Source organism: Equus caballus, chromosome 19, assembly GCF_041296265.1.
Source record: "Equus caballus isolate H_3958 breed thoroughbred chromosome 19, TB-T2T, whole genome shotgun sequence".
Taxonomy (NCBI): domain Eukaryota; kingdom Metazoa; phylum Chordata; class Mammalia; order Perissodactyla; family Equidae; genus Equus; species Equus caballus.
This window is the reverse complement of record NC_091702.1, coordinates 33025996-33095636: the sequence shown is the minus strand read 5'-3', so window position 1 is coordinate 33095636 and position 69641 is coordinate 33025996. Positions and strand designations below refer to the sequence as shown.

The 69641-nt window shown below is 54.1% G+C and overlaps 1 protein-coding gene and 3 long non-coding RNA genes across 5 annotated transcripts in view; 2 read left to right on the top strand and 2 right to left on the bottom strand.

Annotated features, from left to right (window-relative positions):
• Positions 1–28592: 28592 nt before the first annotated feature.
• On the bottom strand, positions 28593–37045 carry LOC138918925 (uncharacterized). The gene is made up of 3 exons (XR_011428692.1): positions 36922–37045; positions 33581–33742; positions 28593–28938 (listed from the first exon to the last, which is right to left on the bottom strand). It is a non-coding gene; the product is annotated as an uncharacterized lncRNA (long non-coding RNA).
• Positions 37046–38022: 977 nt separating this feature from the next.
• EPHB3 (EPH receptor B3) lies at positions 38023–57790 on the bottom strand. 2 transcript variants are annotated; one of them, XM_023623447.2, is made up of 16 exons: positions 57227–57790; positions 48680–48744; positions 46841–47513; positions 44418–44573; positions 43268–43618; positions 42975–43099; positions 42635–42794; positions 42449–42557; positions 41998–42050; positions 40838–40960; positions 40468–40715; positions 39817–40032; positions 39556–39705; positions 39272–39465; positions 39014–39169; positions 38023–38908 (listed from the first exon to the last, which is right to left on the bottom strand). In XM_023623447.2, the coding sequence occupies exons 1-16, from the start codon at positions 57339–57341 to the stop codon at positions 38800–38802; spliced, it is 3003 nt and encodes a 1000-aa protein (XP_023479215.2). In that variant the 5' UTR covers positions 57342–57790; the 3' UTR covers positions 38023–38799. The 2 variants fall into 2 exon arrangements, with proteins under 2 accessions (XP_023479215.2, XP_023479216.2); XM_023623448.2 differs by having other exon boundaries at positions 42644–42794; positions 57227–57485.
• LOC138918970 (uncharacterized) lies at positions 38306–44235 on the top strand. The gene is made up of 3 exons (XR_011428775.1): positions 38306–38930; positions 39037–39193; positions 43952–44235. It is a non-coding gene; the product is annotated as an uncharacterized lncRNA (long non-coding RNA).
• Positions 57791–60137: 2347 nt separating the features above from the next.
• LOC106781980 (uncharacterized) overlaps positions 60138–69641 on the top strand; it is a 10739-nt gene continuing 1235 nt past the window's right edge. Inside the window, exons 1-3 of the long non-coding RNA XR_001378797.3 lie at positions 60138–60297; positions 60443–60670; positions 67841–69641. The exon at positions 67841–69641 is cut by the window's right edge and continues 1235 nt beyond it. This is a non-coding gene — a long non-coding RNA (uncharacterized lncRNA). The remainder of the gene's footprint in view (positions 60298–60442; positions 60671–67840) is intronic.

The window sequence follows — 69641 nt, the reverse complement described above, 5'->3', positions numbered from 1 at the left end:
TTCCTTGGTTTTTCTGACCACATCTTCTCTGAAATTCTTATTTTACCGGACCGTGTGCCTTTCTGGGGCTAGGACCATGAGCAATTCCCCTTTGTTCCAGATCTGTCATAGGCAAAGTGGCACAGGCAAAGAACCCAGGCAAGTAGCCTAGTGTGGTGGAGGTGGTAAAGAGTGGGGGATGTGTGCACTCAGGAACCAGGCACGAGATCTAATCAACAGGTCCGGGCCACCAGCAGGTGCAGGGCTTGAAAACTAGGGGCATACATTGCTGGTCATTGAGTAAGAGCCAGTCTTCCTAGTTATTTTAGATGTATTATCACTATTATTACACATTGTTGTTACATAAGTAATACATTTATACATACTCACTGCAAAAAAAACTTAAATACTCCAGATAAAGCCCACCTTGGCTCCCACACAATTCCCCTTGCCTTGCCAGGGATTCTCAGTTTGATATGTCCCCTTCCAGAATATTCTTCCTCATGCACACAGTTTCGAAATGTGCTTCTGTGTTTATATAACCAGAGCCAGATTGTCGTGTGACTTGCTTCTCTCTCATAATGAGGCTTTCCCGCTTCAGGATGCAGAGGTCCACCTCATTCGTCTGGACCTCGGAAAACCATCACTAATGCAGAGACTCAGAAATGTATTGAGCCCTTTCTCAATTAATAGGCATTTCGGTTGTTTCTGATTGTCCCCATTTCTGCCGCTGCCGCCACGGCCCCCTGTGACCGGGCCTCTGTGCCCCTGGAGCATTTCTCCAGGTGAAGACGTGGAATCGCTGTGGTGCAGGGCTGGGCAATTCACAGTGCCACAGGCACTGCCAGATCGCGCTCCAGCAACAGCACGACAGATTCCATTCTTACCAACAGCGACAATGGGGTTCATTGCCCTTAAATTCCTGCCAACAGTAGCTATGATGAATCTTTAAAAATGTTGCAAATCTGATGGGTGAAAAAAATGCTAACTCAGTTTTGCTTGACTTGCATTTCTCTGCTGACGGGTGAGCCTGTCGTGGTCCTTTATCGGCCATCTGCACTTCCTCTGAGGTGCACTAGCTGTTCCCAACTCTCACTCATTTTTTCTTGGGGTGGTTTATCTTTTACTTATTGTTTGTAGGAATTCTTACATATCCTGAATATTAATCCTTTTTGGCTGCATATGTTGCAGATACCTTCCTCCAGTCTGTCACTTGTCTTTTAACAGTATTTACGGTGTCTTTTTGTCATACAGCAGTTTTAGATTTGGACATAATCGAATTTAGCGATCTTTTCCTTTATGGTTTCTGTGTTTTATGTTTTGCAAAAGAAAGCCTTTCCTACCCCAAGGTTATAAACAAATTCTCCTATATTTTCTTTTAATAGTTTTATAGCTTTGTTTTTTTACATTTAGCTCTCTAATCCATCTGGAATTTATTTAGTGAATGGTGTGAAGCGGGAATTGACTTTATGCCTCTTCACAAGGATAGCCAATTGTCTCTACGATATTTATTGAAGAGTTTGTCCTTTCCCCACTGCTTTGAAACGCAACTTTTATCATATCCTGAATTCCTCTTTATACAAGAACCCTTTGTGAACTCTCTGTTCCGTGACATTGATGCATCGTCTCGTCCGGAGCCAGCACACCACTGCTTTAATTAGCACGACTTGGCCGTGTTTGGTTATCCAATAGCCCAAGTCTCCCCTCATTGTACTTCTTTTCCAAATATTTCTTGGCTACTCCAACACAGTTATTCTTCTAGATTAGGTTTAGAATTCACTTGTTAAATTTCACACACACACACACACACACACAGCAATCCTGTTGTGATTTTGATCGGCATTATGTTGAATTTACAGAAGTCTTTGGGCAGAAGTGACATCTTCCCAGTATCACGTGGGCTCCGTCCGTTCACTTAGGGCTTCTCTTATGTCTCAGGCTTGAGGCTGAGGCCCACTCCACTGCCCGCTAGCTCTGTGATCTGGGCTGGGGCTCAGCCTCTCTGAGCCCTAGCTCCACCCTCTTGGACGTAGGAATGCTATTTCCAGCCCTGGAGCTGATGGAGGAGTAAATGAGAGCAAGGGCGTGCTGGAAGGTGCGCTCCTGGAGGGCAGGGCTCTGTGACTTCTCTCTAGCCCCCTGGACAGGGAGGTCCTTGAGTAGTCCTAAGGCGAAGAGGAGAGCACAATGTCTTCATTTAGGTCGATTTGGGCAGTGAGAGGGTGGGGCTGGCATGGAGAGAGGCAAAGACCTAGCACGTCGATCACCGTGTTAGGTACGCTACATATATTATCTCATTTGTCCTTGAAACAAGCCTGCGAGGTAGGTCCTAGCATCCTCCGTTTATAGCTGAGAACACGGAAACTGAGGCAGTGAGCTGTCTGCACTCAGGGGCAAGGCTCTGACAAGCTGCTGCCCTCCCCTCTGTCCTGCCTAGTTTGGAAGCCACTGGGGGCCCCTCCTGGTCATAAAGCCAGAGCTGCTACATGGCCTGCTGTTCTCCTGTCTGAAGTTTTCGGAGCCCGGGGTAGTCTCAGCCCCAAGAACACCCAATGAGCATTCAGCACTCAGCACAGTGTCTAGCACATGTAAGAAACTTGTTGAATTCAATCAGGACAAAGTCCAAACATCATAATGTGAACGCTACAGATAATACAGTAACTGCTAGACAGGTTCAGAGGAAGAAAAGAGCTCTGCAGACTGGGGAAATCAGGGAAGGCTTCCAGGTGGAGGTGAGATTGGAACTTCGCCCTGAGAGATGGAGAGCATTTAGACAAACATAAAAAAACAGAACATTTCAGAATCAGAGCTACTATAGCCAAGCAGCTGAGTGCAACTGGCTGGATGAGCAGTGAGTGTGAATACAGAAAGGTATTTCTCGATGACTGAGGGCTTGTCTGGGCTGGGCAGCGTCTCCAGGCTGGAACAAGGCTGGGAGGCCAGAAGGTCATGGACCTAGTATCTCCTAGGCCCATCTAGCTCCTCACAATGTCCTAAGGTTAAGCTTCACTTTCCATGTACAGCCCTCATAGCTAGTTGCCATGGCACCAAAACACACAGACCAGTGTGGGAAGTCAGCTGGGAGGGGCAGGAAGGGGCTGCCTTCCTCATGCCTTTTGCCTGCCCCACACTGCATCCTGACCCTGTCTCTTCAAAGTCTCTGACTTTGTCTCCCCACTCCATGCATTGGTGTGCATATATGTGGGCACCTGAGCATGAGCTGCGTGCCCTTGGGTGAGTGCCTCAGTCTCTCTGAACTCAGGATATATAGTTTCTAGGGATGCACATCTTCTGGTTACAGGGTGATTCGTCTTACTCCCCTTGGAGACAGGAACAGCCTCACAGCATGGCCACTGCTCACACACTCTGAGAAGAAAAGAGAAGAGGAACAACCCAGTGCATGCCAGGTGCTTTATATACAGGTTGCCAGATTGAGTTGGGGAGTTTAAAAACCAAAGCACGTTAGTTCAGGTCCTCAGAGAAGCCATACCCCAAGATACGATTAGATATGCAAGAGATTTATTTGTGGAAATATCTCTGAAGGGAGAAGGGAATTGAGCGAGAGGAGGTGTGGACCGTCAGACCACGGTGTGGGTCTGAGCCCTGGAAGAGAGCGAGGGAAGGAAGGAAGGAGGGTTGGACGGTGGTCTCAGACTGCAGCGTAGCTCTAAGGAGCTTTCGACCAAGCCAACAGGAAGTCCTAGAGATTAAGCACCCAGAGGAGACCCATGTCTCTCAGCAAGGAGCCCATCTTAGCACCCCTGCTGTGCTTGGCCTCCAGTGGGGAACAGCCCATGGGAAGTGTGGCCTGGGCACCAATGCACCGGAGCTGCAGACCCTGGTCAGTTACCCTGCCCGCAGTAGGAGATCTGAGTGGCGGTCACCCAAAGCAAGGAAGGCCCACCACCTGCTTAGCACTGACATCACTGAGGCCCATGGGAGGCCAGGTATATAGACAGGAGGTATAAAGACAATGCCTTTGGGCAGACCTCGCCATGGCACGCCTCTGCTTACCAACTGCAGGCTTACAATCAGGCTTTTTACCTGCCTGACTTTCCATTTTTCTACAAAATGAGGCAACAATATCTTTTTTTGTGGATTGCTAAGAAGAGAGTCTAGGATCTGAGCCCTCTCCGTGGAGCTCCAGTGGGGGAAAACGAGATGGAACTGACTGACTGAAGCCTGGATCAGAGGCCCAAAGGAGGAAGCTCTTTCATTTTCCTTAAGGGAGGGTTGAGAGGTTAGAAGACTGAGAAACAAGCGTAGAAAGGAAAGCCCCCTGAGGCCCACTCACAGTAGATGTGGTGTAGTCATTTGAGGGGGAAAGTACAGATTGTTCTGCACCACCCAGATATTATGTGCTTTGTAATCTCACAAAAACGTATAAGTTCTACAAGTATTTCAAAATAAAAGATTATTCACAAAATTTATCAGTTAAGAATACATTCACCTGCAAATATCAGAAAATCCAACTACTTGGGTCTTAAGCAATAAAGTCATTTAATTAACCCACATAACAAGAAGATGGAAGGTAGCAGGATCTGGGGTTTGTTTAATTCCTTAGTAATGCCAGGGTGCTGGATCCATGTCTGTGTGCTTTTCTTGGCCTTTACCTCATGGTCACAAGATGGCTGCCATAGCTCCAAACATTACACCCTCATACAATAGTGTCCCAAATAAGAGGAAGTGGAAAGGTATAAAAGGAGGCATTTATCTCTCATCTCTTCTTTTCAGGGAGAAAAATCTTTCCCAGAAGCCCCCTGAAGACTAGACCCCATGTCTCATTGGCAGAAATTAGACCGCTTCTTGACCAATCACTGGCAAAGGTATATCTGGGCACATGGCTACTTGAACAAGATCAAGGTCTGTTAGCAAAGAAGACTGCAGGGAATGGCTCTTGAGTAGGCAACAAGAGTGTCTTCCATAGGAAGAATTTCTGGAAACAGAATGAATCTTTCTATCCTTCTGAGCATAGCTAAGAGGTTACACAAGTACATAAACACATACGGTGTAATGGGAACGATGATACATAATGGACAAGGCACAGGAGTCAGACCAAGAAAGGAACCCAGTCAATCAATGAAGGGCGGGGGTTCAGGGGTGAGTAGGATAGTGGACACAGTCCATTATAATGGCGCTGACAGACTCTTTGTCCTGGGGTGGGAACAGGTCAGAGAAACCCTCACAGAATCTAGGTCTGAACAGTGTGCTGCCAGATGAGTAGGAGTTCACTAGGCAAACTGAGTTGGAGATGAGCGGACTCAACCCATGAAAGGCCATGTTTGTGCAGTGGAACAAACGGCTCAGTATTCTCAAAGGTTAAAGTTAAAGGATGGGCAGTGTGTGAGACGGGGCCAGATCACACGGGGGCTGGGAATTTGGATAACGGGGAGCCATTGAAAAGTTTTAAGCAGAAGATTGACTTAAATAAATATTCACTTTTAAATGATGACAACATGACAACATGAAGGAATCTCAAAAACATTTTGCTAAGCAAAAGAATACAAACTACATGACTTCATTATGCGAAGCTCTATAGACTAGGCAAAACTAATCTACGATGAAAGAAATCAGAGGAGCGATTGTTCCTGGGAAAGGGGATCGACTGAAGGGGTCATGGGGAACTGTAAGGGATGATGGAAATTTTCTGTGTCCTCATTGGAGTGGTGGTTGCACAGATGTAATATATTTATTAAAATGTATCCAATTGTACACTTAAAATATGTGCATTTTAATATATGCAAATTATACCTCAATTTTTTTTTTTTACGTATTGATAAAAAGTATCCTGATGGGTGGATTGTAAGAGAACCTGGAGGTGGGAACTGGTGAGAATGCTGCAGGCTTAATCCAGAAGGAAGACCCCATGGCCTGAACTGAGGCTGGGTGTGGGAGCAGGGGAGGGACCGGGTGGAAGGAAGGATCGAGGCTGTTTGAGGCACTGGATTTGGGAGGGAAAGAGAGGACTCAAGATTCCAGCTTCTGGCGGGGATGAATGGCATCAGTCCCGGAGACAGAGACTCCAAGAGGAGGCACAGGATGGGAGTAAGGAGAAATGAGCTCAGATGGGGAAACGTTGCGTTTGTGATGGGGATGTTCTCCGGGCCCTTGAATACGTGGATCTAGATTTCAGGAAAGAGAGGTGAGCTGGAGAGAGTGATCCTCAAACGTATGGAACTAGATGGGTCATCCAAAGGGAACAGACTGAGCGGGAAGAGGTGGGAAGAGGCAGAAAGGCAGAGAGCCTGGGGAGTTCCAACATCTAAGGGCTGGTCAGGAGGAGAGGTTCCAGCTCAGGAAGCTACGAAGGAAAGGTAAAACATAAGAGAAGCGCTGGGGCGGAGGGTGTCGTCACAGAGGCCGGAGGAAGGAAGGAGGTCAAGAAGGGGAGAGTGGTCAGTTGTGTTAAATGCTTCAAAAATGTCAAATAGGTCCCAAGACAAAAAAATAACAAATGTTGGAGAGGATGTGGAGAGAAGAGAACCCTCATACAATGCTGGTGGGAGTGCAAACTGGGGCAGCCACTATGGAAAACAGTATGGAGACTTCTCAAAAAATTAAAAATAGAAATACCATATGACCCAGCCATCCCACTACTGGGTTTTTATCCAAAGAACTTGAAATCAACCATCCAAAGAGACTTATGCAGCCCTATGTTCGTTGCAGCATTATTCTCAATAGCTAAGATGTGGAAGCAACCCAAGTGGCCATCAAGTAATGAGTGGATAAAGAAGATGTGGTATATATATGCAATGGAATACTACTCCGCAAAATGAAAAAGGCAAAATCGTCCCATTTGCAACAACATGGATGGACCCTGAGGGAATTATGTTGAGTGAAATAAGGCAGACAGAGAAAGACAAACACCGTATGATTTCACTCATGTGGAAGATAAACAAACACACAGACAAAAAGAACAAATTAGTGGTTAGCAGGGGGAAGGGGATTGGGGGGGTGGGATTAGAGGTAAAGGGGCACATATGTATGGTGACCGACAAATAATAATATACAACTGAAATTTCACAATGTTATAAACTATTATGACCACAATAAAATAAAATAAAAATGTTAATGTCAAATAGGCTCCAAGAGATGTATGGATAGAGTCAAGACCCATACAGGTGGGTGAAAGAGGTTGCATTCAAACTGACATCTCCTGACTCTAGAAGCAGGGCTCTTTCTACAGCCTTTGAACCACTGGGTTCCAAAGGAACATGGAAAACGCAGGAGAATCTACAAATGCCCTTCCTCGTTTTTTTAAGTCAGTCAGCACCATTCATCAAGCTCACGGGTTTAAATAAATAAATTTTGTTAAAGGAAATGATACATCTGGGAGGATATACATCAAAATGTCCACAAGCTGAACTCTGAATGGTGGGATTATGTATGATTTTTGAAACTTTTAAAAATTTTTTGCTAATCTGTATTCTAGTTTTTCTAGACGTAAAAAATTTGATCTGGAGTATAGAGGATGCTTAGCTGGATCCTGCCCTCCCTTGGGGGAGTTTAGGAAAGGTTCATGGAGCTTCTACTGTCACAGCCGTTAAGGAACGGAAGGGGAAAAGTCCTGAGCCTCCTCTCAGGATGCAGGGGCACAGGTTGGCCAGGTTGGATGGAGAAAGCCTTCACTGAGGAGGCAAGTTTGGAGATGACATCAGATGACCGGGAGCTTTGGGACCCCCTGGGGAGGCACTGAAAGGGGCCTTGGCAGGGCCGCTTGACATGATCCATCCAGGCCAGTGGAGGGTTGGGAAGACCTTCATGGAGTATGGAGGTCCAGCTGGCCCCACATGGCCAGTCCCAGACGTCCCTCTCTGCCTCTGTATACCCTGTTCTGCCTGGAACGCCCTTCTGCATCCCCCTTCCTGGCAAACACCTTCCTAACTTTAAAGATCCTGCTCAAATATGCCTTTCTTGGCGAAGCCTCTGCCTACAGAGGCAGGGCACATCATACACACACCATCATCTTCACATCTTGAGAGCGCCACCGTCTATGTAATTAACCTAATTTCAGGTTATGTACCTTACCAGCCGGTGCGCTCTTCCAGGCCGTTATCAACTCGATCCAGGAAGACTCATCCTTCCTATGAGCCCGCACTGGGCAGGGCCCCAGACAAAAATACACAGATATTCTAGAAGGAATAAGGGAGGCTGAGAACAAACAAATGGGTCCATGTGTGGCAAGAGCCCTCCATGGTAACCAAATGCTCCAGTTAGTGTCCCCATCCACACTCTGGGCAGCAGTGACCAGATCCAGGTATTAGTCACCACCCCCTGTGGTTACCCCAGCATGTGTCTTGGGGAGCAAGTGCTGACTAGGTGTGACACACACTGAAGGTGCTGGAGAATGGAAGGGAGTGTTGAGAAAGGTGGCCACCCTCTGAGAGGAAGAAAATCAGGAACTCAAACAAGATTCAGAAATTGGCCCCTTCTAAAAGCTTTCTGCACCAGGCTTTGGGAACCGAGATGAAAAGCACAAACACGGAGTTTAAGAACCAGAGGCACTCTCTAAGGAGAATTAGACATTTCCACATAAGGCAACAAAATTGGGAGAAGAGACTGAAACTCTCCTGATGCATAAAACAGCTAGAAGGGACCTGGAGATTACTTGTTAGTTATCCAGAAAGCTTCCCAGAGAACTAAAATGAAAATGGCCGTGCCAAAGAAAGTGGAAATCAGGCCAGGTTACGAAGGAGGAAGACGTACAAAAAAATAACAAAAGGCTGTGGAGATAAAATCAGGAGTCGTTCAGAGAAAGAAATGAGATACAACTTGCACAAGGCAGCAAAAGAATGAGAAAAACATTTTCTAACTGTAACAGGCCAACAAAAGGGACTAAGGAGATTGCTGGCTCGTCTTGAGTTGTGGAGAGAAAGCCTATAAGCAGTGACACTAAAAAAGCAGGGGCTTTTAATTTTTCCTTAGCCTAAAAAGGTCAGCTGTGATCTGAAAACTGAAAGAGGCCCTGCATGGGATCACGAGAAGGCAGGAAGCCAAGGGGGAACGAGGAAAGAACTTGTGTATTCATATCCACAGGCCCTGATGACTTACATGCTGAGATACTTAAGGAATTGGCCCAAGGTGGAGTCAGATCACTAGCTCTCACTCTGAGGGGATTTATGGGGAACTGGTGAGGGGCCTGGAGACAAGAGGGAGACCCAGGCAGCCTGTCCCTGCCTCTCTTGAAACCTGGGGGAGAGCAGATGCCTCTGGAAGTGCCGGGCCCATCAGCCAAGCTGCTATAATAGAAAACTACTGGGACACGTCATCAAAAAATCAATCTGCAAACACTAGGTCATAAGGAATTAGGTAATAACCAGCACTGCTTTCCAAAGAACACATTCTGTCAGAGTAATCCCATTTCCTTCCAGGACAGAATGATGGGCCTGGTAAATCAGGAACGGCGAGAGACACACAACCTTCCTTAACTTAAAGAGCATGACATTTAATTCTGTCTTCCATGAGAAGTCTCCAAAGAAAAACTGGGGGAATGGAGTCTATAGTCGCCCTTTCTGGGTTTGGGGTTGGTGAAATGAAAAGAGGCTGAATGGCTAATCTAAACAGCAATTCTTTATGTTCTATCTTGTGTGGATGGATCAAAATGGGCAGAGATAGGGGTGGGTGGGGTAATTGGGATGATGACAGCAGGTGACAGAAGTCTTAGGGGAGGTGAGAGGGTAGTGGTGGTGGTGATGGAGGTGGTTATAATGGTGGAGATGGTACTGGTGATGAAAGTAGTGATACCAGTGGAGGTGGTGATGATGGAGGAGTTGGAGATGATGATGGTGGTGGAGATGGAAGTGATGATTGTGCAGATGGTGGTGGTGATGGTACTGGTGATGAAGGTAGTGATACCAAAGGAGGCGGTGATGGTGGAAGAGTTGGAGGTGATGATGGTGGTGGAGATGGAAGTGATGGTTGCGGCTGAGGTGGTAGTGGTGATGGATGTAGTGATGGCTCTGGAGATGGAGGTCACGGTTGAAATGGAGAGGGAAATACTAATAGTGGTGGAGGTGGAGGTGTTGGCTATAGTGGAAACAATGGTCATGAGAAGGATGGAGATATTGATAGGAGTAGGTGTGGAGGTAGTGGTGGTTATGGTGATGGAGATGGAGGTGGTAGTTGTGGTGGAGACGGTGGTAACAGTGGCAATGGATAGTGGTAAAAATGGAAATGGTGACAATGGTGGTGGCTGTGAAGGCCATGGGAGCAGCAACCAAACCTAGACTACACATTGTAAATCTGGGCTCCACAGCCTTCCTTTTGGACATCTATCATGGACACTCACACTAGCCTGTTCTTTCCACATCTTTGCTGAGAGAAGTGGGCAGAGACTCCAGTCCATTTTGAGCCCAGCCTCTTTCTGACTGCCTCACCACTATCTTGTTAGTCCTGGGGCAATGAGCCCCTCTCTGCCCAGATAGGATGGGTAGCTGTGGACCCCAAGAGCCTATGTGAGGGGAGGATTTCCTCCAGCCAAAGGGATGGGCACACCCTGAGAAGCCCCCACAGCTAAGGAGAGGAAAAGGCTCCCAGGGCCAAGTGGAGGCAGGCTGTCCATGCCCAAGGGCTCCTGTTAGCCGAACCCTCTTGGACACCACTGCACCCCGCCCATCCTCCAACCTGGGAAGTTGTGCAAGCTGGGGCCTGGGGAGGCCTGTTACAGGTTCTGGCTTTCACATCTCTTTCCAGCCTAAGCTGTTACTGCAGCCCAAAGACTAGGGGCTGGGAAGGGTGGGCTAAAGACCTCCCTCCACTTTGGTTTCCACCAGGATGTGGCTGTTCTGTTGAGTGGAAATAAAATTAAAACGCCCCCCAGGTCTGTGGGCCAGTGTGCCTCGGGAGTCCTGGGGGCTGGAGAAAGGTGGGTTGGTGGAGTCCACCGTAGGCTTTGTGGAGTGTGGTGTGGAAGAGGGGGTTGCCAGCTGGGCTGGACTCCCTGAAACATTCTTGAGGCTGGGAACTCAGCTCCAGATTGAAAAACTTCTTGCCTACCTCCTTGCTGTCTGCACAGCCTCAACTGGCTCTGTGACCTCAGGGAGGCTCTTGAACCAATTTGGGCCTCGTGATGTCCCCTTGAACCCTAGAGAGTTGGACAAGATGATCTCTGAGGTCCTTCCGTTATAGGTCCAGTACCCTAAATGTACTTCACACGCCTGCTCTGTCCACAAGCCCACTCCGCCCGACCTCCTGTGTCTATCCTCTCTGCCTGCAGGGCCAGGACGCTCGCCTGCTGCAGCCCTGGCTCAAGACCCAGCTCAAAACCAGTTCTGCCATAAAGCCCCCCTGTGCTCAGCAAGCAGAAGTGAGCTCTTCCCCTGCTAGACCCCTTAGGCTTGGCCTACCCGCTGCCTTGAACTGTCAGACAGGAGGGCGCCGAGCTCAGCACCTTCACCAGCTTGTCTGGACCTCATAGACCTGAACCTCATCCCTCTCCTAGCCTTCTTGGCAACCAGGCCTGGCAGAGAGGATGCTGCCACTGTGGTGAAGAGTGAGTGAATTTTACACCTGAAGAAACTGAGGCCCCAAGTGGTCAAGTGGCGGAGACTAGAGCCCAGATCTCTGGGCCCCCAGAACATTGGCAGACATGATGTCAGGGCTGAAAGGCCCACTGTGACAGAGCATGCACCTGTCAAATCCTTGCTTAGAGTCTCTCAAATTTGTGTATGAACAGAGCTCTCGAAAGGAAAGGCATTTCTCATGGATCCTGTCTGTGAGCTCCCAGCAGCTCACAGACCCCTGTTTGTGCAACGTCAACATAAGGAACAGAAGGCCTACTTGATGAAAATGTTTAACTGCAAAGAGTTCTGTCTTTACAACTGCTAAAATATTTTACTATCAATGAAATCCAAATTTAAAAAATATTCAGAGAACTTAGGAACTTGAGAATAGATAGTCGAGTTTGAGAAACACTGTCCTAGCTGACAAATGAATTCACAGGAAGGTGTGAATGATTGATGCATCCTTTTCACTGTGTGGCTAGGTCCCAGGGTAATTTGCATTTTTACATGTACTCTTGGAGAGGATAATGGGTAACTTATCCAGCGGGCCTATAAGGTGAAATGGCAGTCCTTGGGTCACCCAGGATGATGGGAGGCCTTTAGAATGCTTCAAAAGAAGCTCTGTCCAGGATACCAGCTCCTGCTTTACTGAGGTTGGGGTGGATACATGTGTATGTGGCGGGAGGGGTGGGAGGTGGAGAGGGGGAAAGGGGAAGGGGAAAAGTCCCAGTTACAGGAAAAGGATGGCATCCCCAGATTCCCCTTCCAAACCGTCACTGCTTCCCAGTCGGCCCTGCTGATGACAGAGGGCTCTCCCCAGCACTGCATATGGCCCCCCGCCTCCCCACCACACGCCTCCAGGCTGCATTCACGTGTGTTCTCATCTGTGCAGAGAGGAGGCAAAGCATTTAATCCCCAGAGAAAGAAGACCAGGAGCCCACGAGATTCGCCTTATTCTGAGACTTGCCGTATAAACTCTCTCTCCATCTGTAATGAGATATTCGGATTCAATGACTTCAGAGATCCCTTCCAGCCCTGGCCATCCTGTGGTTGTGTCGTTTCTCTTCCCTTTATGTTATAAAGGCCCGATCGTGATGTGGAAGGGGCAGGGGCTTTTGGCTCATAAGGATCTGAGCACCAATTCTGGCTCAACTTCTTCTTAGCTGGGTGATCTTAGCCAAGGTGCTCAGCTTCTCTGAACTTCACTTTCTCATCTTTAAATTAACGGTAACACTTTCTATTATATGGGCTTGCTATAAGCATTAGAGACAAAAAACATAGTGTGCCTGGTCTGCTCTCAATTAACGGTCGTTATTATTACTATCATACTGGCTAAGGAAGGCCATGAAAAGCCACATGTGCAGTTGTTGGAAGCATGGACTCTGAAGCCCCATGGCCTGAGTCTGAGTCTCAGCTGAGCCACCTTCTAGCTGTGTGAGCTTGGGTAAGCAACTTAACTCTTTGCCTCCACGTCCTCTGTAAAATGGCGCAATAATTATACCTATCTCGTAGAATTGTTGCAAGGATAAAATTATTCAATAAATTGAAACACTTAGAGCAATGTCTTATATAATAAGCACTCAAAAAAACATCAGGTCTGTTATTATTATTAACAGGCTGGGGACAGATGCGTAAAAGGGCAGGGGTGCTGCCATCACTCTCCATCTCCCCCCGCCTTGTCCCCCCAAACACCTTTACTAAGAGTCTGGACTCCTATTCTCTTCCCATCATTCACGTCCTGAGCCTACGGATCTCCCAGGTTTCACTTAGCACTCAGAGGCTGGTGACTCCCATCTTCCCTGGCTCTTTCAGGAAGCTGAACTCATTCCTGTGCCCTCCCTGGAACCTGCCCTCCTCTGCTCCGTGCAGCCTGTTAGCTTGTTCCTGTAACCTCAGCGGAGCCAGGTTTCACCCAGTGGGTATCTGGCTGCTGGCTGTGAGACCCCAGGTAGCCAGCCCTCACTCAGAGCTCAGGGGGCATCTGATCCACTCGGAGCATAGAAATGTGCTCAGAGAAAGGAATTCTGCTGCCCCTCCCTTATCTAGGTCCTGATAACATTCACTGACATTAAGTTCTTCCTCCGAGCTTGCCCTAAATCTGCTATTCATTCCTGAACTCTTCTCCAGGATTTCACCTCCAGTGCTTCCTTCAGCTAATGGGCCTTTGGCTGAGCTGTAGAGACTCAGGGAAATAGAAATGAAAACCAAAGTGAAAAACTTCTCTCGCTAGATTGTCAAATAGGTATATATTATATGACACCCGGTGGCAAGGATGTGGAAGAATGGGCACACTCATACATTGATGGGGGGAATGTAAATTGATATAGTCTCTTGGGAGGGAAATTTAGTACTATCTACAAGAATTAGAACAAGCATACCCTTGACCCATTGATGCCATTTCTAGGAATCTATCCCATAGAAATACTTCCATCTGCGTAAAAATATTCTTACCAGGATGGACAAGCACTGAAGCACTGTTTGTGACTGCAAAACTCTGGAGACTATCCAAACGTCCAGTGGCTGGGGAATAGATAAATAATAAATGGAATATCTATACAAAGGAGTACCATACAACTTTTAAAAATTACATAGACATATATATATGTAAGCATGGAAATATTAAGAGAAAAATGACATGTTGCAGAACTATATATATGTTTTGATCTCATTTAGGAAAAAAAAAAAAGCCCACCCTTTCTCCCCTCCTTTCAGCTGGGTGGTGGCTTCCTGCTAAGTTCAGGCTGGCCCAGGACAGGCTGCACAGGGTCCAAAGCCCAGCCTCTTCCTTCCAGCCAAATGGGTCAGTGCCCCAGGATGGCCACACCTGGGGAAGGAAGGACTGCTGAGGCCCCAGGGTCAGGACTCTGACCCAGTGGAGCTCAATGGAAGCAGCCTCCATTCTAAGGCAGAGAGACCTGGATTCAAATCATGGCTTCATCTCTTACCAGCTGAGTGACCTTGGGCAAGGTTCCTCACCACTCTGCGCCTCCATTTTCCCATCTATAAAATGGGATTCATAACACCTACCGCACTGTGCGGTGGGAATGAAATGAGACAGCGTATAGGAGGGTGCAAAGGATCTCAGTAAATGCTGGCCATCTCCCGTTGCAACAAAGGTTTCTTTTACTTTGCTTTCCAATTGCTGTAATCTAACCTCAGCTGCATCCTTGCTCATCAGCCCTTCGCACCCTCTCTACCCTACTCCTGGTTTGGTCTCCATGGTGGATTCTTCTCAGGTCTACTCTTAGTCCCCACTCAGTGCCAACACTGAGGCCTCCTCCAACACTAAGCTGGACTGAGTAAGGACAATGAAGAGTGCTCCTTCCAGTCAAAATATCCTCTCCTCCTCCTCCCACCCACCCCAATGATCTCCTCCTGTTCCTTCCCACCTGTGCCCTAGCTCCCACCCTTCAGCCATCTTCAGGACATGACCCCCATCAATCATCTCCCCTTTCTCTCTCTGGCATCTTCCAGCCATCCCTCCCCTCCACCCAACCTTATGATTAAGCACAGGTGGGTTCCACCATAAAACACCCACTTCTCTACTCTGCTCCCCACTCGGTCTCCCAGTCTGCTATCTTCTCCCTCGGAGCCGCCTCCATCAGGGGACTTTGCTAATCCTCCTTCCCTCGCCCCCTCACTCTGACCTCTGGGCAACAGTGGAGACAGTTAGCCACAGGCCCCTGCAAACGTGTTCCTGGTTTCTGCGACTCGGATGCTCTGCAAAGGCCAGGATTTTGCCCTCTGACTCACACCTCCTCCTCACACCTCCTGCACCCCATCCCCTCTCTATCCTCCCGAGAGCAACCTGAGGGCCAGACTTCCATCTCTTCGTCGAGAGAGTGACTGAGCTTGCGAAGAAACTTGACCCGTGGTCCCTCTTTCTCAGAGGAGAAAACTGAAGCCCCATAACGTCCCCAAGTAACTTCCCCAAGGCCACACAGCGGCTGAGCAGTAGAACAGGGTAGTCTTTTTATCACGGAATCAAATGCTTCCGGAAGTTCCCCGCTCTCCGGAACTTCTTCCCCTCTACTCGACACCTTTTCTCGGCCCTAGAAAAGCCCAGCCAGGTGCATATTAGCATAAAGACATCCCTAATCAGTCTCCATTTCCGCCCGGGTGGGTCAGACCCCGCCGCCCGGCCGCCTGGGTCCCAGCCTCTGGCCCCAGCATCCCCACCGCATCCTCTCCCGTGCCCGCACTCTCAAGCACCTGCCCTGAGACGGGGCGGGCAGAGTCCGCGGAGGCCAGGCCCCTGCCGCACCCTGGCCCGGCCCCGCCCGGGACGCCGGTCTCTGGCCTCGGTCCCCGGCTGCCGGGAGCAGGCAGCTCGCACCTCCCTGCGTGGGAGGGTTTGATTGACCTTGGCAAGAAGCAGCGCAGCCCTGGAAGGCCTCGGCCCCTCGCGGCCGCCGCGGCGCCGGGCTCCAGTTTCTGCTACCACCATCCCTGTTTCTCGCCTGGCCGAGGCCCGAGGGAGCGGCGCTGGGAGGAGCCTCGTCCGACCCCCGGCAGCAGCGCTCGGCTGCCGGAGACGAGATCTGATGAGAATGTCTTCCTGCAAATTAAGCCTTCCCAGGACTCTCCATCCGGTGCCGGCAGCAAGCCCGGCGCGGGGAGCCAGGCCCGGGGGCGGGGGCAGCATCCTCAGCTCCCCACCCTCCGTCTTCGACCCCTCCCGCCTGCTCCGAGGGTCGGGCCGGCTCGGGGTCGGAGGGTGGAGCCCACCTTTCCCGGCTGTGCCCCTCCTCTGCCCCGCTCGGGCTAAGGAAGGTGTCGGAGCAACCATTCCCTCTTCCACCCTTTACGCGCGGGGAGACACCCTCCTGGGGTCTAGAGGCGAGACCCCTGGGTTCCAGTCCCGTTTCCGCCCCGCGATAGCTGTGGTACTTGGACAGTTGCTTCTCCGCTTCCCCACGTGTAAATCAGGGGCAGTAGTACCCTTTTTGTTGTGTTCTCGTGAGGATTCGTGATCACGGATGCGCCGCACCCGCCGAGTGCCCAGTACACAGTGAGCCGAGGGTTGTCCCCAGCCACAACCCAGGGGCTTCCGGAGCTCCGGGACCTCCCCCGCCTCCACTGTTTGCAAACATTAGCGTTCTTCGTTTTTCCGTGAAAGGGATCTGAAGCCGTCACCCGTATGTAGAGGAGTCTGCAATGGGTGCGAGAGTTTCAAGTGTCTTTGGAAGAATAAGAGGTAGAATTTTGGAACACAGTGCTACCCTGGAAAAATCATAGATTCCAGAATTTTCTCCAGGAAAAAAAAAAGCAAATGCACTAATGAAAGAACTTCACCTTCCCCTGACTGTGGTCTTGTAGGCAGTAAATTTCATTATTGTTTAATAACTATTATTATCTCCATTTTATAGTCGAGGGACCTGAGGCTCAAGCGATTCCCCCAAGATTAGAGAATTTTTTTAAACAACGGCTGAACACGCTCCTCTCATTCCAAATTTTGTGCTCTTCTATGCTACTCTACTCTGCCTTTGGACATGACTATTTTGTGCTATTTATAGTTTCTGCACTTATCACTTTTTTCTTAGTATTGGTGAATTTTTTAAAATAAGACTCCAGCCTGTTTTAACTGTGCTGAAGGAAGACAAAGAGGAAAGTGTGTGTCCGCACGTGCACCTGGGTTCAAAATACCAGGCAGGGTGTTGGGGTGGGGTAGGGAGGGGTGGGCGGAGTGGCAGAGGATCCCCTCTGGCTCTGATCGTGAAGAGCTGGGGCCTTAAACACAGCGCTCCCTCAACCTCCCACAGTGGGGTAGGGGTCAGGTTGCCTGTGCCCGGCCCCAGGCCTGCCCAGCCCCGCGGTGGAAAGGATGCTTGGCTCAGAATTAGGCTGCTCCCCGCGGGGGTAACTGCCTGGCAGCCAGGGTGGGACGCACCTCTAGGAGGACAGACAGAGAGGTATTCAGAGGTTGAGACAGGGACAGACAAAGGTGGGGAGGAAGCGCTAGCATGAAAGGCAGAGACAGGAACCCAGAGGGGGAACAAGGGAGCTATTCAGAATTAGAGAGGGGAGGCCGCTGGGGCGGGAGAGAAAAGACAGAGAAAGAGAGAAGAAGGAGACTGACTGGCAAGGGGATGGTGGGCGACAAAAGGAGGAGGAGAGAGAGCGGAGGAGTGGGAAAGATGGGCAGAAAAGAGACACAGGCGAGAATGGAGAGAGAAAGAGAGAAAGCAGAGAAAGAGGAAAAAGGGAGAGGCAACAAAAAAAGAGGAGAGGAGGAGAAGGGAAGGAGAGGGGAAGGAGGGGAGGGAAGGAGGGAGAGCTGAGAAGACCAGAGGGAGGCAGCGAGCAGAGCTGGGAGCGAGAGGGAGAGCGAGCGGCGACGCCGAGCGCTACGGGGCCGGTGGGTGGGACCGCGTGCTAAGCCTTTTCTTTCTCTTTTTTGGGGTGGGCGGCGGATCTCCGCCGAGATAACCCAGCCAAGCCCCCTGCCCCGCGTCCCAGCGAGGGGCCGCAGCTGTATAAATATCGGGGGTGGGGGAGCGGGGCTGCTGCCCAGGGGTCAGCGACACCGGAGAAGGCTTTGCTGTCATTAGCTAATTGAGCCCCAGATGTTAAGAAAAGGTTACGTCCTCCTCCGGAGAGTTTTTCTTTTTAAACTCTTTACACAGATTCCCCGGCCAAAATGGCCGGGAGCGCCGGGACCCCCGCCCCCAGCCGCCTCCTCCGGCCCCGCCCCCCCCAACCCCCCACGGGGCCCCAGCCCGCGGGCTCCCGGGGCCGCCCGCCGCGGCCGCTGCCCCTGTAATCCAAGTGGCCTGCCCGGAGGCGCGGCGGGCAGGAGCGGCGGGGACCACCGGCGGCGGAGCCAGCCCCCAGCCCGGGCCGCCGACTGGGAGGTCAGCCCGGAGGGAGGGCGGAGGGGAGCGGGGGACCCCGGGGAGCGGGGCTCTCAGGCTCTTAATCCCCCTGAAGGTTGCAGATCAAAGACGCCAGTACAGAGGCAAAGGCGGCGCGGGTGGGGGCGGGGGGCTGACTCCGGCCGCAGCCTCCCCGCTGCTCTGCGGGCTGGGGCTCCCGGGCCAAGGACCCCCGGCTGCCAGCCCAGGGGAGGGGCTCTGGCTGCGGGGTGAGGACCACAGGCCTGCGGAAAAGTCGCCCAAGCGCCCCCACGGGGCCTTCAGGGAACTCCCCCCTCCCCGGAGGGCTAAGGGAAGAGTGTTTGTTCCCACCACCCCCAGAGAACAAAACTCTAGAATGCCAGGCCCTTGACGTGTATATTCTTTCATTTAATCCTTCACAGCAATCTAATGGAGTTTCAAAAATTCTTATTATTAGTTCATAAATGAGGAAACAGGCGTCTAAGAAGTTAAAGCCGCTAGGCCAAGGACACACACCGCTAGAAAGTGGCAGAGCTGGGATTCCACGAGGCCCTGCCCTGGCCTCCCCATCCAGCTACTCTTCTCCAGCCCCTCGACCCTTCCCTCTTCTCTCGATTCTTCTTCCTCTGTCCTCCCAGGCTCCTTCAGCCCCAGAGGAACGCAGCCACCCACTCTGTGGCCCTGGCAAGTGGGGTGGGGGTGGGGGAACAGCGTGGTGCCAAGGGTGGGGCCAGTGTGGCAACAGCTACAGGCTAAATGTGCGGGATGGGGCTGGGCAGGCATGTGCCTGGGTTGCATCTGAGCTGAAAGAATGTTCATGTTGCCCCTGCCCCAGAGGTGGGGCTGCCTGCTCAGAATAGAACCAAGCAAGTCAGAGCTGGAAGGGGCCTTCCAGATAGATGATCTGATCCAACCCACTTGTTTGACAGATGACTCTGAGTCCCAGAGAAGTGAGGCATACTCCCCAAGATCACACAGCTAGGTGGTGGCAGAGCAGGAATGAGTGCCCAGGAAGAGCCCTCCGCTGAGTGCCACCTCCCGCCCTGTGCTGGAAGAGCTCTGCACCCTGCTTGTTTAACCCTGCAGCCATACTGCAAGGCAGAGGTTATTGTCCCCATTCTACAGATACGGAAACTGAGGCTTGGAGAAGCTGAGTGTGCCCAGGGTCTCCTGGCTAGCAAGTGGTAGAGAGCTGACTGTGAACCAGATCTTCCTAACACCTTCCCTTTCCACACCCCCAGAACACTGGGGCTAAGGAATGGAGATTGAGGGATGGAAGAGTGTCATGCACTCAACAGCTCTAGAGATGCACGGGGAAGGGGACATAGGCTGGGAAAAGTCCCATCCTGCAACTTAGTCTAGATCCGCTCTCCACGGTCTCCCTGAAATGGCCCAAAGACTGAGGTCCTTTCCAAATTCCCCGTTGAGAGTATTAGTGGTGGGGGGAAAGAATGTTAGCTGGTGGCCCTTCTGAGCTGTAAGGGTCTGGAGACGCAAAAGAGGCCTTAATCCACAGGCTCCCTCTGATTTTCTACTGGGGGCAGGGGAGGCTGCAGTTCAGCTCCAGGTGAGTGAAAAGGCCCTCTGGCCTAGCTGCCCCGCCCCAGAACCACACCAGGCTTCTCTGGGGGCACAGACGATGCTCCATAGTCAGACTCCAAAAGCTTCATCCTCCTGCCTCTCCCCCTTCCCAGCCTCCTTCCGTGGTGCTGCCCCACGTCTTCATTTCACTCATTCATCCATAAATACATTCCACAAAAATCCGTCAAATACCTACCATGTGTCCACTGTACCGGGCACTGGGGACACAGCAGAAAGCACACTGCCTTTCGGAGGTTGCAATCTAGCAGAAAAGCAGAGTTAACCAAATAGATATCTAAACAAATTTATAATTACAAATTGGGGTTATGAAGGAAAGTACTGGGTGCTTTGAGAAATTATAACAATAAGAGGTCTATGTATGGAATGATTATTGAGACAATAGAGGCTAAAAATTATTATTACTAATAATTACCCAAACAGGAGGAGTGAGGCACCCCCTCTCTTGCACTCATGCCCACACACCCCCTGCAGTTCTTGGAGGGTCTCCAGTCTTCCCCCAACGGTGACTGCCCAGTCTGTCCTGGGGGGCCCAGTTGATATGGGTGGGAGTGAGGTGATTAGATGGTGGCCCAATGCCAACAGTCCCCTCTGCTACCCAGCTCAGGATTGGGGAGGGCTCCGTCCAGAAGTGGGTGGAGGCTGGGCGAGAGGGTGTTGGCCCAGGTAGCAGGTCAGGGCTAGGATTGATACTGGGAGTCCTGGCAGGGATGGGCTGGGTCTGGAGGAGGGGGCAATGTGCCCAACTGGTGGGTGTGTGAGCCTCTGGCGTCACCCCAGGGAGAAAGCCCTCCCTGCTCTGCCCCCTCACCAGGTCCTTCCATACACACTCACACTTACACACGTACACGCTCCCTGACCCTCTAGGGAAGGGCTGGACCAGCCTAGGAAAAGTGTACAGCTGGACAGGCTGCCTTGAAGTCCCAGAGCCTTGGGCTCAAATCCCACTCAGCCTGTTCCTGACCTCAGTCAGGCTCTTGGTATCCCTGAGTGTCCTGTCCCCTCTCTGTTCTTTGAGAGAGCTAGAGCCGTTGTCTTGTATGGCTGTGAGGATTTGATGAACTCATGCATGGAAAGTACCGAAAACAGTACCTGGCCCATGGTTTGCCATTAATAATGATGGCTGTCACTCTCATTATATAACATGCTAATTAATATATAATGGTAATAAAGGAAACCTCACTCATGCCTTCTGGGCTCCCACATTGTTCCCTGAGTCTCTGTGGGAGGTCACTCCCACGGTCGACCTCCTACGAGAAGGAGTTTTACAGGTCTGTGAAAATCATCCCAGCACCCCCAGAACTTCTTGGGGTCAAGACAGGACGCACACAGTAGGTGCTCAGCATTGGCTGGGATTGCTGGGGAGAGGTGGGCAGGGACAGTCTAGGAGACCCCCATGTGTGCTGCTGGGGTGAGCACAGCGCCTCCTGGCTTTGCACTCCAGGCTCTCTGAGCACAAGGCTGGCCATCCCACCATCCAGGGTGGGGCCTGCCTCGGCTCTCCACTCTTCTCGGGCTGGAGGGCCAGGCTGTAAAGGTCTGGCCTAGTTGAGCCTTCCCAGCCAGCCCGGCAGTCACAGCCACAGCCACCGCTGCCGGTTGAGCCGCTGCAGGGCACAGAGCACACCTGGAACCCATTAGGCTGAGCCAGGAGCTTGTTCCCTCTCGGCATAAATAGAGTGGAGGATTTGTTTTGACTACTTTAAATCGTGCAGATTTTAGGGCCTGAGAACTGGAAGCCCCCAATGCCCTGATGGACAAACAGACAAGAGACAGAGGGCTGAGGCAGCAGGAAGAGAGTCCAGTCTCGTTCCGGTTCCTCGTCACCGTCTCTACTTTGGCCTCTGATAATAATGATCACAGCCACACTCCGTGGAGTGCATGCTGTGGCCATGAGCCTTGCTCACGAGCCTTATCTTCCCAGTGACCATGCAAGGTAGAAATTAGAGTGCCCAACTTTCAGATGAGGAGGGACAGGGACTTGCCCAAGGTCATTAGGCTAGTAAGTGGCAGGTCTGGATTCCATACTAGGCTTGTCTGACACCAAGGCCAGTGGACATCTTTCCAGGGACCACCGAGACTGCAGGGGGCCTGGGGTGGAGCTCTGGGTCACTATCAGGAACACGAGGCACACAGAGCTGCAATTGCTCAGACCCTCCCCCCAGCCAGAGGACAGGCGTCTGATCCTCTGCACTGGGCTCCTTCTTCCAAGTTGCCAGCTCCTGACCTCAACTGCCCCAGGCAGTTGTGCCCCCCAGGTCAGAGTCGAGTTGACCTTGGCGGGAGGGAGAGTCTGTGGGCCCTGGGCTGCTGCCAAGGCCTCACGAAATGAAAGAGAACCTTGTCCCATCCCACACAGGGCTCATTCTCTGAGCACTCTCGAGCCAGCCAGGCCCCCATGGACCAAGACCTGATCCCTCTGCGCCAGCTATTCATAGACTCACAGAAGAGCATCCGTCGCCAGGAGCAGGGCCCTTAGAAGTCCCCAAGCCCAGCCTATAAACTTTACACTTATGGAAACTGAGGCCCAGGGACAAGAGGGACCCCCTCAAGGCCACAGAGTGAGTAAATGGCAGAACTAAGACTCAAACCCTATTCCTTGCTTCCCAGACCTGAGCCTTTGCCCAGGGATCCAGGACCTCACCCTAAAGAGGCAGCCCTGCCTTACCTCCCTCCCTCATAGAGACAGCCACAGCTGTGCTCCCTGACCCCTTCTCCACTCGCACAGAGGGACCAGCCATAAATGCTTGTTGGATTCTCTAACTCTTCAGTCATCTCAGCTACCCAACCCAGAGAGGGCTGCCTTGTGAGGTAATGAGTGCCCCATCCCTGGGAGTGGTCAAGCAGAGGCTAGTTGCCCACCTGTTATGGAGGTTACAGAGTGGGGACACTGCTGTGTGAGAAATGGTCTCTCTAGACATTCGCAGCTGACCTGGCTGGACTTCTCATAGTCCTGGGGCAACCCAATGAAGACGAGGCCTCACAAGAGCGGGGGGCCCAGAGGAGGGCCCATGCGCGTATTGACCTCATCCTTGAGGGCCTGTAAAGGTACAAATCCTTGAGATTGGGTGAGGTACTGTCTGGGAACCCGTCAACCATCCCTTCTCCTCTAGGCTTCTCACACTTCCTTCACCGTGGGGAGCCCACAGCTCAGACAACAGCAGCTCTGGTCCCCACAAGAGCCACCCAGCAAACTCCAGGCCCACTTAGGCCTCTGATTCCATTGTCCCCTGCATCTTGGGGCACAGACACTTGGAGCTGTATCAGGGTTTGAAATCCTGGAGGAAAGTAAGGCCTCTTGGGAAAGGGGAACCTCGGTGAGAGGTTTCAAGGGAGGTTGGACCAGCCTCCTCCCAGTTGGCCCCAAGCTGTGCCTTCAGTGTGGCCCAACTCAGTGGGTCTGTTCAGACTCAAGAGTAGGCACCTGGAGAGGCCTGGGCCATTGTGTCCCCATTCCCTACCCACCCACATACACACTCTAGGGAGTTCCCTTAAGAAAGAGCTCTGAGACCTGGAGAAGAAGTGAACCAGGGGGTGGGAGGGGAGCTTAGGGCAGAGGAGGGGTTGGTCAAAGTTATCTTCCTGGGAAACGCTAATATAACATTGTTGCAAAGAAAACATTATTTTCTAGGAAATAAACACACTACTGCCCTTCATCATTCTCTCAGAGGCATAAACTGTACCTCAAAAGTCAGCCCCTTTTGCTGGTTGAAATATCTTGATGTATCATAAGGGGAATCTGGTTGAAACTGGGTGAGGCCCTGGGTCCAGCAGGGACCAGAGGGCAGCGCAAAGAGGTGCTGAGGGCTCTGTCAATAGCCGAGGGAATCTGGACAGGGATGGCGTGAGGGGCAGGAACAGGACATTGGGAGGAGAAGGTGGAGCAGAAGGGCTGAGAAATGGCCATGTGAACCTCTGCAGGAAGAGGCCAGTGCTGGCAAGGCCAGGGGTTAGGACGGAGGCTGCTGATGTTCAAGGGCACAGGGTCAGCTGCACTGTGCTGGCTGCATCCCCCTTCCGCAGCCCAGATGGTTGGTGATGACCCACAAGGCACAAGCCCAGAGTTCATGTGTCTCCAGTGTGGCAGTGGCCAAGTGGGGCAACAGTGCAGGAGGTCACCAGCCCTGGCAGGAGGGGTGAGTGGGAACAGGAGAAGCAGAGACAGAGTCCTTGGAAATACTGTGGTGGGGGCGGGTGGGGGTGGGGGTGGGGGGGCGGGTTGTGAGGGTTCCTGGGTCGCTGGCATGGAAGCTGGGGCCACTTGATTATTATTGCTACTTGAGTATTAAAGGAAAGAGGCAATCCTTGGAAGGCTGAGAGACTTGCAGACACCAAAGAGGTGGACACAAAATAAACAATGGCGTTTGACGAAGAATCTGCCGTGCCAGGCGTTTACATACGTTGTCCCACTTACTGGCATAAGAGCCCGGCCAGGGAGGCATTATGATGCTCTTTTTTTTTTTTTTTTTTTTTTAAAGATTTTATTTTTCCTTTTTCTCCCCAAAGCCCCTGGATATATAGTTGTATATATTTTTTTAGTTGTGGGTCCTTCTAGTTGTGGCATGTGGGATGCTGCCTCAGCATGGCTTGATGAGTGGTGCCATGTCCGTGCCCAGGATCCGAACCAGCGAAACCCTGAGCAGCCGAAGTGGAGCCTGCGAACCCAACCACTCAGCCACGGGGCTGGCCCCTACGATGCCCATTTGACAGAGGCAAAAACAGAGGATCTGAGAGGCCATGTGCCCCACCCAAGGCCACAGTTATTAAACAGCAGAGCCTAGACTCTTGACAGTTGTCCTGCCAGCTCCAGGGCAATATTCTTTCTTCTGCCAAGCACTCAGAAGAGCTGTAGAGTAGTGTCAGAGGGTGCCAGAGTGCGACTGGACCAACCTCACACCCTTTTACCTCTGGGGAGACAGAGGCTGGAGAGGCCAAACAACTCGCCTGAAGTCACACAGCTCCTCAGGAGTTGAACCAGGCCAGAATCCAGGGCAATAAAACGTTCTGAATGCTGACCAGTGGGCCCCTTCCCCATCAATCTGTCACAGCCACCCTGGTTCAGCTCCCGTGGTTGTGAAATTGTTTTCTCAGACCCCTCCCCCGCCACACACACACACCTGTTGTTTCGGGGGGTTTGGGGCCGGGCCCTCTGAGCAGGATGCTGCCCCTCATTTCAGCCTTCCCTCCCCCACAGCCCATCGGATGGTCTGTGCCCTCCTCCCCAGCCCCAGCCCTCAAGGGACCCTGGGGTCTCTGGTTTTTGTCAGGCCTGAGAGCTGGTGGGATTGATTTATGAGAGGAGCCCCTACCCCCACCTCGCCCTGAGCCCTTGGTCCTCCTCCCCCTTCTCCTCCTCTTCCTCTTCCAACTCCTCCTCCCCTGCCTGGCTGCCTGCTCAGTTTTCCACAGAGTCAGGATTTCCCTGGGGCTGGGGGCTCAAGCCAAGAACAACACAAGACCGGTTCCCCCACCTCCCCTGCCCCTCCCAGCCCCCTCCAGCTCGCTCACCCGCCACTGTGGCCGCCTCAGTTGAGAGGAGGGGTCGAGAGGAGAGGTCCAGGCCCAGCCTGATCCCCAAGGAGGGGCCAGAAGCCGAGGTCCCTCCCATCGTGAGCCCTGGCTGCCCCCCTTCCTTCCCTCAGAAGTACCTTTCTTCTAGTGCTCCCACTGGGGAGTGCATGGAGGAGGACTTTGGAAGTCCACACTGCGGTGGGGAAGGACAGAGGGAATTCTGAGAGCGCCCTGAGTTGGCGGGTGGGGGTGTCAAGAGTGGTAACTGCAACTCAAGACCCACACTCCAAGGGGGCGGGTCAGGGAAGACTGGGAATCCACACTGGAGGCGGAGAGGATTCTGGGAGCCTCTATCAGCTCTGGTCGGCGGAAGGGCAGAGAGGCCTCTGAGACCCCCACCCTGGAGGTGAGGGGAGTAAGGTCTTCAGATGGTCAGTGGGCTCAGGGAAAAGTGGGAAAGAGGGTCCCAATTAGTTGCTGGTTCCCTCTCCACAGGGTGGGACTTGAGTGCTAAGGGAGAAGATGGGGCCAGAAAGCAGGACAAAGGCAGAGTCCCGCTCATTGTGGGTGGTGTCGGAGGAGCAGCAAGCCAGAAAACCCCAGGGCTGGGGTCAGGGTAGGAAGGGTCAGGACAGGCGGCAGGGTCATAGCTTGTGTCTGAGTCCTGCTTCCGTCTGGCTCTGAGACTTGATTTTGGCCCTTGAATCTAGAACAGGAGGCATGGGGGTGGGGCGGCTGAGGAACTTTGTTTCCTCCCTGAGAAGGGGCCTGGACACCCAGACCACGGCAGGCAGACAGACAGAGCCTCTCCCTAGAAACAAGCTCTCCAGACTCCGCCTGTGGCTGGCCAGGCAGCTGGACAGGAGCTAGTGCTGGACGAGGAGCCTGCTGTCCTTGCCACTCCCTCTCTCAGCCCGGCCTCTAGCAGCCTCCCCCGCCCCCATCAGACAGGCCTTCATCCCTCTCCAGGCAGCGTGAACCGGCGACCCCTCTCAGGCTGCCCTTTCACACAGCAGCTCCTTTGATGAGTCTCTGAAGACCTGGTTCTCCGCCGCGTGCCCCTGCCTGGCCCCACAGTGAACCCCCATTGCTCACCCCTCCCTTCCTTCTGACCCGTGCCTATCCCTCGCTCTGCCTGGGGAGGAGAGGCATTCCCCAGGCCCCCTAGAGCAGCTCTGCTCTGTGAGAGGACCCCCAGACACCTCCCCAGTTAGGACAAGGAAAGAGAATCCATTTTTTAAGTCACACCTCAAAGCCTCAGCCATCTACTCCTCCCCACCCAACCCTCAGCAGAGTTCATCCTTGTACCCAAGGCTTAGCGCAGAGCAGAGGACTTAAAAGGGAAACAGAAATTTTGAATGAATACTTGGGAAGATAGAGTCACAGGGGCTCCTCAGTCAGAGGTCAGGGGCAGGGATGTGGGAGGGTCACAGCTGGGCAGTCCTAGAGAGTGTCAGTGCTGGACTAGACCCGATCCCTCTAGGAAGGCCGGATGGCTGGCTGGGGCACCTGGCCTCTCCCTCCTATATCACAGCAGGCAGCCCAGGGGATGACTGTCCCCTTCTACCCATCACAGCTCAGGCCTGGGCTCCTCTTGGGTACACACATCGGAGTCTGGTCTAGCCCCTCCTCCCTCAGCCAGGGCCCAACCTCCTCTACCCGCCTGGTAACCCCCCTCCCCCCAGGCCAAATCTGGCCAATTTGTTCTGAGACAGGGTTCTGGTTTCATAGCCTCATTTGAATGATTTCCAACCAGAATTCCTGCCTCTTCCTTTTCAAAGCTCTGCCCTCCCCTCCCCCAGCCTCCCTTCTGCCTGAGCTGTGGCCTCAGCCAAGGCTGGTGTGGAAGGAGAAGGGATGACCCTCCCCCCACTTGAAATGACACTGCCCACCTCCCCCCACCCCGGGGCACTCCCAGCCTCCACGTGGCTTGCAACCCCAAGAGGAGGCCCTGCAGGGTGACCACCCAGAGCTCTGTGTCAGGCCTGAGAATGTGGGAGCTTGGCCTCCGCTGGCTGTCTCCTCTGGGGCCTCAGTCACCCTGCCTGTGCCAGGAGCAGATGATGTTCTAGAGCTGAGCACAGTAGAGGTTAGTTGTCAAATGAGAGCAAATTTCCATCCCTCCCACTAGCCAGCCCCGCCTGCCCCCAGCATAGTCTCCAGCCTCAGGAGCAGGAAGAACTCTGTGTTTCAGATACCATAGCAAGGGCATCAAGAGGAAGCTGCCCCTTATGCACGGCCAGACTTGTGAAAAAATTACAGGCAGCCCCCAGGGCGCTGTTTCATGCTTCCTAACACTCCTTACCACCAGAAAGATCAGGCAGAAACCCCGTTCCCCCACCTCTTTCTGGAGACTGTGTTCTGACCCAGAGTCAGACCCCCCACAGAGTAGAAAGTTTCTTCCTCCAGGCCCCATGCCCAGAGGTAGGCAGAAAAAAAATTCTCCCTTTATTTACAAAAGATGAGTATAAGGCCCAGAGATACTTAGCAAATTGTCTAAGGTCACACAGCAGGACTTGAGCCCCGGCCACCTGACCCGCAGACTGATGTGTCCACCACCCTGCACTGCCAGGTCTGGGTCAGCCTGGAGGGCACTCCTCAGCCCAGGACGCCTGGCCCTCCTCCTTCCTAGGGGCTGCTGAGCAACTATCTGCAAACCCCACCCCTGGGAGGTGATCCTGGAGACGGGTCCAACAATCTGTTCTGCAGTTCAGGTGTGTCATTTCCTGAGCCCTCAGGTGGGGGCTGGGGTTGGGTATGGCCCTGTTGGCACGGGTTTAGCATCTTCATTTCCACACGCAGAACTGGGCTTCCGGCACAGAGCTGCATGTGGATCTGGGATCCCTGGTGCTGAGTCAAACAGAACAGCTCCCCGGTCCTCTCCATGCCACTAAAGCCAGACCCCTATGGGGTCCCTGTCCTAAAGGTCCCCTCTCTAAGGGGCTCTTGTCAAGGGTCTGACACCCTAGGTTCAAATACAGGCTCTAACCTTTACCAGGCATGTGACCTTGGTAAGTTACTCCCCTGAGCCTCAGTTTCCTTATGTGTAAAATGGGGCAAGAACGTTTTCCTTTCAACCTCATAGGATTGCTATGGAGATGAAACTACGTAAAAAGTCTAGTACAAGACATAGCCATTCCCTTCTCCTCCCTTCATGCATCCTGTGTTCAAGCCCAATTTAAAGATTTTATTTTTTCCTTTTTCTCCCCAAAGCCCCCGGGTACATAGTTGTATATTCTTCGTTGTGGGTCCTTCCAGTTGTGGTATGTGGGACGCTGCCTCAGCGTGGTCTGATGAGCAGTGCCATGTCCACACCCAGGATTCGAACCAACGAAACACTGGGCCGCCTGCAGCGGAGCACGTGAACTTAACCACTTGGCCACGGGGCCAGCCCCTCAAGCCCAGTTTAAAAGGAGCAAGTGCCCCCAGCAGAGTCAAAAGTCTAGCTATTTAATACTATATGTAGATATCTGTAAAACCGAAGGCAAGATTCCCAGCCTCTGTTCTTCCATCTGAAAACATAAACATGATGGAGATAAAATGAGATGGGAGAAATGAAAGAAAGTAGTGGGGAAGGAAGAAGGTACAGGTCTTGGTTTCCAGCCCCCCTTAATCTGTGTGCTCCCCACTGAGGTCTGGCTGTGGGAGACGGCCCTTTCCTGGGTCGGAGGAGGAACCCACTCCCCCTCTTTCCTCCCAGGGCCACTCTAGGGTCTCCATGACTCATCCTGCACAACAAGCAGCTCTTTTTTGTTAAGCACAGAGCTGGGTGCCCTGCCTGCTGGCGCCTGGCCCAGAGAGGGAGGGTCAGGGGCTGTGGGAAGGGTCTGCTTCCTCAGGGGTTCCAGGGCTAGCGCCCGCTCCCACCAACACTCTCATGCTACTTCTTCCTGCTCAGGCCTTGGAAATTTCCAGGGACCTGAGCTTGTAGGGGCAGGAAGCAGGAGAGGGCTTCTCAAGGAGGTTCCCAGAGGCCATGGGGACCCTAGACCCAGGATGTCAATCATCCCCCCTGACCCGCACTTCTTCCTAAACAGACACCAAGCAGAGATTCCTTAGTTTATCTTCTCCCAGAAGAAAATGAAATCTACATACTTTACTACTTCTCGAACGCATTTGTTAATGGCCTACAACGTGCCTCACACTTTGTTTGGATCATCTTGTTTCATTTTCTCAGTGACCATGTGAGGTAGGTGTTATTAGTTCATTTGACAGATAAGGAAACTCAGAAAAGCTAAGTGAGTTGTCCAAGGTCACACAGCTCTCAGTGGAGCTGAGCACTTAACAATTCGATGCCTTCAGAGGTGGATCCTGCCTCCTAACCCAGCAAGGCCTCCTTCCTTCCCGTCTGCCTGAATGCTACTTCCTAAAACCCCTTCTCTACCTGAGAGTAGATATGGCTGTCCTACCAGCCCCACAGAACACCCCTGTCCCCTGACACTGTGCCCCTAACACTTTCTGTGACACTATTAGTTTGCCATTCTAATCACAACCTTCCAACCCTGGCATTATTATTGACACTGCAACAGAGGTCAGAGGGAGGAGCCCTCACAATCCCCACTTGCCTTCTCCCTAGGCTGGTTGTTTGGAAGGTGCTTTCCCTGGACATCAAAGCAGAAGAGCAGGAGAGGAATCAGGATGGCTGGAATCTGTTCCAGGATATCTCTGTATTTCAAGTGAGGGTGGGTGAGGACCAAGTGTTGGTGCCTGGTTGTGGGTTTGTGTGTGGGGGTGGGGGAAGCGGGTAGGGCAGGACAGATTCTATATACCACTGTGGAAGAAATGGCCAACAGAAGGCATAGATATATCTAGGGGAAAGGGTAGGGACTATAATTTTTGACTTTCCTTACTCTCTTTTACAGTCCTAAATATAAGAATTCATTCCTTTATCCATCCAACCATCTAAACATCCACTCATCCATCCAACCATCCAATCATCCAGCCATTTAATCATCTAACTATCTGTCCATTCATTCATCCTTTTATCCATACACCTATTGTTTATCCATTCATCCAGCTTTCCATCCACCCACCCGTTTATCTGCTCATCCATCCATTCACCCATTCATCTACTTATCCACCTTCTCATCTATGCTTGTGGATCCATTCGTCTTTCCATCCCTCCATCTATCCTTCTATCCACTCATCCATTCACTTGCTTATTCTTCCATCTATTCACGTATTATCCATCCATTCATGCATTGTCTCATCTATACACCTGCTTGCCTGTTCTTTCATCCATTCTACCATTCATCCATCCACCCATCCATCCACATATCCATTCATCTACCCATCATTCATTCATCCAGCTATTCTTTTTTTTTTTTTTTTGAGGAAGATTAGCCCTGAGCTAACTGCTGCCAATCCTCCTCTTTTCGCTGAGGAAGACTGGCCCTGAGCTAACATCCATGCCCATCTTCCTCCACTTTATATGTGGGATGCCTACCACAGCATGGCGTGCCAAGCGGTGCCATGTCCACACCCGGGATCTGAACTGGCCAACCCCGGGCTGCCAAAGTGGAACATGCGCACTTAACTGCTGTGCCACCGCACTGGTCCCCATCCAGCTATTCTTCATTCATACATACATTCACTCGTCTATTCATCTGTCCCTCTATCCATCCTTCCACTTACTTTCTCATCTACCCATTTTCTTATTCACCCATCCATTCATGCACTTGTCCATACATACATACATACATACACACATACATACATAATTTTATTCCATCCATCAATACATTCATCTATTAACTCATTTATATAGAATTAAATTAAATAATCTAATAAAGTTCTTAGCACAGTGCTTGGCACAGTAAGCATTCAGTAATGATAATCAATAGTAGATGTTTTTATTCTAAGATTTTGTTTCAGAAGCAGAATAGTGTGGGAGTGAAAAGCATCAGGTCTGGAGCTAGACTACCTGGACTCGAATCTTGGCTCTGCCCTTTACCAGTTCTGTGACCTTGGACAAGTTCCTTAATTTCTCTTAGCCAAGCTTTCCCATCTGTAAAATGGAAATGGTAAGAATATATTTCCATTGAGAGTTGGAAATGTAGAGTTGTCCCGAAGATTAAATGAATTACTAAATGTAAAACACTTAGAGTGGCGTCTGGCACATAAGAAGCCCTCAACACATTACTTTTATCATCCATCCATCCCTTGGGCATTACTGAGCCCCTATCTTGTGCCAGGCCCAAGCACGTCTTCCTGGGAAACATGCATCATAAAGATGTGATGTGTTCTTCAAGGAGCTCACATCCAGGCAGGGAAGATAAACAGGAACATTTCCAATGCAGTGTGAAAAGAGCTCTCAGAGAGGCATGAAGGATGCCTGTAGGAGCAGTGAGGGGGCATTCCATACATACCCACCTCAGACTCTTCTCTTCTCTCTATAACTCTCCTGGGCAATCCTACCCACTATCTGAACTTCATCCCTGGCTTCCATGCTGTGCCTGACACTCCAGCTCAGACCTCACTCCTGAGCTCCAGGTCCACATATTCAGTGGCTTTCTGGGCATCTCTCCTTGAATGCTTCAAATGGAGCCCACTGTTCTCCTTCACACATACTGTTCCTCTTCCTGTACTTTCTGAATCTATAAATGGTGCCAAAGTACATCCAGTCGCTCAGTCCTTAGAATCACCCAGGCTCAGACTCTACTATCTCTCCCCTCCCACATCCCATCAGTCACCAAGCATGTTACTACTTACTTTGCCAGATCCTTCACACCCATCTCCTCCTCATCTCTCCAGCACTTCCTCCTCAACCTATCTCCATCCAGGACCTTATTACTCCTCACCTAAACCTTGGCTTCCTCCCCTGCCATCCTGCCACCATCTCCATGTCCTCCAATCCCTCCCATGACAGCCTCACTCCACTTCCAAAAATACTGTTCTCATGATGTCACTCTCCTCTTCAAAATCCATCTGTGACACCTGGAATATTCCTATATTACCGTGTCATTTGTCTTTCTCCTCCACTGGACTGTAGGCTTCTTGAGGGTGGCTCATGTATCTCCATTGCCTGAGGCTCAGTGCCTGGCAAAGAGGAAGGCTCAGCAAGTGTTTGTTGAGAGGATGCATTATGCTAGGAAAGTAGGAAGTGAGGGTGGGAGAAGGTGCAATTGGGGGTTGAGTAGTGTAGAAAAGTCTGCACCAGCTGCTGTGGAGGGTATTTTATTGGAAAGCAGCAAAACAAGAAAAGGATTGTTCAGAGGGATCATGGTGGGAATAGTCCAGGTGGGACAGGGAGAGAAGTGTACCCCAGAAGGCCCCCAGATGGGGAGAAAAAGGGGTTTGGGGACCAGAGATTTTGAAACTGGGCAGGCAGGAGGAAGTGGTGGGAGGCTGGGATATCAGACTTGCAGTCTTGGAGGAGATGGCTAAGTGAGAACCAGGATCAAAGTGTAGCCCAATGTGGTGTTGAAGGACAATTGGGAACGAAGCGGGAGGTCACTGGAGGTGAGAGGTCAACATCTGGGTGTGAAAGCCAAAATGCTGGAGCCAAGAAGAATCTGGTCAGCCAGGTATCAAGTCCCGGAAGAAGCCTGACTGTGAACCTGAGGCTCAGAAAGGTCAAGGGAGGTGAGGATGGGCAGAAAAGGGTACAAGGGAAGATTTCAGTAGTAGAAATGGAGGACATGGAGAGGATGCTGGGAGAGCAATGCCTGGGAGTGGTGCTGGGGGTGGCTGTGGGGGAAGGAGTGGCAGGGTGTGTAGGAGGCAGTGGTGTCTGGGGAAAGCCAGCTCCAATACCCTCTACATTCCTGCTGACACACCCTTTCCTGGTCTCTTCAGGCAAGTGCCACCTCTCTCACTTGCCCCAAGTTCAGTGCCCGGAGAAGGGAGAGAGGTTCAGGGAGAGTTGTCCTCTGCCCTCTCTCCTTCTCCCTGTCAAGCCAGGACAAAGTCGGGTAGGGGGCTTCCCCAGGTCCCAGTAGTCAGGGTCAAGGCAGCCACCTCTGGGCTGATGTCACAGCAGGCCTCCAGCCAGATCCTCTGTTTTCATTCCTGCTCCATGAGATGGGACTGATTAATGAGAAACAGGGACCGGGAGGCAACATGGAGGGACAGAACTGCTTGCCTGTCAGACCTGTACCCCCACCCCCAAGCTGGAACCCCATTCCATTCCTGGACAGTACTCCTGACACGCACCTTCCACCTGGAGGCCCGGCTCTCCGCCTCTCTCTTTCCTCTCGTCTCTGAAAAAGGCAAGCTGAGGCAGCCCTTGCCCATGTGTGCAGAGCACCCTCTTGGTGGGGAGAGTGTCATTCTGAAGTGGCCCAGGTGCAGCACTTCCAGGTTCCCTTAGGTATCCTGATGGAGTGGGAAGAACGCAGAATCATGGATAGGTTAGGGCTGATTCAGATTTTGGCTTTGCCGTTGCCTGGCTTTGTGTCCTCAGGCAAGCCACGTAATCTCTCTGAGCTCTTCTGTAGAAAAGGGGATAGAAGGCACCCTGTACTCAGAAACGCTGATGGACAGATGTGCCTTGCAGAGGGTAAAGGTAGAGCAGAGGGCTACAGAAGGAGCACCAGAGAGTGCCCAAGGAACACTATGGGGTTGTAGGACTGCTGGGAACAGGTGCCCGAGACTGGCCCTCTGAGCTGTGAGAAGCGGGTGGCCAAGTTGGGGATGGGCTATAGGGAAGGGAAGGCTTGGTCGGTGTCATATGTTGATGCACATATCAGTGTCCGCCTCTGAGCTGTGTGCCCCTTCAGGGAGTGGGAGCTGTAGCCACTTCATCCCCATGTCCCCAGCTCCATACACTGGGACTGGCATATAGAAGGGCCCATTGAAGCTTTATTGAATAAATGAATGAGTGAGGGAAGGAGGGAGGGAGTGAATGAAGATATACTCAGGATCAGACACCAAAAGGTTAAAGGGACCTGGATGGTAATGGGGGCCCCAGCTCCCTCTGCTGGGCATCAGATAACTGCTTAGAGGACCCCCAGCCTTACCCAAGACTAGCTCAGGTCCCTAGAGCTGTGATTTGGTCCTGCACTTGTAACATTTACCTTGACTTGTAATTACATACATTCCTTTGTATGATTATTTGAATAGCACCCATGTCCCTCGTAGACTAAGCTCTTTGAAGCAGCAGCTCTCTCTGTCTTTGTTTGTCCCAGCATCCCTCGTGCCCAGCCTAATGCCTGGCACATAGTAGATATCCAGTAAACATTTTAAGAACCAATGAATATCAGAGGGAAGGAGCCCCACCCCCTCAACCAGACCCGGGATCAGTGTACTAAGGGGAGAAATGCAGAAACCATTCTCCCTTGGCAACTTGCTGTTCTCTACCCCTTAATGAGGTTCTACACCCTCACTGCCTTCAAACTGCCCAGGCCCCCAGGGCCTTACCCCAGGAAGTGGGCCAGGGCCTGGGCTAAGCTTGCAGCAAAACGTCCAGCATCCCCATGGGTGGCATGGGGTTGGTGGATTTCCCCACGTGCCTTGGTTTTTTCGACCCCTGCTATGCACCAAGCACTATTCAACATTTTCCTATCTGCTCCTATATTTTATTTAAACTTAATACTAATAAAAATAGTAGCTGACATTTTTGAGTGCTTGCTATGATCCCGGCACATACTTTACACGTGTTCACTGATTTAATGTTTGTAACAATCCCACGAGGTAGGAATGATTACTACACCTTTTTATAGGTGAGGGCATGAGACAGAGAGGTCAACCTGCCCAAGGAAGCTGGGCTTTGACCCCAGGTCTGCCCGTACACTCTAAATCTGCAGCCCTTCCCACTGTAATACTCCAGTCGCCCCAGATTTTCCAGGTTCTAATCCTGGATCTGGCCACTCAGGCTTGGATCTAAGGGCTGCTGTCCAGGTCCCCCTCCCTGGGGCCACCCTGGAGAAGGGGGATCCACGTGAGGACTGAGCACAGCCTGGAGCATCTTACTCTCCTTACCTGTCCCTACTGTCAGAGTTCAGGCATAGAGAGGGGCACAACATGGGTCATTTGGGGATACAACTGCCCCTCTGGGGCAGATGAGATGAGGGAGTTAAGGGGAAGCTGCCCCTCCCCCAGTCTCAACCCTCCCCGGCTACCCATGCATTGACCTCCCTTTTTAAGCACTAACTTGGGAGATCTAATTTTCTGCCCCCAGGAGAGTGTAATTAACCAAGTTAACCAAGACGGGGCAGATTAAGACCTCACTCTCTCTCCCTCCTTATCTGCCCCCAGGAAAGGCAGACCCCTCCTGAGTAATTCTTCCTCTGCCCTAACCACGGCCCGACCCCTCCTTGAATCCCCGTGCTCAGGGGTCTGAGGCACAGGGTAGCTGGGTTAGGTCGCCCAGATAGAAATGCACTGGGGCAAGTGCCTTCAAGGAAGACAGTGGCTTTCGTCTTTCTTTGCTTCCCTTCCCCCACCTCTTCTCTGGCTCGGCTAACTCTTAGGGTGTGTGGGTTGGGAGGTGGGGCCAGGGAGGGTCTTGTAACTGAGGACGTGTGAACCCGAGTAAGGGAGGTGACTTGGGGACATGATGTAAGTGTGGCTGTGGTAAGTGTAGCGTGCCCCAGTCTGCTGCTTCCCGTGGCTAAGTGGAAGGAGAGAGGTGTGCGTGCACTACATGCATGTGTACAGATCTGGGCGCACGCGGAGAGAGCTATGTGCGGTGCGCTGCACAGGACACATGCGGTGTGCTGCACAGGACACATCCGGAGTGCCTTATGGACCCGGCATTTCTGGGTTGAACACGTCCCTCAAAATCTTCGACCTGGGGCGCACACACCCAGTGTCCCCCTTACTGTGCGGCTGCCGGCCCCCGCTCCTGCCTTGGCGCTCAGTGTCCACCATCCCGCCCTGCCGGCGGACCCAGTAGGGGGCGACGTCTTACCTCTTCAGGTGGAGGCCCCATCCCAGACTCCCGCTAAGATGGTTAGAATGACGGGATAAGGCAGGGAGGGAGTCCAGGAGACATGGGCCACGGACCCTCCCCATCCCGGAGCCTCAGGAGTAGGAAGTGGACACTTGAGCAGGAGCTTGGTGCGCCCCCTCCCCTTTATCTCAGTCCTCGGCCCCGGAATGCGGCGAGGGGTGTGCCGGACGCCACTCAGCACCACGTCCCCTCCCCCGGCCACCCGCGACACCTTGCGCCGTTGACAGCTCTGGCGCCTGGGCCCAAGGCGGCCTCGGGCCCCCGCATCGTCCCTCCCATCCCCCGCCCTTGGCAGAGTCCCCATCCAGGAAAGAAAGGAGATCTCGATGGCTGCTCCCTGTCCCCCGCCCTCCTCCGACCCCGGGGGCTCCCAGGTCCGGAGCCTTGCTGGGCGCCCATCCCGGGGCCCCTCCTGCGGCACGGCGCGGCGCTTGCCTCCGCGGGGGGAATACCAACGAGCGGCGCCGCGGGAGGAGCCCGAGAGCGGGAGCGCGCCGCGGAAGGCCGGGGCAGGGGGTCCCGGGAGCCCGCGCAGCGCCACGGCCGCCCCCCCCCTCTTCTCCCCGCCGGAGCGCGCCGCGGGGCGGGCCCGCCCGCTCACCTCATGGGGCCTGGTCCCCTGCGCCTGAAATAGCCGCCCCGGGCCTGTAGCATCGCAACCCCTAGCTACCTCCGCCACTTGGAATGCCCCTGCCGAGCTCTGCCCTGTCTGGAAACGTCTGGAGATGTGCGGGGCCGCGACACGCGAACTCGGTGATCCATGAGGCTTTGTCCATGCCCTTCCCCCTACCGGGTCCAGCCAACGACCCTCTAATTTAGGATGTGCAGGTACCATGGAAACCTGTTCCATGCCCCGCAAAGGTTTACTGCCCAAGGACCCCTTCTGACACCAGGAGACGCACCTGTCCCCCACCCTCTTCCTGCTTCTGCATCCAAGGGGCCTCTGAGCGCCCCCCATGTTTTCTCCTTTGACATTTCCAGAAACTGTTTTCCTAACCCTCTCCCTGGTTCTTGTAACTTATCCTCTGAACCTTTCAAGTGCACAGGCAGTGTCTGGGTGGGAATCCTAGCCCCAGGCCTCACTTACTGGCTCAGCGACTTTGGGCAAGTTACTTAACCTTTCCCTTCCTCCTGTGTAAAAAGGATAAAAATACTTCCTTCTCTGGCTGGGTTGTTGTGAGATTAAATAAGATCCGTCTATAAATGGAGCATTTTAGCCCAGTGCTTGGAACACAGTAAGGACTTGGTGAAGAGCAGCCACACTTCTGGGCTGATGTTTGCTGAAGGGAGCTGGGCTCTGCATCTGAACACCAGTGGGCTCTCCTCCCCTTTGTCGGGCTGCCATGTGACCCTGGGAGCTGACCAACCCCCTCTACCCTCAGCTCCCTGGGAGACAACGGGAGTGAACATGTCTGTAAAACACCATCCAGACTCAAGTGTCTGCCCCCACCCCAGGAACGCCTGCGCTGAGCCTTAGGAGGAAGGAGCTCTGGGGCAGTTTGCTTTCTACTCTTATCGCTCCACTTCCAAGAAGTTAGATGCAATGAGGCCGAAGCACAAAAGGGAAGTTGAGCCTGGATAGGCCTGGGTCTGGTCTCCCAATGACTCCAGGGAGTTCTGAAGGGCTGGTGCTGAGGGATTGTGAACTTGAGGGCATCAGGGAATCCTGCCTTGGGAAGTGGAATGAGAAGGGACAACAGAATCATCTTATTGCCTTTATTCTGCTGATAGCCCAGCTGGCCCTACTGCAGGGCACAGGGCCAAGCTTTTACACGCTCACCCATGCTCTCTGTGCAGGCCAGTGCGTGCACACACACACACACACACACACATAAAACACACTCATACACACATCCGATCTCTGGCTCTGAGAGTCAGTCTCTGGGGGGCAAGGGGCTGCTCCTCAGCCTGCCCCTGCCTGCCCTTTTATGACAGCACCAAGGGCGGGGGTGGGGCAGGGCCCTCAGCCCCCAGAACAAGTCCCTGTGCAAACTGGAGGTGCCAGCTGGCTTCAGGATGCGGGTGTCACATTTCCCCATTCCTGGAGTCCCCTCCTCCAGCTCCTGAGGGAGGGACTGCTCTCTGCCTACCTGGGGGGCCAGACCCCTGCCAGGGCTGGGCCCTATGGAACCCAGGCTTATCCCCTACCTGACCCTGCAAGGACCTCCAGCACTGAAGAATAGCCAAGTCTGAGGTGGTGGGGATCCCCCACTGGAGAGCAGGAAGGCCTGGGCCCCGAGGGGCTTGGGGAGGGGTCATCACCCCCTCTCCTAATCCGTCTTCAATATGAAGAGGTTTGGGGCACATTTCCTGGGGAGGGAGCACAGGCCTGGAGGAGAAGTCCCAGCTTGGGCCCTCCCCAAACTTCCATCTTCTGGGCCACAGCCTAAGGCCAGGCATCCAAAAGTCCAAAAGTCCAGCCGGCTGGTCAGAGTCCCTGTGCAGTCCTTGGGGGGCACCACCCAGTGGAAGTTGGGTGTCAGACCTGCACGGGCAGCGTCTGGTTCATCTGCAGCCGCATGTCCTGGATACTGCTGAGGATCTTCTTCTGATGGCCGGCCAAGGTGACCCCGATCCGTAGCAGGTCTCTGCAGATGGACCAAGGGCAGGGTCAGTCCCTCCCCGCTGGCCCACCACCCTAGGCCTGGCTCAGAGCCCCCTGCCCCGCCCCTCCCAATCTGCAGCACACTCACTCTGCGGTCATCTGGGCCACCAGGTCAAAGGATGCAAACCCCGCGCTGACGAAGCTCTCCTTGTACCGCCCCATCTTGATGGCATCCAGCCAGTCACCAACTGTCGTGAAGGTCGTATAATCTGGGACCGTGCGGTCCAGGAGGGGTTGTGACATGCTGTAGGTGGAAGAGAGGAGCTTGGTGAGTCCTGATGGCAGGAGAAGCAGCAGTGCGGCTGCTGGCTCGAGAGCAGGGTGGGAGCAGAGGGAGAGGACTGACCCAGACTGGGCGCTGGCGATGACCTTGAGGCTAGCGGCGTTGCGGATGAGCTTGTCTAGGGTGTTGACAATCTGGGAGAATTTGGGCCTGAGGTTCCGGTCCCGCACCCAGCAGTCCAGCATGAGCTGGTGCAGTGCTGTGGGGCAGTCCATGGGCGGGGGCAGCCGGTAATCCTGCTCCACAGCATTGATGACCTGGGTCAAGAGAGGGGACACCTGGAATCAGCCACACTTTGCTCCCAGCCAGCTTCCACTCATCCACCCACTCTGGCTGGCCCTACTCACATCCTGGTTGCTCATGTCCCAGTACGGTCGCTCTCCATAGCTCATGACCTCCCACATGACGATCCCATAGCTCCAGACGTCACTAGCAGAGGTGAACTTCCGATAGGCTATCGCCTCTGGGGCAGTCCAGCGGATGGGGATCTTCCCGCCCTGGTGGGGGGGGCACACGCCCTTCACCCTATGACTCGGGGCTGCTCCCCAGCCCCGAGCCCCTGCCTGGTTGGCCCCACCCCCAGTGTCCCTCCCGGCTGCTTCCTGTACCAGGGAGCTGGTGTAGGTAGGATCGGAGGGGTCATCCTCCAGGAAGCGGGAGAGGCCGAAGTCTGAGACTTTGCAGACCAGGTTGCTGTTGACAAGGATGTTGCGGGCAGCCAGGTCTCGGTGCACGTAGTTCATCTCAGACAGGTACTTCATGCCGGCAGCAATGCCCCGCAACATGCCCACCAGCTGGATGACCGTAAACTGTCCGTCGTTGAGCTGGAGGCAATGAGCAGGCTCAGGTGGGCCCATCGCCTCCTTCCTGCCCCAGGGCCTGCCTGCCCGCCGGCCCTCTCAAGTCCTCTGAGACCATGTCCAGAGTGCACTGAGTCAGTAAGCTGCCCTACTATGTGGCAGGCATCAGTACACAACATCCCAGTTAACTCCCATGAGGACCCACTCCCATTTACAACGAAGACAGCTGAGACTCAGAGAGGTTAAGTAAAGCCTGAGGTCACACAGGTGATAGGGGGCAGAGTCAGGAGGAGAACCCTGGTCTTTCTGGCTGAAGGCCGGGCTGTTGCCCTGTGCCATGCCAACTGAGTAGATATCTGTGGACTTGAATAGGGTCTGTCTGATCTATGGGAGGGGTGGTTTGCCCCACCCAGCTCTCTGGTGGACAACGAGGGGGAGGGACCCGGGGCTGGCTCTTACCCGGAGGAAGGAGTCCAGGGCGCAATTCTCCATGAACTCGGTGAGGATCATGACTGGCCGACTTTTGGTGACCACGCCCTCCAGGCGGATTATGTTGGGGTGGTCAAACTGACCCATGATGGAGGCCTCGCTCAGGAAGTCCCTCCGTTGCCTCTCTGTGTAGCCCACCTTCAGCGTCTTGATGGCCACAAACACCTCCCGGCGGCCAGGCTGTTTCAGCCGACCGCGGCACACTTCCCCAAACTCCCCTGCAGAGCACAGGGCACAGGGAGTGAGCTATTTCTGGGATGGCTCCTGTCCCCAGCCCCCCTCAGTCCTCACTCGAGGTAACCCCCAGCCTCTCCTCCCCACTGTGCCCCAGGGCACTCACCAGCTCCAATCACCTCCTCGATCTTGACACAGGACACGTCGATCTCCTTGGCAAACTCTCGCACGGCTTCATTAGGGTCCTCGTAGGTGAAAGGGTCAATATAAACCTTCATTCCAGGAGTAACTAGAGGAGGAAAAGGTGAGCTTGAGAGAGGGACAGATCTTCAGGCTGGGGATGGTGAGGGGACCCGGGATCCTGTCCTAGGCTCTCATCCCTGATGGGAGCACATTCCCAACCTCCCTGCTAAGCTGCTCCATACTCCTCCCTGTGGAAGCCCCACCTGCCCCTCGCCCCACCCCGCCACCATCCCCTCCGAGAGAGCTGGCGACCATAAAGGCTAGACACCTAGGATTCTTCTTTCTCCCTCATCTCTCATCACATTGAAACCTCTCTCAGACTTGCCCCTCCCCTCGTTCCCACTGCCCCGACCTTGTCCAGGCCTTCAACACTCAGACTCCTGCAGCAGCCTCCCAGCTGGGCTCTCTGCCTCTGGACTTTTCCCACCAGTCTGTCCTGCATACCTGTCTTCCCAAAACAATACTTTCATTGTATCACTCCCCACCTGGAGAGCCTTTTGGATTACTGGTGGTGGAGTCAAGTCCAAACTCCTCTGCCTGCCTTTCACGACCCTCAAGGACTGGCCGCAACTACCCAGCCTGGCTTCCCAGGAGCTGTCAAACCAGTCTTCTTGCTGCCCCCACAGTTGGGCACTCTCCTCACCCCACCCACTACCTTCCAAAGGCTCCTCTGGCCAAGAATGCTCTTCCCAACCTCTCTAAACCCTGCTCATTCTATCCGGCTCAGATCAGCCCAAGGCCACTTCCTCCAGGAAGCCTTCCTCTTCTTGAACTCTTACTGCCCTTTATAACAGGAACATCCGACTTAACACTTAATTTTTCTCTCATTGTTTCCTGTGTGTACGCATCTTGTCTTCCTCCTGGGACTGACTGACTGCCTTTGAGGACAGGGCTCACGTCTCATTCATCTCTGGGGCTAGCAGGGGTGAGGCAGGGGCTCAGGAAATGGCACTCGATTGGAAGCAGGAGGGGCCTCCAGGGTAGGAGTACAAGGAATAAAGTCCCAGGGAGGGAAAAGGGTGTCCCCAAGCCCTGCAGGGACAAAGGGCACGTTGTGGGGTCAGGATGAGGAGCCAGACTCACTGTATTGCTGCAGCTTCTCGGTGTACTCGGAATCAGAGCCGTGCCGCTGCTTCCTGGAGGGGGCGGGAGGGAGGGCAGGCCTGAGACAAGTCCGGCAGCTGCCTTTGTCAGAGGACCTTTGAGTGCACAGGAGGGGCCGAGCACACAGGGGATGGCCCGCTGCCTGGTCTCAGGATTGGTGGTTAGAGCAGCCACTGGGTCTCTGGACAAGGGGCTGAGTGGACTTGGTCCCTGAAGGGATATGTCAGTAGATTCAGGGCACAGAGAGGGGATAGGATGAGGACATGGGTGTGGACTGGAGAGGGCCTTTCCAGCAAGGACAGCCTGGGCCCAGGAAGGCTGTGGCTCTGGGTTTGATGTGGGTGAGGGTTCACCCATGGGCATGAGGGTTCCAGGGTGCTAAAGGGAAGCTCTAGTCAGCCCAGGGGAGCAAGCATGGGCCTGGGAGTACCTGAGGCAGACGACAGCAATGACCACAACAGCCACCACGAAGACAAGCCCAGCCGTGGCAGAACCCACTATGAGGGGAAGCTGCTCCTGGAGCTGCTGGGCACCGGAGCCTGGAGACAGGAGGGGAGGGTGAGTGGAGGGAGGGACGGTGGGGGCTGAGGCAGGGGCAGGCGCAGGGCGGGTGTACCTCTCTCACTTGTGGTTTCAAACTCGGCCGGGTGGCTATACTGCCCATAGCCAGCTACTGTGCGGGCGCGGACCTGGACCACATAGCGGGCATCGGGCCGCAGCCCGTCCAGCTGCACTGAGTTCTTCTGGCTGGTCACTGTGGAGGCAATGCCCTCACTCTGCAACACCAGGAGGAAGAAGGCGTCTCAGTGGGTCCTGAGGTCCATCAGGCCCTGCCCAGCCCCAGGCCGGCCCCACAGCCCCCTCAGTACCCAAGGCCTTGCTCCCAAGGGCCCTTGCCACTATCTGGGGGTAATCTTCTTGTCCCAAGGCCTCCTCCTGCCCCTTGAGGCTCTGACCTTCTCAAAGTACTTCATCTCGTAGTCCAGGATGACTCCGTTGGGCCGCTCTGGGGGTGCCCAGGACAAGGTCAGGCTGCTGCCTGAGCTGCTGTGCAGGTGTAATGTAGGCACTTCGGACGGGGCTAGGGGAAGAGTGGGGGGGCTCATCATGGGCTCCTCAGGCCCTGGCATTCTTCCCAAGGAACCCACAGCCCATGGGATCCCTGTGGTCCACTGGCAGGCCATGGGCAACCTCAGCTCTGTGTAGGGGAAGGTGACCCAGGCCCCACCCTGCTGTGTCCCCTCCTCACCAGCCTGGTTGGTGGTGATATTCACAGCAGCGTAGCGGGGAGGCAGAGGGCTCTTGCCCGAGACCCCGTTGACTGCTTGCACCTCAAAGGTGTAGCGCGTGTGGGCCAGCAGATGGCTGATGTGCACCCGCCGCTCTGTGAGGCCCAGCTGCCGAGGCACAAACTCCACGTTGTCATCACAGCGGGAGCAGGCTGAGGGACCCCCGGCCCCGGGGCCCCCATGGCACTTCTTGCAGATGACGTTGTACAGGAGGTCGTCCCGGCCACCCAGGTCCCGGGGCTCGCTCCACTCGAGGATCAGCGAGGTCTCATTCACATTGGAGATGACACCCCGGGGTGGAGAGGGCACCGCTACGGGGAAGAAGGAGGGGAGAGGACAGTGAGCTAAGGCCCTAGGATCCCCTCCTGCCCAGACTTTGTGCACATTCCAAGCTGCTTCTGACCTCCTTGCCTTTGCCTCTGCTTCATAAGCAGAATAACTTTCCTACACTTCCTCACTGTGCAGACTCCTATTTAGTCTTCAAGGCTCAACTTGAGATGTCACCTCCTCTTGGAAGCCCTCCTTAATTCATCCTCTCCTTGTCCTCTGCACTCCCATAACATAATTCCTGGGCATCTCCTCCAGCCCAGCACTTAGCACATTAAATGGTCATTATCTGTTTTTACATCTTTTTCTCCCACCAGGTTGTGAGCTCCATTAGGACAGTGACTGCATCTTATTCTTCTCCACATACATCCCTGGCTCCTGGCACAATGCCTGGCACACCAAAGGCCAAAGAAGAGAGAAAGTGAGACACTAGGCTGCCCCAGGGATGTGAGGCCCCCTCTGTGGTTAGAGTTGGGCCAAAAGAGCAGCAGTTCTACAGAGGAAGATGGACTGGAGGGCCCCAGCTGGTTCCTGATGCCTGGCTAGGAGCTAGCAGGCACTTATTAAATGTTGGTGGAGAGGCTGAGCCAGCTGACCTGCATTCTGGTTCAGGGCTGGTCACTTCCTAGCTGTGCCATAGTGAGCACAACATCTAACCTCTCTGAGCCTCAGTCTCCCCATCTGGAAAATGGAGATGTTCACAGTGACCGTGTAGGTCGTCCCAGGCCGGCCCACAGAGGGAAGCCCTGGGGCAGGAGAGGGTAAGCGCGCAAGTTCACTCACTGGTACAGGCACTGTCTGCAGAGTCGGAATCTGCGCGGTAGAAGTTATTGTGGCAGGTGCAGATGCTGGCGGCTGGCGAGGTGGTGCGGCTGTTGGGGGGGCAGGGAAGGCAGGGCCCCTCTCCCTGCTTCGCCTTGTAGCTCCCAGGGGGACAGGCTGCGGGGGAGAAGAGGGTGGACGAGCTCACCTCCCTGCCCTGCAGATACCAATCATCCACACCCCGTGGGAATCTGGCCCTTCCCCAGCCCAGGTCTTGGCCCCTCCACCTTCTAGACTGTGGGGGCCATGCTGGGATTGCCCAACTCCCGGTGCAGCTACAAAAGGCCCTTTTGCCCCATGGAAACCCCACGTCAGCGGATTCCTCCCCGCCCCTGCCCCCCCACCCCAAGCCTGGGGCATCATGGACGACGTCAGCCCCATCACCTGGACAGCCCAGGCTTGTCAAGGCAGGGAAGGGAGAGAGCAGGAGGAAGAGGAGGGGGAGGGGAAGAGACCCCTAAGCAGGCTGGTGGCACCTTGTACTCTGCTGGGATGCCCCCACCCTCCCTGAAGCTTGGGGAAAATCATTCCTGAGGACCCTTAAGGACACTTTAGAAGGGCCAGGAGGTGGGGCCTCTGAGTTTCACAGCCAACCTCTGTCTCCACCCACCAGAAGCAGGGTAGCAGCTCCTTTCTGCCCGTGGGCAGGGGTGGGGGCTGAGGAACGGTGAGAAAAGGAGAGAAAGAGAGCAGGCAGGAAGGCAGGGGTCACCTGGAGTTCAGAGGCCTCACAGTGTCCACAAGGGGAACCCCAGGCCCCAAAGTGAGCTCAGAGCTCAGTGCCTGAACCTCTCTCCTCCTCCACCTTCTCTCCTGCCATCTATACTCGGGCCCTTGCACCTCGGCTCTGCAGGGTCCCCATATCTGTGATGGCCATATAACTTAGTATTCAAACTGGAGTATGTGGAAGGTGAAAGCAGACATTAGCAATCATCATGTTAGGATAACGGGCATATACCAGCACCGCCCTGGACGTACCACAGCATACGGTCACCCTACCCATACAGGACCACCTCTGGGGGGGTCATCCAGAATGTGGAAAGCCCAGAGTTGGGGCTGTGCCCTTCTCCGGGGTTTAATCTCCCCACTAAGGTGATATTCCATCCAAGCTCCTTTGAGCCAGTGGGGGAGGGGGCAGGGGCCAGGCCAGCCTGGTTGCTATGGGAACCAGCATGCATTTCCTGCCAGGGACCTGCAGAGTGTTAGCCCCTCTTCAGGCTGTCAGGCTCATCACCCCCACCCCTTTCTCCACTTAGGAAGAGGAAGTCTGGGGGCAGGTTCCCATAGAGAAGTGGCGGGGCCGGGCAAGGCACTGTTCACCTTCCCACGACAACACCCAACACGGGGCCTCACAGCCAGGTCGGGCCGCCAGCCTCCTCGCACCTAGGGCTGTGCCAAGAGCCAGCTCCCACCCCTCAGAGCTACAGGCTGCCAGGGCCAGGGGAGAGAATCAGGCAGAAGGGACAGAAGGCAAGGCCCTCGGCACCTTGTCCGGGTGGCAGAGCACCGGACAAGGCTGTCGGCCCAGCTCCCACATTCCCAGCTGGGAGGCCTAAGTACAGAACCTCTCTGAGACGCAGTCTCCTTACTGGCAAAATAGGGGAGATAAATGGAATCGACCTTACAAGGTTGTGGCGAGGCTCAAATGAGAACCCTACGTGAACAGGTTTTATAGAGTAAGGTCTTATGAGTCCTGGCAAGCCTCCTAACCTCCTCATGTATGAAATAAGGACAGAATAATGCACGTCCCCCACATCTCCCAGGGCTCCCGAGAGTCACGGCTAACACTTAGGTGGGGTTGGTGCTTGCCGTGTGCCAGGGCTTCATGCACATTGACTCACTTAAGCCCCACGACCGCTCTCTGAAGGAATCACCATTATCCTCCCCATTTTGCACATGAGAAAACCAAGGCTCAGGGAGTGAAGTCTCACAGGTGTAAGTGGCAGAGTCAGGACTCAGGACCTCAGGGACCCAGCCCCTCACCACTCTGCTGGAAATACTGCTTCACAAAGAGGAGACCCCAAGGGAAAAGGGCCAAGCACGAGGTGCACACAGGGTACTTCCAGGGTGAAGCATACACTGGGGACGGGACAAAGTGGGCATCTCTGCTGGCCTCCTGGTTCCTCAGGTGCCTCCTTATCAAAGACTCTCCACGTCTCTCTTCTCTCTCTAGTTTTATTTTTTCCTCTTGTTATCCTCATGTCTCTCATTTTCTCTCACCTCCCTCATTGCACCAGATTCGCTGCACCTGCTATCCCACTTCCCTTTCCTCCCTCCGCCCCAGACTTCAGGCCTCTGTCCTGAGGTGGGAAGTGGTGGGCAGGGGGCAGCAGGTGGCTGTGGCCTGGTCGCTCCCTCTCCTCCCCCAGGCAGTCCCCACTCACGGCGGCACTGGGACTCCTTGGCAGCTGGCTCGTGGCCGGTGGCACAGGTGCAGGCGCCCACAGGCACCATCCACTCTCCGTCACCATTGCAGTAAAGCTTGAGCGGCACCGACACCTCCACAGCGTTAGCGATGCAGGTGCCGGGGGCGATGACCAGTGAGGTGGGCTCTGCCCCAGTGAGGGTCTCAGGGAAGAGGGCGAAGCCCGCGGTGGTGGATGCACACTTCTTGTAGAAGGCACGCACGGAGATGAGCGACATGCAGGCGCCCTGGTCCTGGAAGGCCAAGTAGAAGCCGGCCTTGGAGAGTGGCCCGAAGCTGCGCACCTTGGTGTTCACACGGCCGGCATCGAGCCGCGAGAAGCTCTCATCGGGCGCGATGGTGTCCACTTTCACGTAGGGGTTCTCCATCCAGAAGGGAGAGGAGGCTGAGGCCACATCGCTGTCAGCCTCGTAGTAGAACAGGTTGAAGGTCTCCTTGCAGGAGCCAGGGATGTTGGGGATGCTGTTGCAGTCGCGCACCGTGAACTTGAGCTCCACGTAGATCCGCTGCACGTCCCGCCGCCAGATGAACCCCGTGCGAAGCCAGTTGTTCTGGCTTGATTCACGCACATTACACACCTGGTATGTGCGGATGGGGTTCATGGCCTCATCGTAGCCACTCACCTCTTCCCACTGTGCATGGACCAAGTGAAAAAGAGAGTGAGTGCCAACATTTGCCAGGTGCTTACCACATGCCCAGCTCTGCTATATTTACTTCACAGAGATGCTTCTGTGGGATAGTGGCTGAGCACACAGACATGTTCAAATCCCACCATTCTGCTTGCTGTGTGACTATGGGTAAGTCACTTAACCTCCCTGTGCCTCCATTTCCCCATCTGTAACATGGCAAGAAAAAACATGTGTAAGGAATAAATGACTTTAAAGGCATAAAGCACTGAGAACAGGGCGATTGATCAGTACTCTATGAGTATTCCTATAAATTTTATTCTCTTTATGCCTCAGTTTCAATGTGTAAAAATGGGGCTCATTGGAAATAAATGAGGCTGTGAGGAATTATGTCAGTTTAAAACAGTAATGGGCTTGTAACGGTGCCTGATATAGAGCAAGTATTCAATAAATATCGGCCATCACTATTGCCATCACATTTGACCTCTACAACAACTCCATGAGGAGGTGCACCTGTTTGTTGTCCGCACTGCAGAGACGAGGAAGCCAAGACTCACAAGAAGTAGGGACTCGCCCAAGGTCACACAGTCAGGGCTGGTGACTGAAGCCTGTAGTGCCACCCAACCCCAGTGTTCCAGAGCTTAGGCAGCTGTGAAGGCCCCCTAGGGAGGTTAATTAGAATATCTGAGAGACGTCAGGACTACAAGAAATTAACAGTCAAGAAACAGAGGCCCAGAAACGGAAATTGCCTTGCTCAAGGTCACACAGTAAGTTCAAGATCTGGATCCAAGGATTCCTGGCTCCCAAGCCAGTGCTCTTCCCAGGACCCAGGAAGGAGGGAGATGGTTGGGACAGACATTCAAAGGGCCGTCAGGCAGGAGAGGGGTGGGACTAGGCTGAAAACAGGCTGAGGGAGAATGGACAAAGATGGTGTGTATGTGGGAAGGGGGACACAGGCGGGCTGAAGGGCGAGAAATAAAAACACCCACAGAGAGAGACGATCAGGCAAAGAAGGAGGGGGCCGGGGCAGAGGATGGGGATGCTGCCGGAGGTGAGAAGGACAAGCGGGGCACAGAGGCAGCTCTTCTCCAGCCCTGAGTGGGGTGGACGCTGGAGGGAGGGGTGGTTTAATTGGCAACCAACACACGGGAGAGATAGCGGGGAAGTCTTACCCCACTTTCTGGATGAGATGTCCATGCCAACTCAGATGTCACCCATTTTGTGTCCATGAGGGTCTCTAGGGAAGCAACAGAAGGAAAAAGGTCAGGGGTCAAGCTCAGGATGAGGAGAAAGAGGAGGTGGCGAGGAGGTTGCCCAGGAAAGGCCAGGACACCAGAGACTGATTCCCACCAGGTACCACCCCACCCTCTAGTCCCCAAAGCCCTCAGCTCCCCTGCCCCGGAGGAGACCCTCCAGCCGTCCCCAGAGATGTCACAGCCCAAAGATGTTGGGTAGGGCCAGCTGGGGGTGGGTGTCTGCCACTGACCCCAGGCCTGGGTTAATGAGCCGGGAGCCAGGACTGGTTCACACACCTACAGGCTCTGCTAATCTCCACACAAAGGGGCCGGCAGGGCCTTTCTCCTGGAACAAAGGGCCGTGTGCTTCAGACCCTGCGCCCAGGCCTCCCTGGACTCCATCCCCAACACAAAGGCACAGCCCCACACGCCCAGAAGGGGACGGCAGTTACAGGCCAGAGCCCCCCTACTCAACCATCTCCGGGGGAAGGGGCAGGAATGCTCTTTGAGGGTGAGGTGGGGCCACCAAGGCCCAGACCAGCTCCTGGGGAGCTAGTTCAGTTCTGCCTGCAGTCCTTGGAGACAGGTATTGTCGGTGTGCCCCTTTCACAGATGGGAAAGCTGAAGCCCAGATAAAGTAAACACACAGCCTAAGGTAAAACTGCTAGGACTTGGAGGGGAGGGGTTGAAAGGGGGCTCAAATTCAGTTCTGACTCCCCAACTAATGCCTTAACCAGGGCACTCTGACTGCAATATGCTCCTCTGTAAACGGGGGACAGAGGGAGCCTGGAAAGTTCCTGTATATCCTTTAAGTCCCAACTAAGCTGTCACCTCCTCCAGGAAGCCTTCCTTGAATCCTCAACTCAGGCTTAGATGCCTTCCTCTATATATCCAGGGCCAGGGGCTTTGTCACAGCACCAACCCCGCTCTGAGCTGCGGTTTCTTGTCTGTTTCCCCTTGCTCGGCCATAGGAAGGGCCCATTCATGTTTCTGATATAAACTCGCTCCCCTGGGAACCTGGTTCTGGGTTCTGGCTGGACAACTCTGCTCTCTGACAGTGTGACCCCAAGATCAGACCTAGGAGCAGGAAAAAGAGGAAAGAGGTGCCAACTCCTTCCTCACAGGCTGGGAGACAGGGCAGCCAGCAGCTCTCCCCGCAGCTCTGAGCTGGAATGGGGCAGCGTTGCCCCAGAACTTCTGTTCATCAACAGTGGGGCAGGTTGAGGGCACCCAGGAGAGGAGAGACCCAAACCCCACAGTCTCCAGGCTCGTGGGCTTCGTGGTGCCTGGTGCATGAGGCAGCTGCGGCTGGGGGCCCCAGGTGAGGCAGAGGGGGCAGCGGGCAGTAGCCATTCACTGTGGGGAGGGAGGCTCCCTCCTCTTCCTGCAGCAGAGGCTGGTCCCTGGAGGGCCCGGCTGCAGGGTGAGCTATCCCAGTCTCGTCGCCGGTGGCCTGACTGGCCTCTCTGGCAGACAGACAGATAGACACAGACGTTCGGCAGGGGAGTCCGGGAGGAAAGCAGAGATGGGCAGAAGCAGGGGCCTGGAGACGGGGGAGAGAGGCGGTGGAGCAGGGGCTTTGCTGAGGCGGAGGGTGGGCGGCACCGAGCTGGAGGGATGTGCAGAGCTGGCTGGCCAGGACCAGACAGCTGGGATGGCCAGCGGTGGACTACAAAAGACAGTGAGATGGAGAGAAGAGGAGGCCCAAGGAGACAGAGACAGAGACAGAGAGGGAAGTTGCCAAGTGGTCTCTTCCCCAGCCAGCAGCCCAGAGTACTCCTGTCCCCAGGAGTGGGCCCAGCCAAGTGCCAAGCGCACCCCCACCCCCAGCCAGCCAGCCAGCCAGTCCGCCTGCTTGTCTGCCCACTGCCCTGCCCACCGCCGCCAGAGCAGGCGAGGGCTCCCACCACTCCTCCAGCGCAGCCTCCCTCCTCCCTCTCGCTCACTTCCTTCTGCTCAGCCTGTGCCAAACCCATCTGGAACTGTTTAAACCCAAATATTCAGCCCCCTCCCCGCTCCAGCCAGATTCCTCCACAGTTTAAAACAAGCCCTGCGCTGGCTCTGAGAGGAGGGAGGGGAGGGGAGGACGGTGGGGAGGGGGGCGGCGGGCAGGAGGGGGGAGGTTCTTCATTTCTGTTTAATTTCTGGGGAGCGAGAGAGGGAGGGGATCGGCCCTTGGCCATCGCTCAGCCTTGGCCATCGCTCAATCTCGGCACATTTTTCCCATTAATGAGGAGAGGACTTGGATTTCGAGTCATGTGTGCCTGAGGAAGGGCTCCGGTCACCCTGGTGGGGAGGGGGGCTTGCTCTCGGTTTCCCCATGTCTCTGGGGGAGGGGAGGGGCTTGGTCCCCTTCAGCAAGAGGGAGACCCTGAGATGTCCGAATCCAAGCCTCGGGAAGGACATGGGGGGGCGCCTAGAACTTGTCTGTGGCAGTAGGAGAGAGAGACCCAACCCAACAGAGCCCACCATTTCTCTATGTGTGTGGCATGTGTGCGTGCGTGTTTGCGTGCACACACACGCTGGGGTGAAGGATATGAGGTACAGGGGGTAAGGACAAAAGAGGAATGAGTGATTGATCTCCAAACTTCCCAGCTCCCGTCTGCACCCCCACCCTCCACTGTCCCTCCATGTGGCTGCTGGAGGGAGACCAGAGAGCAGCTGGCCACTCCCAGATACGGGGCTCTGCCAGGCAGGGAACCCCACAGCCCCCAAAAGCAAGCAGGAAGTGGGCACCAGGCCTGGGGGCTTTCTGGGACTGGGGCTTCGATGCTCAGAAGTGAAGCAACCCTTTCAGGTTTCCATGGGGCCACGGACAACAGCCACGTGGCAGCAGCTGTGTGGCCCTCACCTGTGCACCAACACACACATGCACACGCATCCCCCAGTTCTCAGTGGCTGGGCTCATTCCCCACCATCAGGGCCAAAGAGCGACAAGTCAACACATATGGTGGACAAAAACACACAAAGCCACAGCCGTCTGCAAACACACACATGGCTCCACACAGCCACGGTCTGTCTTCCTCAGACACACATACGCACATGGTACAAACAGATCAGTCTTCCTCAGACACCCGAGTACAGTGTCTCTTTCCCCCTCGCAGATTTGCCTCGCCTGAGGCAGAGACTCGCTCTTTCAGCCTTCATATGTGCCGATTTCCTGAGACATATGCATACACAGAGGGCACACACACCCAAAAGCACATTCTCCTTACACACTCAACTGTGCACACTACTGCCAGCCACGAGTCACAGTCTTGAGTAGTCAAGTGGAAACGAACACCAGTTTCTCCGTACAGATTCGGTGACATGGTCACACACAACTGGCATCAGCTGTGCACAGAGATGGCTGTCTGCACTGAAACATGCCCCAGGAGCATGTGTACACAGTATAAGTATCAATACCTAGAGTTCGTGTCAAGTCCCCAAGGTGCATCCTCCGTGCACATGCAACATACACACACACACACACACACACACACACACACACACACTACAAGCATATTCTTTCTATGGGATGAGTCTTCAAGTGGGGCAGAGAAAGAGGTGGGGGCGGACAGTGTCTCCTAAGAAAGCAGAGGTACTAGGGCAGCCTTGACCAGAGGCAGAAAGGAGGAGCAAGCCCCAGATGTACTTCCTGTGGCTCTGGCACAGGAAGGAGCTGTCACAGGTCACGAGGCTGGGGGTGGGGTCAGGGCATGAAGATGATTCAGGGTGTGGCTGGGTGTGGCCTCCCCAGGTACAGCCCCTGCCCATGCAGCAGGCCACTTCTCTGCCAGCCTAATGACACTGTCCCAAGGGCCTCCGAGCCCTTGGGAAGGGGGTGGTATCATGAAGAGATATAGCGCCAGGAGCTTCAGGTAGCACTTGCACACATAAGTTGGGGGCCCAGCAGGAGAAGAACATTGTGGATATCCAGCCTATGTCTGAGGGCCTTACTGGGCCACCCTGGTGCAGAGGCATCAGCTGGAAACCTGCCACCTGCCCTGGTGAAGGGCCAGGTGCACAGAGTTTTATGCATCTGCCAGACCCCACAGCATTGCCAGGCCCCAGGCCACCCAGAGCACCCCACCCTAGGTACAGGGGTGTCAGTGAGACCCAGGAAACCAAAAACATCTGGAGACAGAAGCAAGAAGCCTCCACCCCAAACTCCAGACCAGGGACTTGGAGGCGGCCGGAAAGATCACACTGCAGGGCTGGGCCAGCAGAGTGTGCAGGGGCAGGAGGGCAGAGGGGCAGTGTCTGGACAAGAAGGAGAACCCTGGAGCCCTGCCTGGGATGAGAGGGAGGAATCCCATGTCACCTCTGAGTTGGTCCCCCTCCTCCTCCACGGGGTCCCACCTCAGCCAACCAACCTGAGGGATCCGTCCTGTCTTTTCCCTTCCTGCCTCTCCCCATGTGTCGGTGTGTGTGTGCATGTGTACCAAGCTGCACACTCAGGGTTGGTCAGCACAAGAAGAAGGGGTCCTGCCATGAGACCTGGAGGAGCTTAACTCACTCAGGACCACCTCTCCCTCCCCCACCATGGCCCCTCAGCCCTCAAGTCTGGGATGGAGGGGAGGGGAGCATCCCAGAACAGAGAACACATTTTGTTTTTCATTCCTCCCCTCAGATCATGAGGATTGATAATTAAATAAACCTGAAAGGGAGGAGAAGGAAGGAAGAAGCACAGGGCAGGGAGCCCGGCTGCCTCAGTCCTCATCCAGGGCCCTCACCCCAGTCCTGGCCCTGCCAGCCAGCCAGGACGGATGGCCAGCTAGCCCTTACGTGAGGCCTCTGAGCCCTTCCCTGGGATCCCAGCCACAGAGGGTGTAGGGGCAGAAGGCAACAGGAGACCCAGTGCCGGGGCCAGCCCTTGGGGCAGGGGGCCTCTCCCACCCCATCAGGTGCCCAGCTGTACCCAGGCTCCCTCCGCCACCCCCCTAGCTGCCCAATCCCGACAAACCAGTTTGACTCAGCACAACAGGCAGGGCTACAATTTTCAAACTATGCAGGCCTGGTGATTCAGCCTCTTCATGCTGTTTAATTAGTGCAAGGCCGGTGGTGGAGGCCTTGCCCACGGCAGCTTTGGCTTTAGCTGGCTGCCGCTGAGGCCACAGTGGCGACGGCGGCAGCAGTTCTGGCGAAAGGGAAGGCAGCAATGGGCAAACTGGTTCCCCCAAATACCTGCTGCTGTCCCTCATCGGCAGCTCTTAAGTGCCAGCTCATGATACACAGAGACAGGGTGGGGGGCGCCGGAGGCAACTCAAACAAGTGAGCAACCCACAGGAACCCCAGCCCCTTGTCCCCTCTCAGCTGCCACCTCCTCAGTGGTCACTGCTGAGAAAGAGATGGACTCCTGCTCTGCCTCCTTCTCGGCTGGGAGAGGGCTGTGCGGCCCCCACCAATTATGATCTGGTAACTGCTTCTCTTTTCTCAAAAGGGTCTCTTCCCAACAGGGGCCTCCCCATCCTATCTTAGGTGTAAGGATCCTATGGTCCAGACACCCTTCCTTATCCCACGGTCTGTTCCTGTCTGCTCACCTACTAGACCCTACTGCTGTACCACTTGTGGTCCTGGCAGGGAGAACGATCTTGGCTTGGGGGACTGGGGAACATCACCTGAAGGAGTGACCAACAAGGTGGCCCTATTTCCCTGTGACTGACGGTAAATCTGAGGGCAACTGGGGGAGGGGCGGGGGCGAGAATCAGAGGGCAAAGGGAGGAGTGTTTCTTCAACCAGGGAGGACAAGCAAGGACCCTGGCTCCGTCCCCAAATTGTTGAGATCCTCGGATGTAGTCCTGGTGAACCTCAAGTGTGCATGGAGGGAAGAGCAGCCAGATGCTAGACAGCATCTAACCAAGGGGGCCACGAGGGGCAGCACCCTCAGCTCCGGGACCCTGGGCCTAAATATAATGACCTCCAGATGCAGAGAGCCAAAAGGCTTCCATAGGCCACGAGCAAACCAAATCCTGGCAAACCCAAATGGAAGGCTGGAGCGAGGAGGCTAGATCTCCAGCCCGTAAAGCTTGGGGGCTGATGAGATCTCCAGGGCTGGGGGTCCTGCCTAGCCCTGCCCTCTGGCCACAGCCCAGGACCTCCAAGTCTACCCACCCCACCATTCAGGCTCCAGAACACGGGTGGGGGACAGGCAGGAGTCAGGGCCAGCTCTCTTCCCATCCCATCCCATCCCTCCCAGAGCTGAAGGGAGATGAAGGGGTGGGGGTGGGGGGCACCTTATTCCTCCTCAGACAACCTTGCCTGCCCCATCACTGCTTCCTCTAACCTCCCTCCGGCAGGGTAAGGGCACGTACCAGTTTCACTTGCATGGCTCCCCAAGGAGCAGACCCCAGGGTAAGAACAATGACAGCTAATCCTTGAATAACAATGGCTATGTGCGAAGCACTTTACACACATTAAGGATTCAATCCTCCCGACACCCCTGGGAGATGGGTGCTAGACCATCCCTTCTCCCAGGGAGGCAGAACTGGAGGGGGGAAGGTGGCCCTCTGGGCCAGGTCAGCACCCTGAGGCCGCTCTCTTTGCTTTCATTCTCACACACCCAGACAGAAGACGCGAAGGTCTGAGGTATGGCACAAGTGAAGGAGCTGGCGAAAGCCACACTTCGGAGGCACTGCTACTCAGGGGCACCTACACTGGCCTGGCCTCCCAGCCACGGGGCAGCCCTGGGTCCCATCTCACAGCTGAGGGGGAGGGGCAGGACAGGGTAGGGGGCAATGGCCCTGCTGCCCTCTCCTTCGTGGGCTGCTACAGCTCATCAGGGCGGCCCCTCAGCTCCTTGGCCTGGAGGCTTGGAGGCCAGCTCTGAGCGACTGACGTGAAAAGGAGGAAGAAAGGGAGGGAAAACAGAAGGGAAGGAGGAAGGCAGGGGTGAGCCTCCTCAGGAAGCCCTTGCTCACCTGACCCAACCACACACCCCCACCCCACTCTCGGTACCAGCACCCACCACACCCCACAAACAAGGGCCCTGGGGCCCGGGGGACACAGCCCCATGAGCATGTATGTGTGTGTCGCCTCTCCTGGGCTAAGACAGAGGCACAGACCTGGGAACTCCAACAGGCTCCCTGGCTCACACCCTTGAGGCAATCAACAACAAAGCCCCATGCCAGTTTCTCACGCCTGCGATCCTATCACACGCATGTGGGTGAGTGTGCGCAAGTGTGGGCGCGACCTCGGTGTGTCTGTCTGGATTTGCATGTGTCCAGCCGTGTGAATCGGTCTGTCAGCACCAACAGGCTCAGAGATAAAAGGGGGTCGTTTTTTCCCCTGCAGAAAAACAGAAAGCACCAGAAGATGTCTTTCTCTCAGAACTGAGTTTTTTTCCCTTTCAACCTTTAAGTTTACCGACTGTGAACATACGAACAAACCAAGTTTCACAGAATTCCTGTTTTTGTTCCTGAAGGAAGAAAGTGACTGGATCTGTTAAAGATGCCAAAAACAAGTACTGCCTATATTCCAGTTTACCCCAAATTTCTGTGATGTCTTTTCCTCCACATTAGGGAAGGTTTTCCTTCCCTCATTTAATGGCCCCCAAATCTTTGGAAACCGTGTGTGTGTCTATTGTTTGTGACGGGTGTCAGTGCCTCCGTCCCCTGCAGGCTTGTGTCAAGCGGCATGTGTGTGTGCTCTCCCACCAGGGCCAACAACACTCGGGCTGTTCATCCAAGTACAGGCATTTGGAAGTTGGAGGTACCCCCTCAGCCCCAGTCTTGGCAGGTTTCACGGAACCCACTGAGAAGGCCCGCCTTTTCCCACAGGCTCATGGGGAACACACGGGGCTTCGGGGCTCCCTGGAGCAAACCCCACCACTTCAGGGGTTCAATGGAGACCCGAGCACTCGGGGTGTCCTGCTAGAAGGCGGAGGGGGAGCCGTAGATCAGTGTGCAACGGCCGCGCGCACAGCATTCATGTGTAATTGGCGCTCGGTAAACCATAAACAATAACAGGCCCCTGCCTCTCCACCCCCGCAGCCATCCCCGGACAAAGCGGGGTGCACGCACTCACCCTCTCACAGTTAACTCCAACGGGTTCCCAACCAACGCCACCCCCCAACCTGGGGAGACCCGCTTCGTCCCCACCTGCCTCGGCCCCGCAGCAGCCTCAGAGCACCCCCCCTTGCCTGGTGGGTCGCCCACACTCGCTCGCCTCCGGGAGGTGCCGAGAACGCCGCTTCTCTGCCGTGAGCGCGAGGTACTCCCACAGAAGCTCACGGGGGGCCACGACTTTTGGGGACGCTCAATCCGAGTCGAGCTGCCCGCGATCCCGCAACCCGTGGACCGCCGGCCGCGGAGCCAGCTCCTCCGAGGCGGCTCCGGGGGCGTCCTCTCGTCCCCATCCTCCGACCCCTGGAGAGGGCGCCGGTGGCGGAGCCTCCTCCGACGTGCGCCCAGCGCGCATCGGCCCCACACCGCGGGCCCTCTCCGGCCCACGCTGGGGCGACCCCGGCCCCCTTAACCCTTGGACGCGCCCCCCGACGCCGCTCACCTTCGAGCGCCCGGCAGCCGGCAGGCAGCAGCAGCGGCAGGAGCAATAGTGGAGGGAGCAGCGGCAGGAGCCCCGGCGGCGGCGGCGGCGGCGGCGGCGGGCGGGTTCGGGCCATGGCCGGGGCGGGCTCCGGGAGCCGCGCCGGGCCGCGCCGGGCCGCGCCGGAGGGGCTGCGGGCACCTGGGGGAGGGTCCGCTCGGCGGGTCCCGAGGAAGGCTCGCGCACGGTGCCAGGAGATCCGGGCAAGGAGGGGGTGCAATCCAGGCGGGCGGCGCTGGGACCGAGGCGGCACCCTGAGCCGGGCGCTGCTAGGGGATGCGGGCAGGTCGGTCCCGCGGGAATCTGGACGGACCGGTCCAGGAGGATCCTGGGCGCTGGAGAGCTCGGAGCGGGAGGACTCGGGGAGGCGGGCCGGGGCGGCAGGGCGCAAGTGGTCGTAGTTCGGGCTGCACAGTAATCCGGAGGTCCGCCGCGGGCCGGACTCGGCTCCGAGGCTCTGGGCGCGCGCGCCGTCCGGGGTCCGAGCAGGGATCCTGCTGCGCCGCTCACGTACTCACTTCTGCTGCCCCCACCGCTGGCGCGGCCGCTCTGGGCGAGAAGGGCGGGACCGGCCGCCTGCCTGTCGACTCCGCGGCCCCGCCCCCAGCCCCCGGCCGCCCACTCACAGACCGCCAGGCTCCCTGGTTCCGCCTTGAGAGCACTCTGCTGGTACTCAGTTGGTGTCGTCTGTATCAGGCCCACCCTCAGGGACTTCAAGGCCCGGAGTGGGCGGGGCCAAGGAAAAGATGAATTAGATTGGGCGGAGCGATACTGTCCATCAGAAGGAGAACCCCGCCCCCTGTCGCCCATAGCGATTAGTTACCGAACCAAGTCCGAGGAGGTGCCATCTAGATACAACGAGCCGGAGGCGCCCCCCTGTGGCCTGCACGAGCCCAGGGACGCCCCCACGTAGCTGTCTTTTTCTCCAGGCACATCCAGACCCTAAACTCAGTTTAGGCACTAACAGGGGGCGCCCACCACGACATACCCTGCGATCAGGGCCTTCTCACTCGTTTATTTATTCATTCGTTCATTCAGTTGTGTATTCATCTTTCTTTGAGCCAAAGACTCTAGTAACTGCGGGCACTACAGCAATGAGTAACACAGAGGCCGGTGTTCTCACGGAGCTACTTCAGTGGTGGAGGCAGGTGTGAAATCACAGCAGTGTGTGACAGGTATTATTCTGGAGGAGCACATGTGAGGGGGACGGCTATGTCTGGCCCTGAGGAAATGACATTCAAGCTGAAATATGAAAGATGAGTAGTAGCTGAAGGATGTGTGTTTGGGGAGGGGGAGGTGGCCGTTTCAGGAAGAGCAAGCACACTTTGTGTGAAGTCCTAGGGGCAGGAGAAACCAAGATTCATTGAAGGAATCTGAAAGAAGTTCAAAACATCTTGAGTGTAGAGTAGAGGCTGAGACGGGCTGAGAGGAGGCTTAGAAGTAGGTGTGGGGGACCAGAGGAATTTTTTTAGACTCATAAAGCCTTCCAGAGAGCTAGGGTTTGAAGGAGAGGCATTACTTTATCAGGTTAGCATGGCTGCTCTGGGAAGGAAGAATGGAGGAGGCAAGGGTGGAAATAGGGAGATCAGAGAGGAACCTATGCAGTGGTCAGGTAGAGGAAGGTGGTGGCTGTGGGGCTGGAAAGAAGAGGGCAGATCTCAGATATTTTAGGAGGCAGAGTTCACAGGATTGGTGATTGAGTGGTTGAGAGATATGTGGCAGGCGGAGACATCAAGGAGAACCCCCAGGTTTCTGGATTGGCCAAATGGACTTCTACCCCATTTGCTTAACAAACATTTACAAAGTGCAATAAACACTCTGAAACAATAGATCTTGTTTATTAAGAGGTAGATATTATAGCCTTATTTTAACAAACAAAACTGACATCTAGAGAGGCTTAGTGACTTGCCCCAAGTCACAGTGCTAAAAAGTGGCAGGGGCAGAATTTGAATCCAGGGGTGTGTAGCTTTTAGGCTCACTCACTCCTCTTCCTCAGAGACCTAAGGATCACCTAGGTGCTTGTTAAAAACTCAGAATCCTGAGCCACCCACTCCGCCTAGGATCTTGGGACTTAGAATCTCTGGGGCATGGGACCCAGGATTCTGCATTTTAAATAAGCATTCCAGGTGATGCTGATGCACACTGAAGTCTGAGAATCACTGTCGCCATGCAGTCTCTTGTCCTAACTGGAGAAACATCCCTCCATGGTCCCTCCGAGAGCCTTCCCCAGCTATCCTAGGATTTCTGGGGACAGAGAGTGAGAGATCAGATTCTAAGTGGCCTCAGAAGCAAAATGGTCACACTTACTCCTCTGACCACGAAGTACCCTAGATCCCATCCTGGAAGCACCATGAGGATAAATGAGGTCATGGATCCAGCGCTCAAGCACACTGCTCTGAGAGAGGTCAGTCCTCTGGCCAGAGACAGAGGCATGGGTGGGTACCTGGGGCTAGAGTTGGGGTGGGGTGCCATGAGACAGAGGCCCAGATTCCATTCCCACCTCCCAGACACTTCTGCCTCCAGATCTGTTCTCAAGTCCTAGAGACTTCCAGCAACATCATTCAAGACTCTAGACCACAGAGAGGATCTTGGAGATCATCTTATGCAACTCCCCCATTGTAGAGCTGGAAAGCCCAAGGTCCAGAGATGGGACTGCTTGCCCTCCAGTCCCCTCTGCCCTGGGGTGCTGGTTGGAGTTGAGCGGGGTAATATTTCAGCAGGTGGCCTGGCAGCAACACCTCCCAGCTGAAGCCCCACTCGTTTGTAAGGCGGATCTGTGAGGCCGGCACTCCTGTTTACTCAGCATCTGTGCCAGGCTACGCCTCGCCCTGGACAAACACAGCCTGCCAAGCGGCAGGGTCCAAGCTCCTTTGTTCTTGGGACTGATAGCAGAGGCAGCAGGGCCGGCAGGTAACAGAGGGCCCGTCCTCACCGGATGTTGGCACCATGGTTCCCACGGGAATGCTTTCCGATCAAGAGGCCGACAGGCTGGAGGGCACCGGGTACTGGCTACACCGGCCTGGGGCAGGAAGGTGACCACCTGGCAACAGAAGGGATGTGAGAGGGGGGCAGGTGGAGGGATGCGGACTGAAAGCCAGGCCAGATAAGGAGGGCTGGGACACGACCATCTCTTCAGGACCAGGTGGGCAGAAGGTCCTAACCCTCTTATCTTTCCAGGCTAAGGAAGTGCCAAGGAACCCAGGAAGCAGGCTCCGACCTTTGATTTGGAATGCAGGCAAGACGTCCAGACTGAGATCAAGGCGCCTCTCTGAGCCCATCATCCTTTGCCCATTTTAGTCTAGGAGGAAGCTCAGTGTAGAAGCAAGTCTGGGCTTTGGCATCACAGGGACCTGAGTCCAAATCCTGGCTCAGCCACTTACCAGCTGGGGGACTTATAATAAGAAGGTGAGCCTTTCAGTGTCCAAGTATCTATAGGAATTATGGAATGAGGGTGGGCTGATAATCAAACCTCTCCTGCAGGGCAATTATGATGCTCTGGCCACAGGACCAGGAGCACTGCAGAGGCCTGATAAATGGTTCCCCATGCTAATTAATGCCCAGTCCCCAGAACCACTCTGGAAACACAGTCAGTTTGGGGACAACTAGAGGAATGTGTGTGCATCGAATTGGGACTTCATGCCCCTGTGGCTATGACCAACTCCAGATTCTGTTTTAAAAAGATAATAAAACTGTGTTCCTGAGGTTGTAGGTTGGTTATAGTTGCAAGAAAGACAAAACTGAGAGGAGAGAGCTTGGGGGCAGTAAATGGTGGTGGGATTGGTTTGATGAGTGCTTTTTGGGCTTTGAGCAAGGACCAGGTTAGAGGCAAGGAGACCAGCAAGGAGGCCACAGGCAAGACTTGATGGTGACAGGGCTGGGGTTGTAGCTGGGGTGGTCTGAGCAATAGGGTGGCTGGTCATTTATGGGAAGAGAAGGAAAGACTTGGGGAAGAGCAATTTGTTTAGGGGGGAAGGGCGTTGGGGACTAAGGGTGTCCCTGTGGACTCGCTAAGTTTGGGAGGCCTGTCAGCCACTCCCACCTCCTCCACTGACCCCCTCCTTTGTTATCTAAGCAGCCTCAATTTTGGTCTCTCTCTGTCCTTTGGAGGACCCACCTCAGGACCTTTGAACTGGCTGTTCCCTCTACCTGGATGCTCTTCCTCCAGCTTTTACAGAGCTGCCTCCTCTCAGAATTTAGGTCTCCACTTAAATGTCACCTCCCTGAGCACTTCAGTCTCCTCCCTCTTCCCCCACATCATCACTGTCTATCCTATTGCACTATTTTATTTTCCTTCTACTACTTGGCCCTAGCTGAGATTATATTATTGAGTCATTTGTTTACATGTATATTGTCTGTCTCCCATTCCAGAATGTAAACTTCCTGAGGGTGAGGGCTTATCTTATTTACCACTGAATACCCAGCGTAAGGACCACAGTCCTGCATGAAGTAACTTCTCAGTAACAATTTACTAAATGGATCAGTAAGCACAGCAAATATGTGGTACTCATGCTGCCACGTCCTCTTCCCAAGCCTGGGGCAGACATGGCTCATCTATCATGGACTGTCCTCAACGTGATGATGCAGACAGCCCTTGTCAATCCATCAGAGCTGGCCCAGGAAGTCAAACTATGCCATCCCTGTAGTGAACAAGGTCCCCTGCTTCCTACCCATGTGACCTGTGTGAGTCTGTTAAAGCTCCTTGGGCCTCAGTTTTCTCATCTGATGTCTCATCCAGGATGTCAGGGAGTCCTTCCACCCCTCCTCTGTGGACTGGGCCTCCAGGCTAGAGCCTGATGCCACGTACAGGCACCAGATGCTCCCAGACAGGAGGCTCCGTGCCCGTCTTTCTCTTCACTCCTGCACTCTTCTCTCCCTCTGTTCCCCCCATTTTCTCACCAGCCCCAGAAGGCGAGGCTAGAAGGGACCTTTGACACTTGGTCCAACAAAACCCTCATTTTCAGATGAGGAAACTGAACTCAGAGAAGGAAAGTCAATGGAGCCAGAAATCCAACAAAGACTAGTTGTCCACACCCAGTGCTTTGGCAGCAGCCATCCCTTTCCCCCAATCCCTGTGGGGCCTGGGCACTCGCCGCTGTCAGCACCTCCTCTCCACGATGGGGAGCTGGGGGCTGCAGCTTCTTTGGAACCGGGCACGTTCCCAAGCCCCAGGAGGCAGGCAGCCTGGCTTCTCTCCAGGCCCTGGGCAGTTGGCGGAAGAAGGATGCCCCGTGGCTTCCTGGCTCCTTCCGCCACTTCCGAGCCGCCCATTCAAAGGAGGTGAGAAAGGTGGAGCCTCTTCCTCCACAGTTGCTTTCGGAAATTGCCTCGGGTTGTTTGGGCCCAGGCGAGGCTCTTAGCTGTTCCAAAGCCAATTAATGCCTTGCTGGCAGCTTCCCCCCTTCATCTTCCTCCCATCCAACCTGGATCATCCCCTCCATTCTCTTGAAGCTATTCTGCAGCGGTACCCTCTCTGACAAGAGCTCCGTTCTGGCTTCCCTTGAGGAAGGGTGGAGGAGGAGATGGATGGGTATTGACTAAGGCTCGCTGTGATCTTAAGTGGAGGTGCTTTAAACATCTCCCAGAGAGGGGGACGCTTCTGCTGCCTCTGAGCCTGCCTGTGCAGCTCTTGTTTGCAAACTGTCTTTTCTTGTGGAGAAGCCGCGCTTCCTTTTCTACAAGCTATTTGGGGAAACACTAACGTTTGAGGGAACAGAGAGCCAGCTCCCTGCTCCAGAGGACAGCGAGGACCCAGAGGGATCCAAAGTGCTAATTAAGGACCAATGCCCATAGACTTTTGGGGGGAGCTAAAAAATGGAAAAGACTGGAGCTTTCATGTTTAATAAGGAAGGAGGGAACAGCAGACTAAGGGAAGTTTGTAGGGAGACAGATTTTAACTTGATGTTTGACATTTCAGCCCATTTATTGAACTGTCACTGTGTGCCAGGTGTGGGGGACAACAGTGAGCCAACAGACAAGGCCCCCATCCTCAGGGAGGTCACAGTCAGAGGAGGAGCAAGGCGAGGGTCAGGCAATCACAGCACAAACCCAGGACACTACGGAGCACGGGCCTAGACACGGGCACCTTGCCCCCCTGCCAAGGAGAACTCCGTGACAGTAGTCATGGAAGGCTTCCTGAGGAGGCAGACATGGAGCTGAGACAGGGCTGAGGCCTGGAAAATGAAGAGTTGGCCAGAGAGGATGACAGAGGGGTTCTCAGCCCTAGACTCACATTGGAATCACCCGGGGAATTTCTAAAAATGAAAGATGCCCACCTCCAGGGATCCTGACCTGGGGCAGAGCCTGGGCACTGATGGGTTTTAAAAGCTCCCCAGCTGGATCTGATGTTAGGGAGAGATAGGGAGAACCACCAGATCATAAAGTATGCGGGGGGTGGTGGGGGACAGTGCAGGAGTCTGTGGTGGGGTCAGCAGTGGCCACATTGCAGACGGCTTCACCAGCTGCATTAAGGAGTTTGGTGTTCAGCCCAAGGGAGGTAGGAAACCCCTGATGGGCTGTAAGGTTTCAAGCAGAGGAGTAAGTCAATCACATTTGCTTTTTAAAACAAAACTTTTTGATCTAGCGTTTCCCCTCCTCCCCTATCTGATGTGGTAGGATCCCTAGAGAAGCCCACTCAGGACTGCCGGGGTCCATGGGACCTGCTGGGAGCTCTCCTTTCTTCTGTAGACTAGAGGCCTTCACCAGGCCCTGCCTCAGGTCTCTGGGCAGCGTGGGTCCTTTGTCCCTTCCTCAGGTGGGGAAGGGTCCTGGGAATGCCCGGCCCCTTCTCCCCGCTTGCCCCTGCTCCCCAGCATCTGCCCAGGGACTGGCTCTGGCCAATTTCATCCCAGGCTTCTTTCCCAGCCCAGCCAGAAATGGGCCCGGATCTCCTCCAGGGTTCCAGCAGGCACAGTACAAGTGAGGCATTTTCTTCTCCCTGTTTTCTGAAGCTGCCACTCTGGGGTCAGACCTAGCAGCTTTTTCCTTCTTGGAATGCATTTTGTCAGGCTTGTCTGGGTGCCTGCAGCGATTCACAGAATCCTCCACGTACCTCCTGCTCCCAGCTGGAAGGAGAAAGCACAGGGAAAGAAAGAAGGGCCTCTGGGGCCAGCCCAGTGGCGCAGCGGTTAAGTTTGCACGATCTGCTTCTCAGCGGCCCGGGGTTCGCCGGTTCAGATCCCAGGTGCGGACATGGCCCAGCTTGGCACGCTATGCTGTGGTAGGCGTCCCACATAGGAAGTAGAGGAAGATAGGCACGGATGTTAGCTCAGGGCCAGTCTTCCTCAGCAAAAAGAGGAAGACTGGCAGTAGTTAGCTGAGGGCTAATCTTCCTCAAAAGAAAAAAAGAAAAGAAAGAAGGACCTCAGAGTCGGACAGACCAGGTTAGAAACCTGACCCCATCTCGTATTAAATTTGCTTTGTGACTTGCTTGAGCAAGTCACTTCATCTCTCTGATTCTCCATTTCCGTATTTCTAAAATAATGACACCAACCTCATGGGACACTTGTGACCATTAAATGAGAAAAATATGTAAAAGCCTGAATGGAGTACCTAGCACACAGTAGGTCTTCAATAAATGGTAGTGCCACTTGCTATTATTAGTTAATGTTAATTATTATTATTACTAGTGCTGGGTGCTCTGCTAAACTACAGAATTCCATTGAGTTTTAGTGTCCCCTTTTGTAGAATAAGGAGATGTGACACCCAACTTGTAGAGTTGCTGTGAATACAACACGAAGACAGTTTGAGCGACTGTTACTCATGGGCCAAGAAAATGCTGAATATCTAACAGGCCCCTCAGACCTTCCATCCCACTCAGTTATGGAGGTTTACACCACTACTCGCTGGCAGATTGACAGGGGCCTTTCAAAATGCATCAGGATGAAGCTCAGGAACTGTCATAACAGCACATCATCTGGCACACAGTGTGTGGATTCTGTACACAAGAGCAAAGCCTGGGGTTTGCATTGTATCGAATGCTCTAAGACAGATGCTCCCGGGGACAAATCTTCACCAATAGTCACTGTAGGGTGGAAGCCAGCTCTGGTTTGTGCATTTCTTCCTTCCTTCTTTTCTTCATTCACTGAGCAGGACTTAAATGAGGTGAAGGGTCTAGTAGTTAGAATTTGACCAGAGGACCCAGGAATGGCCAAATCTAGCCCTACAGTCTTCCCTTTCCATAAAGTTCCCAAGGCTATGAGGATAAAAATAAATGAGAAACCAATATGGCACTTTATTATTAGCTGGTGAATGCTTCCCACTCCCCCCGCCCCTCCCCACTTTGAGCAGCTAGGGCACCTCCTTCAGCCTCACAGCCCAGACTGGGGCCTTACCAGGGGCTACTAACCAGATGAGGAGCCCTTTCAAGTGCCCTGGTACTCATGTGGAAATATGGGAGAGGAAAAGATGCCAGCCTGCAGGAGAGAGCCCAGACTGTCTTATTGATCCAGTGGCACAGGCGAAGGAAGCAGAAGATTGTAGATTGTGGGTGGGTTTAATACACTGTAACCCTGTCCCTATCTGGGCCTTGGAAACTGACCAAGTAAATCAGCATCCCTGGAAAGGGGGGAGGGGCAAGGAGAAGGGAAGAGAGGTTCTCCACCTCCTGCAGAATACAACAATGAACGAGATAGGCATGGCCCTGCCTTCAAGGAGCTTCCGGTCTAGCAGGGAAAATAATTACTGATTAAGTTATCATAATACGTAAGAAGTGCTGCGCTGAAGAAATGTGCAATGTTATAAAGCATGCTCTGGAGGCCCAGCAAGGCTGTGCTCAGGCAATGCTGCGCACGCTGGAAAGTTAAGACTCAGTTACCCGTCAGGCAGGGTGGGGAGATGGGGCGGGGCAAGAAGAGTCAGAAAGAATCGTACTGATGTGCTGTAATGAATGAGATACCTTCCCCAATATCTTCTCAGGAAACTGCAGAGCCCAGGAAGTATTCTGAACTACCCCTGAATGCTGAGTTCCCCAGGCTCCATCCTCAGACCTTTGTCGGTCTCATACCACACAGTGCCCTGGGGGACACCAGCTCTGCCTACAGCTCTTTCCCATTCTCCAGACCCCATCTGTCCACTGGCTCCTGGACATCTCCATCTGGGTGTCTTTCAGGCACCTCAAATCCAACATGTCCAAAATTCTACTCTTCTCCCTTCCACCCCCAACCCCACCTCTTCCTCCCTCTGCGTTCTGTATGTCGGTGAAGGGCAGTTCCATCCACCAGGTGCCCACACCAGGAACCTGGGTGTCTGCACAGAATTCTCTCCTTCCTTCTTTCATACACCCTATTAGTTATGAATCATGACAGAGTTTAGCCACTTAACATTTCTTTGCATGCTTTTCAGTCATTCATGTCCTCCGATCCATCTGAGCCACTGCCTGGGTATAAGTTAGTCCTTCCTTTCCTGCCTGTTTGATTGCCATTACCTTCTAACTGGTCCCCAAACTCTTAACCACTGTTATTCTGTTAAGTTTCTGTTGGTGATCAAGCGAGGTGCCCCCACCAGTCACCCATCCCTTCTATAGAGATTGAGAGTGTGGGCTCTGCAGTCAAGCAGGTTGGGTTTAAGTCCTGTCACACACCCTCAGTGTGACCTTGAGCAAGTCATATAACCTCGTTAAGCCTCTGTCTCCTCACCTGGAAAATGGAGATAGTGACAGCACCTAGGTGGTACACAGCCGCTGTTTTTGTCTGCCCCCATATACTTCCTTCTTCCCACCCTTCCTTTGGGTGACACGCCCCTCCTCCACTCCACATGGTGGGGTTGGCCATCACAGAACCCGATCCCCGATCACAGGGGTGGCCATTGGCCCAGGTCAGGCCAGACAGAGCCTTCTCCTGGGAACTGGACTCTTGAGAGAAATCCCAAGGACTGAAGGGAACTGGTGCTGAGTCGGTGGAGCAGCGCCCTCTAGACAGAGTCCATACACAGCCATGGCAAGCTCCAGTCCTGTCCCAATCCATCCTAGAGCATGGCTGTTCCTCTTTTCCTTCAATTCTGTGAACTATCCAATCTTTCTCTCTTCCTACCTCCTCTCTCCCTCTCTTCCTTTCTCTGCTTAAGTTAGGGCATGTTTCTGACCCTAAATTCTAAAATCTACAAAATAGCACTATTGCTAGGACGAAATGGGGCCATGCCCATCAAGCCCAGTTCCAAGAGTGTTAGCTGTTGAATGATGGCCACCCACCCAATGATGGCCCACTCATGGTGGCCCTTTCAGTGGACCCTGGGCAGCCAGTACATGGTGAGCCATGTGAGGGCAGGAGTTGTGTCTGGTTTGCTGACCTCTGACCCCTCTTGGCCTGCATGGTGTCTGGCATTTAGTAGGTCCTCAATAAACATCCACTACTGTTGACTGATGTTCAGAGTCTGCGTATATAACCACTTGCTGTTCTTGTGGAGGAGATGATCCTTATAAATCCTGGCCAGGCCTAACCTCCTTCGGCCGTGGTTATTAGAGGTGCCGGAGTCATCCCTCGCAGGAGCAGTCCTGGTCTCCAGGTCTGACTCTGCCTTCCTCGAAATTCCTCAAGCCTTCAGTGCTATTTCTCTGGACGTCTGTGATTTTTGTCTTTTCAGGATCACCTCAATTTCCCTACTTTGGGGAACTGCTTCTCTCCCAGTCCAATCGTATGATTCTAGTGCACCCTCTTGTCAGTGGACCCCACTCCATGGCCCCAGGGGTGATCAAAGAACTAGGGCGAGACCATGGAGCTGCCATCATTTCCCAGAGCTGAAATGCTGTGAATGGGGGCTTGCTGGTAGCCATCGTTGCCAGACAGTCTGGAGATGACGACAATCTGTCTGCATAACAGAAAATGAGACAGAGAAGAAATGCAGAAGGCAAAAAGAGACTTGACAATATCATTTGAGTTCCTCTATCCAGTCTGTTTCTGGGACTAACCCTCTCTAGGTGAAGGATTGACTCATTTCCTCATTTAACAAACTTCTATTGAGTTCCTAGTGCATGAAGGGGAATACGGAAATAAGGAAGATACTGTCACTGTCCTCGAGGCAGTAATTGTGCTGTGACAGGCATGGATGTGTATACACACACACACACACACACACACACTCATAGTGGATAATGGAGGAGGCACAAAAGAAAGTACACTACCATCTGGGCCAAGGCGGGGGTGCGGGCAGCTCAACAAAGACTTCATGGAGGTGGTGACCCCCAGAGGAATCTTAAAATGCCACTGGTAGGAGTGATCCTCAATGGGTCCACTCTTCAAAGTACGAGGCTAGGCCGCCCGGGCTGCTCAGTTGGAAATCCTTTGTGGACGTATTTCTAAGGATAAGCCTTTGCCACATGAGCATGCTGCTAAGCTGGAGGCCTTCACTGGGAGGTGACACAATGCTGGAAAGGAACCACTGCAGGCTGATGCCCTGAGCTGTCTCCACCACAGACCTCCCATTGTGTTCTGTCATTTCCTCCGGAAGTTTTAATTTTGGAAGGCCGCCCTGACCTACCTCTTCAGGTTGATCAAATGGCACAGTTATCTACCTAGGATCCCAGATTGTATTGAACTGAATGGATGGGAGTAGGGGGCTGTCTAGAAAAGAAAGTGCCAAAGGGAGTCCAGCCATCCACAAGCTGTTAGCTGGAGCCGGCTGCCCACAAAGGATCCCTTTGTTATTCCAGGAGGTGTTGTCACAAGAGCTTGGCCACAACTCACGAAGCACATCCAGGAACTGTTTTCATGAAAGGGCTGGCAGGGAGCACTGTCTGGTGGCCTGGAACGGATTCTGATCTTGAGCAGACCGGGAGGGGGAACACCCGCCAGGCTGCCCGGCACCACCTGCCCCTGAAGCCGGCTGTCCCATGGGCAGTGACCAAGAAGCACGGCCAGAACTCCACAAAAGGCCTTCTGGGCTGTGGTCAGCTCCCTCTCTGAAAGGTTCTGAGAGCTCCTACTTCCATCCTAAACCTTGTTGTTGCAGAAACAATTGCAACTCTTCCCTTATAATTTGCAACACACTGCAGCCCTCAATCATATCCATCTTGACCACAGCAGAGTGTCAGAAATCTTTGGAAAGGAAATTGATCTGAATTGCTACTCTTATAGCTAGAGTGACTGTATAATTTATCTTTCAAACCTAAACACTTTGAAAAGTCATAGGAGGCACTGGGACAACTGGCATGAACTTGGACCAGCCCAGGCAAACCTAAAAGTCTGGGCTCCCTATTTATTCCCTTGAACAAAAGGTGAAGACAAAAGGATGGTGCCTTGAAGCAGATTGTTGGTGGAGATGGCAACCAGCCAGTCCAAATTCCTTGATGTCTCTCACTCCATGTTTCATAGCAGGATGTTCTGAGTTAATCATGGCACAGCTTGCCTTAGCAACCTCCATCCAGACTTTGCTGAGGACGCACTAG

Coding starts and splice junctions, on each gene's coding strand:
- EPHB3 (XM_023623447.2), bottom strand. CDS start 57,341: ATGGCCCGAACCCGCCCGCCGCCGCCGCCGCCGCCGCCGCCGGGGCTC. Junction 42,795..42,974: donor AGATGAAGTACTTTGAGAAG/GTCAGAGCCTCA, acceptor CTGGTGTTGCAG/AGTGAGGGCATTGCCTCCAC. Junction 42,558..42,634: donor TGAAACCACAAGTGAGAGAG/GTACACCCGCCC, acceptor TCCTGTCTCCAG/GCTCCGGTGCCCAGCAGCTC.